At 40.1% G+C, this 54,130-nt stretch overlaps 1 protein-coding gene across 1 annotated transcript; it reads left to right on the plus strand.

Moving 5' to 3' along the window:
• Positions 1–4,252: 4,252 nt before the first annotated feature.
• htr5ab (5-hydroxytryptamine (serotonin) receptor 5A, genome duplicate b) lies at positions 4,253–11,440 on the plus strand. The gene is made up of 3 exons (XM_040044396.1): positions 4,253–4,587; positions 7,924–8,698; positions 10,706–11,440. The coding sequence occupies exons 2-3, from the start codon at positions 7,991–7,993 to the stop codon at positions 11,036–11,038; spliced, it is 1,041 nt and encodes a 346-aa protein (XP_039900330.1). The 5' UTR covers positions 4,253–4,587; positions 7,924–7,990; the 3' UTR covers positions 11,039–11,440.
• The last annotated feature ends 42,690 nt before the right edge of the window (positions 11,441–54,130 follow it).

Consider the following 54,130-nt stretch of genomic DNA (forward strand, 5'->3'; position numbering starts at 1 on the left):
GAAATATATTAGTAGCAACAACGAGGGGAAACAACAGTTTAGTGCATATTTATTCCCTTGGAAACAAGCTGTGAAAGCATAAAGGGGTCAGATTTACATGGTTAGCTTGCATGGAGTCATAATGTATAAATATGAACATTCCTCTTATATCATATTACCCTGAAAATTGCATTTGTAGAAAAGAAAAGCCTCATTCTGTCATTTGCAGCAGCTTGAAATTCTCATAACAAAGGAGTGTGTTACAGGATTTCTAGTCTAGCTCTACAGTCAGAGTAATTTATCATGATGATTGCTGTACAATAAGGACACCTCGGTCCACCACGGTATGTGCAACGCCTAACAAGCCACCAAATATTTCGTAGAAGATCATATAGATGGAATAAAAAAGGTAGTGTGTCGATAACAACTTAAAATTCAATGCTAGATGCAAAGATATGCAAACAACCATAACAACCAAAATCTAAAAAATAAAATAAAATAAAATGTGATTGTCTGAAATCAATGGCTTATAGCTGTAGATGATATATCACAGCCATTCCTTTGGGGGCCTTAATGACAACAAGCTATTATAAAACAAAGACAGAATAAAATTGCACTGATGCAGACAGAAGGTTCTAAATAAACACTTTACATCCAAGATTAGACAGAAAACACAAAGATCCAAACAAATCAAGAAATGAAGTCACTACAATGATCAGCACACACTAATCATGATGAAGATGAATGAAGACTCGAAGGAGATTGCAACCTATTTTGGCTGTAATAAGGAAATAAGTGGGATAAACCCGAACGTGTCAGTCACAGGGCCAAAGCAGGGAGACCTGCAAGCATCCACTCTTACATCTACACCTATTTTTAGAGGGTAGCTTTTTAATAATGACAAATCTTTTTCTCAGTTAAACATGTCGCAAAATTCAAACAGCTTTAGGCTACAACTGTGTAAAAATACGACCTTTTAAATGTTACAGCATGTCATTATTTATTTAGCACAAATTAAGTCAAAATGCAGTGTGTGGAAAAACAAAGTGCACCCTTACTGCTTTCAGAAAAATTAAGATGGATGGATGCCATGGAAGAAAGACATCAGCTATGATCTTAAAGAAGCAACTGATGCTGCTCATCAATCTAGGAAGGGTTACAATGCCATGCCCAAACAATTTGAAGTCCATCTTTCTAGAGTCAGAAAGGTTATTCACAAGTAGAAACCATTCAAGACAGTTGTCAATCTTCCCAGGAGTGGACATCCCAGCAAATTCATCACAAGGTCAGACTGTATTATGACACGCATCCATTTCCTTCTGCTTATCCATTTCAGAGTTGCGGGGGTGCCGGAGTCTATCACAGCTGTCATAATGCAAAAGAGATGCACCTTGGTCAACAAAACCCAGGAGCTACATCTCAGGCTCTACAGACCTCAGCTGATATGTTAAAATTCATGACATCACAATTAGAAAAAAAGACTGAAGAAGTATGACTTGTTTAAAAGAGCTGCCAGGATAAAGTGTCTTCTCCCTAAAAAGACTGTGGCAGCAAATCTGGAACAAACCGCTAACCTTGCTCACTGGATGGATGCAACCAAACTGGAGATATTTGCTCACCACATGTGGCAAAAACTAAACACAGCACATTAGCACAAACACCTCATACCAACTGCAAAGCACAGTGGTGGGGGGGTGATGGTTTGGGCTCCTTCTGAATTTTGGCTTGGATTTTGTTAAATAAACAACAGCACTATGTAATATGGCATGTGTTGCCAAGTTGTACTCACCTACAGATTTTATTATTATTATTTTTTATCATATCTGGGTATGTAAAACCTGAGAGGAGGAGCGTGCACTTTCGTTTTACCGTGGCTGTATTTTTAGTACAAGCTGGGACCATTGTTCATGAGCAGCAATTTCTGCTCCCTGTGTGCTGTGCCAACAGCCTGTCGAAAGAGAACCGCCACTTCTTCATCTTCTTGATGTATTGAATCACTTCTTCCTTTCCTTCATCTAGTGGTCCTTGCTGCTCGCCTCAGCACATCGTAGCTGAACACCTTGCCTGTCTGAACCCAGTCCTGCTTCGCCAGCTACTGACATACAGATGCTTTAATTAGGTGTGGGTGTTACAGTGAAGACCTTTAGCTTTAACTTTCAAGGAGAGCTGGCACTGAATCTTGACAGTGTACAGGTGTGTAAGTTTAGTATTTTACATTCACCAGTATATTTAGCCCGTCACATCATTTAGTGTCACCTATGGAAGTGTGCTGAATCCCCCCCAGTGCAAAAGGCAAGGACATTCTGCACATTCGCCTTTCTATAGCATGTTAAATTATGTGAAAGTACTGAGTAGCCAATGAATTGCTATTAATATGATGGTTGGGGACGTGGACTCCTATATTACATTTATGACCCTCTGAAAGGCTCAATAAATCATTTCACTGCTTCAGTTGAGCAGTTCCACTTTTATTATATATAATACATTGACATAAATGACCCACATGTGACTCTGTAGGATCATATAGCAAAGGGAAGTTGCACTAAAATGAAATTCTATGTTTATCTGTATGTCTATTCTGTATATACCATTCCATCATTCACTGCACAATAACTGCAAACCAGACACGCAGGCACAGCCTGTGATTTAACAGCAAAGCCTCTGTCCCAAGGCCATATCATAATTTCTCCCTGGCCGTTTTCCACAACCTAAAGTTATAGTTACTGGGAGCATAAAATTCTTGTAGTAATGGGAATAATTGATGACTGGCTATTTATGGGGATGGGAGCAGTCTGGCGTAACAAGGTCAGAGATGTGATTTGCAGGACAGTGCCTGGAGAATAAAGAGAAAAAAAAGGGGACCCTTTGCCTCAGATAAGAGGGAACAGAGAGCGGAGGAAGTTTGATGTTTACATTTAAGGTGAATCACAGCAGCTCAGAACAGGATGCAGTAGTTCATCCAGTGACACGCTCAAAAGCACAGTTCAGCTATGAAAATAACTGAAGAACAGATTACACTGCATGATGTGAGACCCATCCGGCGCTCTTTTTTTAATAACTGCAGTGTATTTTCATCAGCTTGAAACTAAACAGCTGGAAGTACAAGTATATCATCTGTGCTAATGAGGAGCACATTGCAGTGTCACTTTAAGTGGGCTGCATTAATGCCTTCGTAGCTCTATAATTAGCAAGATACAATTTTGCAAAACAGGTTATTCAGCAGTGACTGCGGAAGCCACCGCTAAGCTGATTTGATTTTCTGCCTCACCTGTAAGGGGCTGTTAAGGAGGAAGGAGAGGGAGGGGAGGACGGGGTGATTGGGTAGGAGGCAGGGACGTAGTAGAGTCACATAAATGTTTTCCTTGAGCAGAAGATGGTGTGATTTAAAATAAATAAATAAATAAAAAAACTCCAAGAGTCCCTCTGGCTGTAAACAGCTGCATATTTCAGGGTTAGTGATAGACCACACTTACTCTGCTCGAGCATTTTCAAGCTAATCCCAAGGATTAGGAGGAGGTAAGTGTTACCTGTAAGATGCTGAATCTTGTGCTGAAACAAACTGGATTTATTTATGATGCTATATTGTTTTCTATAAATAAATAAATAAATAAATAAATGTGGGGGTGATGTTGCTGACCATGGTGCTGAAACCACAATTTTTATATGGGTACACCTATTATCAGTCACTGTAGGGACTGCTGGTCTTTTTATAGCTAAGCCATTGCTCAGACGACTTCTAATGTATTTCTCGATAGCTTGATGTCAGTCTCATTCACAGCCTGACATTATAAAATCTGACGGGAGCACCTTTCTCTGTCCACCTACAGCTCTATTATTTGTTCGCAGGCAATCACCACTAAGAAGAAAAGCTGTTTTGTATCCGAATGGAAGCATCACCAATAGACTCTTAAGTGACAGATGGCCGGCTAAACAGCCTCGCAGTGTTCTGGTGCTGACTGTGATGATTTAATTAAATTAATCATTTTCTCAGGCCATTTTCGCGGGACAAATGAAGTTTCCCAGTGGGCATTCCACAAAGCCCAGTCGAGAGAAACTCGATTACAAGTTGTACACAGCCGCGATCCTGCACACAAATTGGATCTGAATTACATTCCGCGAAATATTGATTAATCAAGATGGTGTGGGTTAGAGGAAATGCCACGGGAGTGGTGGTGGCACGAATATCATCCATCATAAAGCAGCATGAGCCGTGTCTCCTCAAGCCACATCTGATCCCTGCAGAGTAAGACTAATTAGCGAGAGGGAATGTTTTCTGAGCAGGATGAAAACTCTGACGGGCCCGAGACGTCGTCTCCTCGCGCACCACGCGCATCTCAAAATAAAGCGCTTCCCTCGTAAAAACACGCGCGCGCACGTCTCTCGCACGCCCGGAAAGCCAGTGCTTATCATTTGAGTGCACTCAATTCCCCCTCCAGACCACCAGTGTGGTTCATTCCAGCGCCTCTGTATCCTCAGTGCGAGGTGTGCTTCTGCTGTCATCCGCACTGAGCGAGGCGGTTCAATCACTCCTCTGACAGAGCAGCAAAGTGAAATACGATGGAGAGCGAGCAGAGCTGGTCTTGTGCTGGACGCGTATCTGGCAAAGGGGTGAGTTAACAATGAATTGATACGAATCATTGGCCGCCCAGTGTTTTTTTCCCTTTCTTATTTTCTAACAAGCAACGGGGCTATAATTTCTTTTTACACTGGAGTTCAAAAGTGGGGACGCGTTTTGTGAGGTGGTGTGTAACAAGTGTCTTTGGCTTGATTATCGTCTGCAAGCAGAGACGAGCGCAGATAGGAAACCTCACGGGACAAGTGATCTCCACTGAGATGAGATTTCTGACTATTAAAATGGTAAAGTTTGATTGTTTTTGTCAAATTGCCGTAAATTTCACAGAACCACATAAAGAGTTGTAAAGATCATGTGATCCGAGGATTTGGAAAACAGGAGACCCACAGAGAAAGAGAGATTAGACTGGTATGAGATCATGGTAGAGGTGCTGAACGCACAAGAGATTTAGAGGTTTGCTTTATGCTGCCTTGCGCTTTTATTATCACTCAAGTCAGAGGACACATCTACATAGCTCCCCTCCATACACCTCCAAATGTCAGCTCCGAGATTCCCCATGGGGAAAATTGTATAACAAATGAATATACAACAGTTTCTGAGTGGTGAGCTTAACACAACGAGTATGTCATCCACACTCTTGCAGATTTAATCAAAAGGCTGTGGAAGTGCTTTTGGACACAAAGATGAAAATGAAAATAACAAAACAAATTCCTTTCTTACCCAACTCTGTTTCTGGAGCAATCCAGGGAATATATTGTTTAAAATTGCAAGCTGATTGCAGTAGTATTAAAAAAACACATATAATCAGAAGCAGCATAAATAAAGGGAAAGCAAAACTCTTTCCCTTTTACAGCAGGAGGTCAGAAATAAGTGCAACAATAAAAAACAATCTTAGCAAACGTATAAAAGGCATTCTCCTATTTTTGCTACCCCCAATCAAATAAAGGAATGGCTTCTTGATTGCTGCAGTATTGGCTGCAGTGTGGTTATCCTTCAAAAGAGTCTGAAGTTCAGAAACAGATTTCAAATGCAGATAGATTTGTTCATTTGAACTGCATTATCTTTCGCAGGTCTGTCAGGATCATGAAAATTCGTCACGGTTATAAATATCATTTCTCTTTGGTCCTCCTACCACAAAGTACGCTGTGTACAGATCTTCTCAGACAGATCTTTTCTCAAGTAAAATCCCCAAAAGGATGGCAAGCGAATATGCTCAGTGAACCAGCTGGCACAAGTATTAAGACAACATCTGACCTGAACTGACATTTTCCCAACACAGCTGTGTGGAATAACATTAAAAACGAGATCTAATCAGCTCTCATGCTTTGATTTTGCCATCTTAGACTTTTCTGCCAGTGTCTCACTCTTCGCTCTTCTCCCATATGCTTACACATACAATTTGTTGTCTTTTTTATTCTTTCTGCCATGTGCCTCAGACTTTGAGTGAGTGACAGCCATCTTTTGAGACACCTGGCCTGTGATGTCCCTGGAGAAACTGCAGCATTGCTTTGCCAAATGCCGCATGTTTTGATTGCCTCTTCCTTTCATAACAGTTGTCCAATTTCATGGCTATTAGGCTTGTTAATAGGAGCGGGGAGAAGAGAGAGCACAGAGCCCATTGGTGTGCTTGAGGTGGAACCTTTGATTAGAGGGGATGGATTGTGATGCTAAGAGACGGTGTCACATGTCACTTATGTATAGAAACTGATAGAGACGTGGCCGGTGTTGTTATTACCCATCGGGCCTTACTCATAAAGCCCAGTGATTGATAAAAGGTAACTCAATCTGACACGGTCCCTTGGGTGTAGAAGCATGAATGAAGCATTTCACAGAGTTTATTTTAGTTGCCCTTCTTGGTTGGTTGTACTACACGAAAAAAGGTAGAATTTGGGCAAACTTTAGCTTATTTATCATATTGATTGTTTCATAAAATAGCCAAAAGTAATGCAGCCAAACAGCCAGAAAACTTTCATCCTACTGATTAAATTCTGTAATTAAAAAGAAATTAATTAAAAAAAAACCTCAGTTACAGCCAATTATTTCAGCAGTATGATGTGCATTAGTTGTGGTCATTATCGACACTTTGCTTCAAGACCTTGTAAAAAAAAAAAACCCGAGCTAGAAGGAGAGCCATGCAAAATGAATGCTTTTATTCAATATTCCACATCACAGGTACAAATCTGCTTTAAATGGCTCCGGTACACTGGGTCAAGCTCAGAAACTGTGATCTGTGCTTTTAAAAAGTTTGGGAGGATTCCCGAAAGACAGAATAAGTCATAGGAATATGCTAAAGCAGGAAGAGTAATTTAAACTGTGAATGTATAAATAAGGACTCATGATTAATGACTAAAATTAACATTGCTAAATTAGGTTTGTCTGAATATGTGTCCCAAAACACGATGCATGAAATCATTATTGCCCCGAGAGATGCTGCTAAAAATGAGGCTCCTGTGAGTCAGATGTGTATTGGCTATCATACCAGAGTCCTGTGGATAAACAAACCAGTAAAGATTTTTAATGTTAGGCAAATGCGTTTGTATATTTTTCAAGTTTGTTGGTAATGTGGCCATTTATCGAACTTTTTCTCTGGTGAGGGAGTTGGTCTCGTCAGAGTGTTTACAGTAGTTGCGAGCTGTACAGATCAATACTTTACAAACAGCCAGCTGTCAGAGTTGAAGTGGCTGGTGTTTTAGGATTCATTGTTTCTGCACTGTTGAAAATTGTGTAGAGCAGCTCGCCGAGCCTCTCCTGTGAATCTATTGATAGAGCTGGCATGTCAAATCTTTTCATTCCGAGCTTGAAACTGAGACAGTTGTATGGTAATGCGGAGGGTCTCTCAACCACACAGTCTCGTTCAAAGTGAAACAGATTCCCCTTCCTGCGACAACAGAACGCACACAGCTCCGCAATGCTTGACGGTGGGATCTCTCAATTAAAAATGAGATCTTCCCAAATGAGTCTGCAACAAAGACACCTCTTAAAACTGTCCATTGTGCAACAGGCCTGACTCTGATGGAAATCAAAGGACAGCAGTGGGATGATAAAACTGAATATTTATGGCCTTTTCCTGAACCAGAGATGTCCCCGAGTACTTTTGAGCCTTTTTAACAGCAGATGAAATTGCACTTGAAAGTTGTAGGCAGGTTGCTCGACAACTGAAATGAGGAGCTCAAGTGCCTTTTACTATTGTGAACAAATCACTGAACCACCTCTTTGGTCAATGACACATAGGTGCAGACTGGTGCATTTGCACACTCGTGCAAACCCAGAAGTAAAAGCTACTAATTATTTGAGCACTGCATCTTTAACCTTTAGTGTGTAGGGCACTGTTAAGGTTTAAATCTGTGTCTTTTTCTCTCACCCTGCTGCAGAATGCATGAGCTGTCTGCAGACGCTGTCGCTGAATCGTCTTTGGCTGCAGGGCTGTGAGCAGCTACCATGACGTACCCTAACACCAGCGCGCTCACAGTCAACTTCACTGGAGCTTTGGACGGCCATGACTCCGGAGGAAACATCTACCGCCCCTTTTCTGTCTTCAGCGTTCTCACTCTCACTTTACTGGCGATGCTGGTGGTGGCCACCTTCGTGTGGAACTTGCTGGTGCTGGTCACCATCCTGAGGGTGAGAACGTTTCACCGAGTGCCCCACAACCTGGTGGCTTCGATGGCCATCTCAGATGTGATGGTGGCTGCTCTGGTCATGCCCCTAAGCCTTGTCCACGAGCTGAACGGCAGACTGTGGAAACTGGGGCGCGTCCTGTGCCAGGTGTGGATCTCATTCGACGTGCTCTGCTGCACAGCCAGCATCTGGAACGTGACGGCCATTGCGCTGGACCGCTACTGGTCCATCACTAGACACCTGCAGTACACACTCAAGACACGCAAAAAGATCTCCAATGTGATGATAGCGCTCACTTGGCTACTGTCCTCTATTATCTCCTTGTCACCGCTCTTCGGCTGGGGAGAGACTTACTCAGAGGGGATGAAGTGCCAGGTGAGCCAGGAGCCTTCCTACACCATTTTCTCCACCTTTGGGGCGTTTTACCTCCCTCTTTGTGTGGTTCTCTTTGTTTATTGGAAGATCTACAAGGCTGCCAAATTTCGGATTGGCTCCCGCAAGTCCAACACAATCACTCCCATGGCTGAGGTAATTACTTTAATTTTATATAATAACTCCTCACGTAGGTTACAGTATCACCGCTCTCCCTTTCCTTCATCAACCAGCTATTGCCTCTGACCTGCAAATATGGATTGCTGTGCAGTTATTTTTTATATTGGCTGATAAATTACTCTGATGTGATCAGGGAAACATAAGTATCCGGTGTGTGAGCACAAAGCCATCCTGCTCATCACCATCAGACTGTTAATGTGCGTAGGAAGAAGGTAGAAAACTATAAATACTACCTCCGGCATCTTTCATGAAACATGCATCTGGCTTTGGTGTTATTATAATCAGCAGATACAAAAGGTCTCCATTAAGCAAACATTTAATCAGGGAAGTTTTCTTTTCACTTGGGTTTACAACACATCAGTGATAGATTACGCTACTTTTACAGTCTTACTAAAACAATCCTCTTTCCACACATTTGTTATGCAAGCGTGACAAAATTCTTAACTCTTGGTCAAGGAGGGCCGATCACCCAGTAAATTATCCACATCTGTTATTGCTTTGATGAACATTCGTGTCAAGTTTCATTACACAGACAATCATTCATCCAGCTATAGCAATTATACAACGCGGAATATGTCTAATTTGTGATTTTTGTTTTCCACAGACATATCCACCACTGGTTACATTTTATGTCGCTCAGTATTTCGTCAAAGTTTACTCTAATCATTTCCAAGCATACACCGAGCCCTCCAGTGTGCCTGCATCGATGTAAGATGTGAGCAGTGGCATCAGCATCCAAGATAATAAACTTCCTACACTGATCCATTAAAAACACCCACTCACACACATACATAAACACACAATGCACCAGAAATAGAGTTCACTGAGGTAAGATTCCTGACCTAGTTGCACAGATAACTTGAGAATGCCAAAAGCCTCAAGAAAATGGCTTGAATGACTCCACAAATCCTAATGCATCAGTCTTTTGGACTGTGTTCAAGCTTTCAGTAAAAATTTACTGTCAAACTGTGTTGACAGCATTTTATATTTTAGCCCAAACATAAAATAACTGCACAAACATTAGCTGTAAGCCAGCTTCTTGTCCCTGTGCACTCACGAAACAGATTCTAAACTAATACGCTGATATTTACCTCATGCAATCGCTTAAACTTACCTAAGGATTAATCATTGGATTAAACGCTTAAAAACTTGAACTTTTTACACATCTTAGACTCATTCACCTGCTGTATATAAAGGCATACTTGCAGTTATATAAGTGCCCATTTTAGCAGCTGCATCTTTTACTATTATATTGAACCATTTCTTAAATTATAAGCCTCCATGCCAGCGGCAATATGCTTTTAACTCCTGGCCTCTGCTGTAAAAGGATTTGCTTCGTCTATCTCATCGGTTATATTGTACAGTGACCTGTATTGATTCAACTAAATTTACTCCAGAGAGTAAAAGTTCCTGTACCGGAGTGCAGGTTCTTGCTTAAATGTTGTACAGGACACAACAGTGTAGACTGTTGTCCTTTCTGCTTTTCTTCCAACACATTTCGACAGATAGTTTGTCTTTATAAATGCTGCGACCTGAACTTAACCGGATGAACAAAAAATAACGTCGGCCTTGAGATCCACCAGGCGACAGTAAGAGAGGAGAAAGTCAGAGGATAAATGTTGACATTTCTCTTCCTGGCTGTGCTTGTGTTTGCAAAATGGAGAAAATGGGCTTCTGGAAACTGCAGATTAAAACACGGCTCTGGCTTTAGATTCTCAGTGTGTGTGTGTGTGTGCGCGCGTGTGAAATGAAAGAATAAGCTTTGGCTTGTTGATCAACCAGCTGATCCACACATCATTTCCCCACCAGCCTAATATCCATCTTCTGCTGAGCAGCCTCAACATTTTCACTTCCACATTTGCTTATCTCTGACCTGCATTGTAGAAGACATTGCTTTGCTTATTTAAGAGCTAATCAGATTTCCCAGATTGATTAATAATTCAATGGGTTAAGTGATTTATTTCCTGATTGGCTGTCTCCTAGGTAAAGGAGGAGACACAGCAGCCCCAGATGGTGTTTACTGTGCGCCACGCCACCGTGACCTTCCAGACAGACGGGGACACGTGGCGCGAGCAGAAGGAGAAGAAGGCTGCGCTGATGGTAGGCATTCTGATTGGCGTGTTTGTGCTCTGCTGGATCCCCTTCTTCATCACCGAGCTCATCGTCCCGCTGTGTTCCTGTGACATCCCACCTATCTGGAAGAGCATCTTCTTGTGGCTGGGCTACTCCAACTCCTTCTTTAACCCACTTATATACACCGCATTTAATAAGAACTACAACAATGCCCTGAGGAACCTCTTTTCCAGGCAGCGATAAGCCGTTCTGCAAGCTTGGCCGACACGCTACACCAGCATCTGCTCCACAGTGTTAGCCTACTTCTCATGACGAATCTGTGTCGGCTACTCCATCACTATCAGGTGGACGGTAGCCTAACACTGTATATAACAGTCACCATAATGGGCTGTAGACTAATGTTTTGAAGCCGGGAGTTCAGTGTTTTGGTGACTGCAAGTATGGTTTTTGGAAACCAGAAGTGGCAGAAGTGTTGGATGGGACTCCTGAACCCCAGGACGCTATGCAAGCAGTGCCCTATTTTTGCTATAAATGGGACCACAATTTTCAAAATGAACACCATGCTGCTTTGGAGAGGATTTAAAAATAGCATTAGAGACCAAGAACTCAGTAGCCAAATGTTTACTGAGCCTGTATCTCAAGTGTACATTGGGTGGGGGTGGGTGGGTTCTCATGGAGTGCTGTACAGTCTGACTACTTGCCACAACCAGAGAAGTTGTTCGCTGCTGGCCAGTAGGAAAGATGCAGGTTTAAGGAATTCAAACACTATGAGAGCGCATTTAGACACAGTTCTCACAGCCACGAATGGCACCATGGGCCAAAAGTGTCATCATCAGTGCTGGCACACCCTTTGGTGTTGTTTCAGCTGTTTGAGTACCTCTGGGTTTTTCTAACCAGGTGCCGCAGCCAGGGTCAAGACACAAATCAATCTTTTAGCAGCATTTTAATGATATATAAGTACAGAAGCTTGGCGATTCACAGATTTTACAGAGGGAGGCTTCTTTGCTTCTGGTTTTGATATCCCCTCTTATACCAGCACTGCAGTGGAGGTTCTCTCTGAAGGCCGACACCTGTTGTTCAGGAGAACACTGTGGCGAGTACTTGTGCTCTCAGCACTTATATAAGGGCCCCATTATACCTGCCAAATTGGTCGCTTTGTGTACTGACAGAAATCACACACCCGCATCCGTTTACACTTGCCATATGACGATTTTGCGGCAATGGAAAAACACTAAAGGTTACGGCAAGCATACTGGGTCCATAGATGGTAAGGAGTTGTAGCGGCATCACTCTTTTTGTGCAAAGAGACCAATCTGGCGAGCATAAATTAGCCATAAAAACCCAGAGGTCCCATCTATTTTTATGTAGTCTATAATGATAACCAGAAACTGTGTTTGTAAGAAAAAAGAAAGAAAAGTCTTTCAGTTTTTTTGGTCTGTCTATTAGAGAAAGTAACCTCACAGCTGGACTGAGCTAATATGTCCGCAAGAAGGAAAATAAATTGGTTGTGCTGCGGCGGCAGCAGCAGGTACGGCGCCGTCTACATGTTAGCTTTCTCCCGCCTCGCTCATTTCAAGCTTGTTAACGAGAAATGCGTGTTAACGTGCTTGTCAACAATTTCATCATGTGTGAGCCTGCTGAGATTAAAAAGTAGAGCTGGAATAAAATTTCAGAAAAGTCGGGTAGAGCTGAGCGAGCTGAACTTCATAAATGATAAATTGAGAACCAGCTGGGGAATTTGTGCTGTAACACATCAAAATACTCATCGTCAGTAACATCTCAAGCAAAGGATTTTATCTAATTATAGAAAAGATGGGTTGTAGTACACAACCCTCTAGGAAAACTGTTGAAAAACCGTCTACCTTTTAGCTAGATACACGCTGTGGTATCACATAAAATTCATTCAGACATGCTTGCTGATAAATGTGCATTCTGTCCTCTAGTGCTGACGAGCTACACACTAATATTTCTTGCACTTTGTCTACACACTAGTGAGGGTTTAATGAAAGCGGAGAAAAATAGCCACACAAGACATTATTTTCATTTGTTTGAATAAATCCTTTGTTGAGAAGCTGCAGCCACAAATGATTACATCTTACTCCTATTCCAATAACAGATGGATACAAAAGATCTTTTGACTGTTGCAAAGCCGCTCAAAGCATTATCACAATAATAGATTCCAACACGTCAGTCGGAATTGAATTGAGCTATAAAAATAGGGGCGTTAAACTTGATTATACTGTAGTATGAGGGTTACAGGAGTAAGAAAACCTGTCAAGTGACCAACATCCATGAACAGCTCAAAAAAACAGACACAAAACACAGAGATGATAGAGCTGATTTTAGTGTTTTCCATTTTTAGATCTTTTTGTATCACTCCCCTGTTTTCCTGCATAAATTACTTTCTACATAATCATTCCCCACTGTGGAATCGGTTAATGAACCTTTACTTTTTGTGAAATAGACTGTGTTGTGAGGACTCAAATATGAGAAATGGATTTTCAATACAAAAAACAAAATGCCCTACAGTATTATGTAAATTCTTCAGCTGCCCCACAGTTTTTTAAAAGAATTTGTTAGGAAATGTCAGAAATAGGTGCAGTGAATTATTGAGATGTGCAAACATAAATGAAAATACAGTATTTAATGCAAAATCTGAGTTAATTCTAATGATCTTGAAAGTCAATATTTGGCTTGAATGCGCAACCTGAACTCTCTTGGGAAACTTTTCATTTCTTCAGGAATAGTTTTCCAGGTTTCCTGAAAGCTCTTTTTTTAGATGTTGGCTGCCTTGTCTTCTATATTTCCTCAAGATGATCCCACGCTGCTTCGGTAATGCTGAGGTCCGGGCTCTGTGGAGATCGATCAATGACCAGAGGAACACGGATCAATGATCAGTGTCAGAGGAACACGGATCATTGATCCGTGTTCCTCTTTGTGTTTTTCTGTCCGAGTTATACTGCACTGCCAGTAGGTTTCAGTTCAATTCAATTGTATTTCTGTATCAAATCACCACAACAGTTGCTCCAAAGAGCTTTAATGTTTGGGATCATTGTCGTGCTGAAAGAAGCCAGACATTGTCCAGATAATATTGCATCGTGGCTCAAAATATTTTCCGTTTTCATAATTCCACCAGTTTGGTCTGGATCGACAACAACACTGACTGAAATCAAGCACTAAGCCATGACAGCTCCTCCACAGTTTTACAGATGGCTGTAGATCAGGGGTGGGCAACTCCAGGCCTCGAGGGCCAGTGTCCCTGCAGATTTTAGATGTGTCCTTGAACCAACACAGCTGATTTAAATGGCTAAATTAGCTCCCTAACATGTCCTGAAGTTCTCCAGAGGCCTGGTAATGAACTAATCATGTGATTCAGGTGTTTTGACCCAAGGTGAGATCTAAAACCTGCAGGACACCGGCCCTCGAGGCCTGGAATTGCCCACCCCTGCTGTAGATGCTCGACATTGTACCTTTCTCCTGACCTCTGAAGATAACTTGAACCAAAATTTTCAAATCTGAATCATTACTAAGACCTGCTGCCACTGATTTTCAGTCCAGTTCTGGTGCAATATGGCAGACCTGAACCTTTTCCCCCTGTTTCCCTTCCTTAAGAATGGCTTCTTGTTAGCCACACTTCCGCTAAGATCATTTCAGTGAAGAGTAGATGGATTCACTGAAGGGCCAGATGCATCTCTCGGGTCAGGTCTTTGCTGGATTTGTTCCTTATTTCTTAACAGCATGACTTTAACATACTGTTCATCTGCTTTCAATAGTTTTTTTTAGGCCTGACACTTATTTAGTCCTCCACTTTTCATTTCTTCAGGAATAGTTTTCCAGGTTTCCTGAAAGCTCTTTTTTAGATGTTGGCTGCCTTGTCTTCTATATTTCCTCAAGATGATCCCACGCTGCTTCGGTAATGCTGAGGTCCGGGCTCTGTGGAGATCGATCAATGACCAGAGGAACACGGATCAATGATCCTCAAATTTTTTAAGAACACAAAGCACACTGTATATACACCAATATCTGCCAAGGTTTCAGCTAAGAATCACATCATTGGTGCAAAAATACTATTTTCTACCTGTCAGACTGTTATTTTGGGCATAATTCATGAATTCAGCAAAAGAAAAGGAAACATGATTGACAGTTTTTGCAACAGGCTGCTAGTAACAAAGTGCCTAAAGACACCTTTTAAATTTGGTTCTTTGCTAAGTCGTCTGCTATCTGTAGATACAACACTGGTTCTTCCCTTAAGCTAGGTGCCTTTTTTATGCTTGAATTATTCATAGGTCAGTGTTCAGTGGCTTGATGAAAAGCAAACAAACAAAACACATTCTTCTGAAACTTGCACCGGACTGAACTGAACATGAGTGAAAAAACAGCCAATGGCCAAAGAAAGAACTTTGAAAGATCTTCAGATAGCCTGGAGAACTATCTCAGTTATTCGCAAGACCACTTTAAAAAACTGCAGCAACGTCTATCTCCTTAGAAGCAAAATATAAAGAAATAAGGGTGGCTGAAGACTTTTGCACAGTACTGGAGAACACCTTTAAGGTTTCTTGCACCATTGCCATAAAATGTTCTCTTTTTTACCCTGTTTAATCTGATGTGGTAAGATGATAAAGTGCAAAAAAAAACACCCCCAAAAAAACAGCTGACAATATTTTGTGATGAATAAAGAAAATGCATGAAGAAAAATGCTGATTGTTATTACATTCGTTGTGATATTCTTTGGTAAATATCATCCTTTGGGATTCTTTCAACGATTAACTTCATGCTAATCAATAAAAGTGCTCTCTAGATTCTTCACCCCTCCTTTTTCTTTTCTTTGCGTGTGTTATGACCCAGCTCAGGAAATGCAAAGTGGCCCTGTTTACCATCTGTTCCGTGTGTCCTATTCAGAAAAAGAATTAAAAAAAACCAAACCTTCATGTTCAACCGTGTCAGCCTTTTTTTCATTTGCGCATGCTCTGCTGCACACAAGTCCTGGATGATAAAATTAACAATAAACAAACAAACACTCCGTTTGAGATAAAGCAAGTCAAGTTCACAACTTCTGTTTAATTTATGAAAGTAACAGCTGTAGAGGCTGAGCCACGAGGCACACTGCTAGGTATTTGTTAACTGTTGGCATGCACTTGCCTGGAATAATGCATAAAGCGAGCTGGGGAAAAGAAAATATCATTAAGAAAGAATTTTGCAGCATTTTAGTTTTGGTAAGAATTCAATCATTGCCAAGCCATTGGGGTCATTTTATAAAACAGGCACTGGCATGTCTTTAACTCTCTATGGAGCCACTGCCAGCATGCATATTTGAGCGCCAGCAGAGAGCCTGCTGCTGTTCAAAGGAGCATATTCATCCGTGTCCAAGGAAGACAGCATACATGAAAATGTGGCCTGCCTAAACTGACTTAGGATTAGAACCTCTGGCAAGGCAAACCTGTGCTTTAGCTACTGAATTTTGCAGTAATAGTTGCAGCAAGCCCCTTCGTGACACGTGGGCAGTGATTAAATGTACTCTCCTACCACAGCAAAGCAAAATATATATATATAAAATTATATGGAAAAATGGTTGGAGCTTGCAACCAACACCTATTTATTATATTACAGCTATTTTATACATATGTGCAAGCTTTTAGAGCTTTTTTTTCAAACTTGCTATTTCCACTCTAATATATGTGTCTACCAGTAAAGAAGCTTGTCCCTAGTTTGCCACCACAGCCTAAGGTAACAATAGACCAGACCTGAGGTAATGGGTGAACTGCATGTGGTGTGGCTCGCAGCGTAGAGTGACCAGATAGGACGAGATGTCCTATACTGCCATGACTCTCTTATCTCAACAACAAATTGGACTCAGTCTCTTCTTTTCTGAGGCAAAGTTGACTCTGTGACTGTGTTTTTGTTCCACTTGTTATCTCGTGGCAGCTTCGTTTCATCCAAATGGAAACTCCACAGCAGGACTGCGGAGAAGAAAATCCTGGTGAGGGAGGGAGAGAGCACATGTATGTATGTGTGACCGGAATGACATCACATTCGCTTTCTCGCCCTCCGCTTCACCCTTTTGCTTGCTTTTAATTCAGGTTCTGGGGGCAAAAACAGAAGTGACTGTGGGAGAATGAAGAAATTGGAAATTCTGAAATACTCCAGAGGAGGTACAAGCTGATAAATCTTTTTTCGCCTCAAGCCACAAAAGGGATGGACACTGCTTACTGCATTTTTTACATTTTTTTTTTTAGCTTTCTTTGTTTTCTTTTTTTATATTTCATTACATGAACTCTGGTGATGCACGGTGTTGGACCAAAAAGAAAAAAATGTTAAGGAATTTTTAATCAGCTTTTGATGCAATATGAAAAACTCAGCGGTATAAATTAATAATTATGGGTTTGTAGATTTTATTTGACAGCACAAATTTCTATGAAAATTTGACCCCAAAGGCAGGAAAAAAGCATCATCTCGTGGTTATATTACATTGCCAAGCAGTCAAGTTGCATTTTATATCAATATCTGCCAGGCTTACACAGTAAGCTGAGTATGTTGCAAATACTCAAAAGACATTAAATCAAACAAATTAAGTGTGTTTATGTCTGACCAGTAAAAATGATTATGATAGAACACAAATCTGTGTACAGTTTCCAGATGAGCACCCAAGTCAGTAAATATGAAATATTGTCACAATCTTCCCTTCTGTCCTTGAGCTGTGCCAGTGAATAATAGAAAAAGTCTTTTTTGCAGAAGGTATTGTGCTCACCAGGGATGGAGAAATGGTGGGACGTGGGACAGACAGGAAAAATAAAGTATCTCGGCATGTCTGCCACCACTGGGGAGGCAAAAAAATAAAAATAAAAAAAAATAATACAAACACAGAAATGTACAAAAGTGAAAACAGGACTGCTAATGCAATTTTTGCCTGGTATTCACTGCCCGGTTCCATTCCAGTCAAACCCGTAGATGGCTACACTGCCTGTGCCTTCAACTGCTGAATTAGTCAAGTTTGGGGAGCTTTTCGTGCCCTTGCCAAACTTAGTGTTCAAGTCCCGTGGTGCTCTTTGGGTATGAATCGTGGGCCCTGACCAAATTTGAGAGCAACAGATTGGATAGAGCCTGCACTCGCATGCTTCGTGCCACCCTAAACCACCTACATGCACCTCTGTCGTGGCCTGAAGATCTCGAGCATCATCCTCAAGCATCATCTTGCTCTTGTTGGCCATGTGATGCATAAAGATAAGATGGCTGTGATACCATTAGGATCTGATGGTATCACTGCGATGATTTACATGCAATCTGTAGAATGAGAATATATGCGGGTAACAAAACATGCAACTCATTCATTCAAGCAACTACGTTACCAAGGATACCAAAGTTACATAATTTATGCACAAAATTTCAGGATAAACTGTCTAATGAATATTTAAACATTCCTGGCTGTACTGCCGTGGCTGCCCAACCAGCCAACATGCTGGCATCACTTTAACAATAAAGTGCGCCCTCAGTTTTAAACAGCCAGCTCATAATGAAGCTGGTATTTTATTGTCAAGTATATGGGATGTGAATGTAAAATGCTTTGGTAAAGACTTAAAGGGAAAAGATTAGGAACCTGAAAGAAAACGCTGCCAAGAAATCTTGTGCACTGACTCATCTGTCTTTTGTCTAAACACAAGTAATGTCCTCAACGTCATCTCCGACTAAGAACTGATGGATTTTTGGGGCTTCTTTTTGTCTCTGACCTCTTTCACTCATACACAATAATAACAATCTCTGCCAGGCCATGAATAGTTAATACACTATAAAGCAGATACTGCCGAGCTACAGTGCCACTGATGAGTTTTGACAAGACTGTGACATTTAAATATTTTTACTTCCTTCTCTTCATTGTTCTGCTAAGTCTTTTTAAGTGGTACTGCATCCTCTTCTCATAATGTCCTCCATTATGAGCCAACTTCAGTTCTTTCAAAACATCCTTTTCATGTAGCATCACGGCAATAAGATAATTTTTTTTAATTGAGCTGAGGTGGAATAAAAAGAACAAAAAAATATAGCTGTATACATTTTGTGTTGTTTGGTTGTCTGCATTTTAATTTAACACCCGACTGGGCTTGGTTCAACCAATGCATACATGGAGATAGAGCAGAGAGACCTTTGAGAGGACTTGAATGTAAAAGAGACATTTTACAGGCTGATGAGTCTAAATGCTGGCTCCCGATGAGATTAGGCAGGTGGTGTTGTTATTTCGAGATTGCTTGAACTCACTACCAGACTAATTCAGGGGGGTGATTGCTCAGAGTGGGTAAATGGCAAGATGTGGGGAGTCTCAGTGTGTGTTCATCAGTGAGGCAGACACAGACATATATATTTATGCATACAAACACAGATGAGGAGTGGTTGCGTCGCTGATATTCAATCATTCCACTGCAGGAGATCGAAGGCAGAAGCAGGTGATTCCCTGATTCTTCAGCGCTTCATCAGTTCAGAAACGATAAACCTAAACGCCCTCATGCTCTGTTGCTATGGCACCAAGGCTCAAAGAAAGCTCAGTACATATCTGTGAAGATTCCCAGTCAGTAGGTTATATGGTGCTAAGTCAAAGAAAGGCATGTGGTAATGTTTGTTTCTTCACCAAGAAAGTCCTGAAACATGCCCAACAAGTCTGCTCTCCTTTAACTTGCTACTTCCAATTTCCCTGTGTAAAACACAAACAGGAAGAACAGAAACCATCTGCTGGTTACATTTCTGAATTTGTGCACATTTCCACCTCTGCAAGCATGTGTTTTGTGCAGTCTACTCAGGTTTAATTCAGAGCTGAAATCCTTGGCAAAGTTTTTATAAAACAATCCCAGAAACAGCCTGAGTGAAGGCACTTCTCTTGGCAAGCGAGCCATTCTGAAACTGGAATCAAGGAGGAGGGGGACGTCATTTGGCACAAGTGCGTGGCACTTTGGTAAAGAACAGACTGTATTGTCATTCCTTCTGCCCTCCCTCTCAATCAGCTCAGAGGATGTTTGCAGGCGCCTCTTTGAAGTCTGATGATGTGCATGTTGGCGCTTTTATCATTACTCACATTATATGCACCGAGTGTGTGAGCTTCTGGTTTTGAATTCCCTTGAAGAAGCATTACAATATGAATGAGATCAATTGCACAGGAACAGACTGTGGTTGATTACCCACGGCTGATGATCAGGACAAGGGTGGAAGCAGCGTGACCAGGAGCTCCAGTGGCTTTTGTGTGTGTGTGTGCGCGCGTGTGTGTGACTTGCTTAGGATTTTACTGAGAAAATCCTCCCAGGTGTGTACTCTAACAAGGATTCAGTGCTGCATTAGGAGCCATGCTGACCCAACCTCTGCTGGAACAAGCGGAGCCTGCATTACAGCTCATATGTTAGCACCACGAGCCCCAGGGGAAAACAGCCTTTGTTTTGCATTCCATTGTTTCAATGCATTCATATTCAGGGGAGCTTATAGCACAGTGACACATATTGAAATTGACTGCATGGCGCCAAACACTATATTCCTTCATTTGAAACCCTCTGAAGACATATTTATGGTCTTTTACAGAGATGAGCATCATTAGAAGCTGCAACATTTTCCCCAGGTTGTTGCTATGGTGTTTTGCAGAACAAATATATTTGTACAAGCTTAACTGGAGCCTTTTTTCTAAGATTAAAGATTCATTTTAATTATCGCTGTGCAGCATGAGGTTATAAGCTTAAATGAGTAAATTTAGTTTCCTTAGTTAACTTAAGAAGTGTTCCTGAATTTTCTCTGACAGTGTTTATCTGCTCTACCTCAGCTCCACTGATGTAAACAGCGGTGTGTAAAATTTGCCTCCTTTATTTTTTTTTTCCAGTATGCAAGCTGCAATAACATCAGTACATCCTTGTTTTATAAATGGTAATCCCATTTCTGAATCCAGCATAATTTCCTTTTCCACAAACGCTATTTTCATCTCCATTTTATTCATTTGTCTATCCTTAGCCACATCCACAAGATTCAGAAATATCTATGTGGCATTTTCATTAGTCCGACAAATTGTGCATTGCTGAAAGGCCTGCAGTGGAAAGTGTTTCTGGACAGCTGATTGCCTCTTAGTTTCCATTTGTGCTGTGGCTGTTTTTGAGAGGTTCGCACAGTCCAAGGAAATGTTAAATTAGCATATTGCTGCTGTTTAGTAAGGAGCACATTATAACTAAATTGTGTCAAATGCAATGGCAGATTCGAACATAATCTTTCATTGCTCAATAAAATCTCTAAAGCTCAACAAAAGGTTTATATGGAAAAGAAGCTTTTTTTGTGCTACTGTCAGAAATGGCAGGAAACGTGTTGATTTCAGTCTTGGTGTCTCCTCAAACAGACTGCTGGAACACAAGGAACAATGCAACAGTTCATTATGTGTCAGTGTCGGATGACTTCTTGCCCACTGTCTCCCATAGTTTGTGTTTTTTGTGCTTGTCATTGGTGGTCTCTTTATTTTTCTTCTTCTTCCCTTCAACCTCTGATGGCACCCTTATAGAGCTCTCTGCTCTGATGAAAAGGGAGTTCTTCCTCCCGACTGTCGCCAAGTGCATCATAGAGGAGTCACTCTCTCTCCAGGGTCTATACTTATATATAAATGTAAATGAAACTGAATAGATTCAAAGTGACTTGAACATCAAAGCACAAAGAGAGTGCTGTATCTTAACAGTCTGGAGGGGATAGTAAGCAAAGGGGATACTAAGTGCTGTTTGATGTTCAGCTACACACCAGGCAAAATGACTCATTTTTTGTTACTGAGAGAGTATGCAACACTAGCTTTCCATGAGCATACAAAGAAATTAAAACACCCACATGAGACCAATAAACAGAGCACAAGAAGAGAAACGTATGACAATCCTGACAACCCTCTCTGCCCTGTTTTCTCTATCGAAAGATATAACTATATAAATAGGTTCGTTTGTTGGCCATCTTGGCTTTTAATGGGCAACACTACAGCTCAAAAAAAAAAAAATTCTCATTTGCTTTTTGTTACAGGTACACAGAAGAGCCAGAGGGCATCAGTCACTGCCCTACAGTGTCAAATACGCAAGACTGCAACAGAAACAAACTCTCTATTGCCTCTGAAGGACCACAATTTTGAAACTATCTGATACAGATCTTTACACAGACACAAAAAAAGATTACGGCCATAAGTGGCCACAAGTGCAAAACATATCTTAAGAGATATTGGCAACTAAAACAGCAGGACCGGAGAAAGTGAGCAAAGATCTTTGCCACAGCAGGCGATACAACTTAACCTAACAAAAACTATGAGCCATATAGGCAGTTTTCCAGGCAGCTGAGCGCACACATCTCCACAAATATACTGGCTGTTCGACTGACTCAGGCTGGTTGACTATTGTAACCACGTCTCCCAAGCCTACTATGTGCAGTCACCCAGAAGGGGCTATTACTTTGTAAGAGCCCTGTTTTATGAATGCTTATGTGTACAAGTTAATAAAAGCAGTAAAAACTGGAACATGTCTACAATATATATGCTAATTTAACATTTCCTTGGGCTGTGTAAAACTTCCATATTACCATACCTGGTAATTGCTTAATAAAAGCTAAGGGATTTGGGCTGATCAACACCTCACTGTGATGTCATAATAATATATCGCAACCTACTGTGAATTATTTCTTAACATTTGCTGGCAAACTTTAAGAAAATTTGTGTTTAGACTGTTGTCTACCATGGTCTTGTGCTTTTCATAGCCACAGCTGGTCCACGCCAACTCCACTTTCCACAGCCCACTTCTCACTTAAAATGTACTCTTGGGCTTCAGCACTTAGCAACATGTTCACTCTACTAACCCAGGAAAGCTGAATATCCCCTAAATTACAGAAGAACAAATAAAGAGGTGAACTTAAAATGTAGTGCATATTCTGCACAGGAAACCACCAATTGTTGTGCTCTTCAGATATATGACCATGAAAAATGGTTTGAGTATTTTACAACCGGAAAGCTTAGAATCTGAATCACTGCTTTGAAAGGCTCAACTAAACGTGAGATAACAAAAGAGAAAATTAGGTAGTGAATGAGTCCTTGAGGAACAAAAAAAAAGGGGGAATTTTCATGTTATATAGTAAGATTGCTGCTGGGAGCCGGCCAGACACCAACTATAGATCTCTCTGTATCCACTCTTTACATGGTTATATTGTTTCAGCAGTTTCTAAGTGTATCCTGCAGTGTTCATTACATTATTGATTATTCAATTAGGAAGATCACAATGTGCTGAGTGAGCAGAATCCAGAGGAGGGAGATGTCCCATTAGCTAAACTATGTGGACTCTGTGGGGTTGGACGTAGCACCGATCAGTGGAAATCGTGTCAAAATAAAAGCAGTGGATGTACAGCAGAGCCTCCAACTCTGTCAGCTGAAAGTTTGCCACTGCTAACACGACAGTCAAGCTGCTTATTGTTCACCCCTCAAATCCAGTGTTGCACACTTTAGTCATTGAAATCTCAGTTATAATTCAAAACTCTCTGCAGAAAAAAAAACACTGCATTGTCTGTCAATGTACTCTCTCTACTCTAAACTACTACAACTGTTCCCACATCTTGTGTCATTTCCTTTTATCCCACACAACATATCATTAGACGTACAAAGCCTGTCAGCGGGTATGATCTCTATAAAGAGAGTCTGCATGTGACTATGTAGAATCTGAGAATCTTTTTGGCCTTCTTTTATGAACTGCTGGTTGTCTGAATGCTGCTGAAATATCACAGTTGAGCAGGCCTTGGTTGCATGCTGGTAAATAGTCCATGTGAAGAGCAAAAGAGTGATGGTGTGTGCCAAAATAGATCTGATAACCACTGCCTATAATCTCATGCTGATTCAGTTTTACATTCCCTTTTTCAGTACAGCTGCATTCAGCTGTAAACAGTGACTGTCAGGTTTAATTAGAATTATGGGCCGGATATCTTCTGGCTACAGAGGAAACTTCGACGAATTGGCTGTTGTCTGTTGCAAGTCTGAGGGCTCCTAGATTGGACTTGCTTGCCAAAGCAGCCAATTGCAAACAAAGTTTCTCTAATATTAATTTCGATGTTTAAATGTTGACAAAGGGGGGAGGAGGTGAATTTTATAGAGGAACATTTGGAAAAATTTACAAATAAATGCATTATATAGATGGAGTGGGGTGTAATATAATATACCATATAATGTAATATTTATATGGCAGTACTATACATTAAAAATGGATTATTACATATTTTAAAAAGAAATGCTTTTAAATCATTATAGATCCATGCATATAAATGTATACATTAATATGACATGGGACTGTGTAGTAGATAAGGATATTTATTTATAGTACATGTACATAATTTTGATTGGATTATCAAAACAGATATATAAGATTAGAGATATATAAGAGTTAGATAAGGGTAGGAATTAATAAGCATTTGCTTCCAAAACACCTTTTTAAATAGGAAATTGTTAACATTTTCCCCACGTGATGGATTTCACTAATTTTGTGTTCGAAAATAAAAATGTGGTTGATTTAGAACTGGAAATATTAGCAGCAACACACAATTAGCTGTTTGATAATCTAGTCACCTAAAGGCCCATCAATCACTGCTACATTTATCATATTGCCATGCTGATGCATGGACTATCATGCTGCTGACCATCTGATCCGTAGCGAGAGTAGGAAGGAGGTGGAAGTATGGTCTGGATAGAAAAGGAATGAAATTCAGTAGAAGGAGAGACAAAATACATGTGAGTGAATGAGAAGAAGATCGCTGAATAGATGTCCAGAGATATAGTAGATATACTGGACAAAGGAAGATGGAGGTACCAGGCAGGTAGACCACAGAGAAGGTTCATGGATGCTGTGCAGACGGTTGGTGTAACAGAGGCAGATGATCCGCTGTGATAACGCTTAAAGAGAGAAGCCGAGTAGTAGCAAAAGACTTTTTCCAGTTTGAACGTGTACAATGTGTTAATGTTCAGTGCACAGGGCAAAGTTTGTTTTGTCCTTCATGCAGACTTAGTTAAAAAGAATGCAGTCCCAAATTTGAGAGATATGGAGTTGCTAATCTTAAGCCCATCATAAAAGTAATAAATAAAGTTAACAATTACCTAACACACTGATACAGGGTATAAATTGTCCATTGTGTGTGTGTGTGGTGTGTGTGTGCATGGATGTGTGTGTGTGTGTTTTTGTATGTGTACATGCATGTGAGTCATTTCTCATCATCAAGACAGGAAGGAGCTGGCAGACAGAAGCCAATCAAACCTTCATCACAGCCCACTGATTCACAGGAAATGTATGCACAACACAATAAAGCACAGACAAGCACACAATAATCTTCAGAGCAGACTGAGCATCATCAGTCTACTTGCTGCGTGTGCATTAATAACGTGTTGAACCAGTTCAGGCCGCATGCAGGGACTCCCAAGAAATATATGCCAAACCTCTAAAGTGTTACCTTATTGCTTAACGCAGTATCAGCCTACGGTGCTTGTGAATATGATATAAATACCAAAGAAATGGATTAAAATCTAACACATTTATTATTAAAACTTGTGTTTAAAAGCTCATTATCTCAAAAGGGATATATAAATATTAAAAGCTATATTAGTATTCTGGCTTTCACATTACAACCGTAAAATCCACTAATGTTTGCACAGTTTCAGATTTCCTGCTGTGCACGTTTGCTTTTGAGGCCTGTTTGACAGCAGCTCACACTAACAGAGTAGGTTTTGGTAAAAAATAATCAAAGGAGCTGCGTCCTCTGTGTCTCTTCTTTCCCCTCTAATAAGCCCATCGGTGTGCAGAACATTTGAAGGGAATTCCTGGAGATGTCTGTATTATGTTGGTGATAATGCAGCTTTTCTCCTGAGCGCATCAACATAAAAGCAAGAATCTTGAAATGCTCCTTCCCCCCCTGTGCTATCATGTGCAGAAACCTTCTACTGGGAACCAATCCATCTCATTAACGCTGTTTGCTGTTAATCTGTCACTGCCAAAGCATAAATTTCTTGGCTTTGCACATCTGCCAGTTCTAGGGGATGTGCAATCTCGATAGTCCGTTGGTCCTATTGTCACGCTGATAGATTGCCAATAACTGATTCAAGTTGTGATAAACTATAAGGTTATCTTCAGTTCACTTATCTCTTCCACAAACACTTATGGTCAAACAGAGAGCAGAGGTGACAATGGGAATGTTATTCCTCTGCTCTTCATCTCTGTGTATTTTCTTTAATCCTGTGATTTTAATACAACTACACATTAATTTTAAAGTCTGCAGAGAACATGAACAGTGTGCATACGCACATGTGCAAGGCTGCAAGTGTTAGTCATATAAAGGAAAGGCCAGCATGTAAATAAGTACAATATAACTGTGTTTAATATTTAAAATAATTTACTGATTTGAAAATAGCACTGATGATAAAGCTAACAAAATATCATCTTGACATTATTCATCCTTTAGATCTCTGTCCTGCAGTTTAAAGCCATAATTCAAAATGTCCAGCGTGGTGGGTGTCGCATGGCAAAAGATCCCAGCTGTGTAGCTTAATTGAGATTCACGGTGTAATTTAGTGCACCATATGTGGATTTGTGTGTTTGTCTCCAGAGTCTGCACCGTTATCAGTCACGGTCATCTACGTGGGCCTGTGTCAGTGTAATTGTAAGACATAATTATCATCATTATCGATTTGAGATTTCAATAAAAGCAGCTGCTCGATGGATCATCGATAGATCAATAGATAGACAGATGTGCAAAGACATCAGTGTCGAAGTCAAACACGGTGAACTGGCACTTTACTGAATAGGTCTCAATTCCGTTGCAGATAATCGTTCCCACATTGTCATCAGCAATCTTAATTAGCATCCCAGTGCTCCCTGTTCTGGCCATTAAATTCTGCTCAAATCCAGTTCTACAGCTCATCAGTTACACCTTAATGTCTTCTGTTATCGTGCGACTTTTCTCTTCCAAAGACAAAAATAGATTTCAATGTACAGTGCATTTCTTTTTACGTTATTCAAGCTTCACCACTTATTGCCACACAATTAACTGCAATTACCACCTCAGCTGTTGGTCTGTTGTATTAGTGTGAAAGCTCATGCACCAAACAGAAAAAAATCTTTCACATGCTTCAGTGTCCAACAACATGTGGCATATGTCATTATCACTCCTGTCTGTTTCTGAGTTGAAATGTTGCCATTTTAATGGTTTAGAAAGGAATAGCTCTTGACCTTTTAGGTAGAAAATATCATCAGTTTATCATTTTATCCTACATGACACTTGCACCCTTGAGTCCAGGTGGATATTTGTGCCAAAGTTGAAAAAAATCTCTCAAGGAGGCTTTCTAGCTCATTTTTTTTTTTCATTTTAGATTGAGTCATGTTCAATTTTAAGCTAAAGCTAGCTGCTAATGGAGCAGGAAGTTAGCAACCTATGCTAGCTGCACCATGCAGAGTTTGAGATGCATTTTCAAAAAGGTAAGAAGTTAAAAAATAATAATCTTTATATTATCAGCACATATTCAAACTGCCTGCTAACCCATGTGATCCACGTGATGCCCCTGAATTTTATTTAATCTATATGAGTAAAAGGAAAATTCACAAGCTGTGATTAATTGCATAAAATGAAGAGCAGACTGATGTATTAAACTTCTAGTTTTGTTGGGTGAGAAATTCCTGGCATCTCATAACTGTCTTGAGTCACAATAAAAAGCTATGAGAGCTTTTCAACAGGTTGATTTTTGCTAAATGGGTCTAAAAGTGCAGAGATGATACAAACACCTATCATCCTTCACTTGTACCGGGATTTTAAAAGTGATATTCACTTAATTAAAAATCAGTTAACCTGTCTGTTTTCAGCTTGTTCTGCTTGTGGATATATTACTGGTATTAAATATCTATAAAACTGTCACAGTTTTTGTAAGATTAAAGGCTGAGTAAATAAGTTGCTGCTGCTGCTGCTAGCATCAGCTGTGGAGTTGGTGCAGAAGTGAGGAAGAGACGGAGGAAGATGAAGTTCACATGGTAAGAAAATAGAGAACGAACATATTTAGGAAGGAAGAGATTCAAGGATTCAAGTAAAATGGATGGCTACTTTGGCCATGAGTCACTGCTAATAGCTGAAGTGTAGCTTTTAATGAACACATGCTGCAGTGCAACTAAGAACTAACCCAACAACAACTCTACCAACCTGAGTTTAGTGTGGAAGAAGTTGTGAAAATGTAGAGCTGAAAAACTCAAAGAAAAAGATAAACATAGATGCAGCAAAACGATATGTTATCTCTAAGGGGATTCTGCTGCTGCACCACCATCAACAGTTACAAGCACTTGCTGAAGAAGTGCAGGAGGAGGTGCTGCCTGGACCAAAAATGACAGGGCTGACTTTTTGTCCCAGTCCTGGCCACGAACTGTTAGTCCTGACTTCAGTTCAGGAAATGAGGCTTGAGGTGAGAAGGAACAGGACAACATTTGAGTAAGATGCCAGTGTCGTTGACTCTTTCCTTCACTTTTCTTCTTCTTTGGTGAAGGGGACCAATTCTTCAAAGATAACACTTATGTATAATGCTTCATATCTTGAGTCTAAAGGTCCAGGTAGAGTTCAAATGTCCATCCACCTCACACGAATACCTGTGAGCTCTCTACTTTTCTCCTCTAGCATACTGTTATATTTTGTAGGTCTTTAGCCACATAAGTAAAACTACAATTAGTCCTTCCCAGCCTCTGCATTCAAATATGGTGGGCGAACATTGTAAACCTCCTCCAATGTATTTTTAATAGATTCATTATAAGTTCATGAGAATGTTTAAAGATGTAATGTAACTGTTCTGTTCTTTATTTATGATTACATTATACTTTTTTGTATTAAATAACCTCATAAAATTACTCTCTGTACCTTTAGATCAAACAACATAGAGGCAGAGTTAACAAAATAAAGAACATATTGAAACATTTAGCAGCTGAAGAGCCAGATACAACCCTCATGAGTTGGCAGACACCAAATCTGAGTCAGAACTCTGAAGTGTGAGGAGCAGGTGCCACTGATCCTGGAAGCAAAATCCCTACTTTTTTCCAGACAAAACGTTTTTTACCTCACTTGCATGGTTAGAATTGATATTTATATTGAATCTCTAAATCACAAGTCAAATTAACAACAACATCTGTTTAATTAAATGCTCAGTTTCCAAGTGTTTGTATTATTTTTTCCATTTTTGTTAAAACTTTGGGCTTTCAGTCAAAAGGTTTGAAAACAACATTTGATCCATTCCGAAATTTATAAGCCAACAATATTAACAAGCAAAAGGTTAAATGTTGAGTACCTTGGGAGTTCGGACCTGGCTTCACCATCTGAGCCTATGGTTCAAAAGCAGCCAGCATATATGACTCCACAAAGCTTTTACAGTTCCAATACATTTTGATAACCTAAATGAATTATTTACTGGATAACACTGCAGAAAGCAACTAAACACAAAGGTAGGTGCTGATGGAGAAGAGACCTCATCCACCCAGTGATTAGCAGGGATAAAAGACAGAGTGAGAGAACAGGTTAATAATGATGATAAAACAAACAATAAAGTGAGGGCAATCGTGGAGGTGCACAGAGGCGTAAGAGCCACCACTAAAAGAATGAAAGTGCATTAGGCAGAAACTGTACTCAAGGTTACATTCACATATCTTCGCAGTATGTAATTTAATTTTTTTATTCATTTTATGAAGACCAAGTTCCATATAATTGGCGTTGTAAGAAGACAACACTACAAGAAGACCGTTTCCTCACCCTGTCAGCACTTAGAGACCGTAGGCAGTCTTCTAAAGCGTTGCAGAACAATATGGCTAATGGCTCTCTACCCAGACAATCTGGAACACACTGCACACAGCCAGCCTCCAGTCTCACAGGGCCTGCCATCACTGTTCACCATCAGGTCCATTTGCACTGTTGTCTGCAACATGTGCAGTGGAACCTGAACATCTGGAGTAACGTTTTGTTCGGCAAGGAGTCCAGATTCTGTCTATAGCAGCTGGACTGTAGGGTAGAAAAGATACTGACTGCTGCACCGATAAGGTAACAGCTTTTGCTGGAGGCAGTATAATAGTGTAGGGCGGCATCTCCCTCACTGGAAAAACAAGGCTTGTCATCATTGGAGGGAATCTCGATGCAGAGAGATATCGAAATGACATTCTGTAACCGGTGTAATCCCATATCTCCACAGTCTGGGACTGAACTCTATCCTCCAAGATGACAACACTTAAACACATAGAGAGGGGTTTATCAGAGACTACCCCCATTTGCCTGCAGTCCTGACCTCAACCTTAATGAATCCGCTTGTGGGTGCTGCTATGCCTGAGTGACCAAAACAACCACATTGGCTGATATGTGACAAATGCTGGTTGAAGAATGGGATGCCCCAGCAGCGTGTGACCAAACTGGTGACCAGCATGAGGAGGAGGTGCCAGGTTGTTGTAGTTGCGTATGGTTCTTCCACATGTTCCTCAGGCCTCTGTTTGTTAAATTGTTAAATTGCCAATATGTCTGGTTTCTTCAGACTTCAATCATCCAATCCAGTAAACGACACCAAACAACAGTCAGTAGTAGAATAAGCTGTTTGGCATTGGCAGAGAAGATCTGGTAAATTTTTCATAGTCTGCTGCTTAACCCACAAATGCATTTTCCTTACAAATGTGACACAATAAGTGGAAATAAACAGGATTTCCAATAGTATAAGATTTATTGCCAAGAGGCATTGTTACAAGAAGAAATAATCAACCAAGCAAATACAGATTTCCTAAGAGACAGGAAATTTATTTTTCGTTTAAATCTAGTTTTAAGGACTTTTAGTGAGGTAATCTTCTTCTTGTCATTATTATATAATATTATACCTATAAACCTAACTGATCAGAAAAATAATTTACAGGCCATGCACTCTACACAAACACAGCAAAAAAAAAAAAAAATTTGTTCTGCACTCAAAATAACAGAGATAAGAAGAAAGGGCTCGTGGTGCTGTTTTCTCCTGATTCTGTTCACAAAGAAGAGTCTTTCATTTACAAGCAAGCATTTTTTTCTTCGCTAGCAATGATCTGAGCACAAGAAGCAGAGCGACATGAGAAAAGATGAAAAGGCAGGATACTTTCTATCCTTCAGTGTGGTTAAAACGTTAAAATTATACACTTTAACTGTCAATTTCACAAGTGACAGATAAGGAAATATCTCTCCCTCTCTCTTTCATTTTGATAAAATTTGTTCACATAGATCAAAAAATGATGCGTGGCATGCACAAATATTTGTTTGGAAATTTCCTTGGCATCAAAAGACTAACAAAAGACAGAACAGGGAAAAACTGGAGATGCAAAGAGATTTGCTCCAAAGCAAAGGCGATATCAGTCGAAAACCTAATGAGGCCATTTGATGTGATTACCTGCAGGGCAATTATTGATCCTTTCCAAAAGCTGAAAATTATAATCCGGCAAACTGAAGATGATGAAATTCTGATTATTTGGATTTTATTATATTTTCACAAAAGCCTTTTTAGTTTATCTCTTGGCTGTAATTAAAATGATTTGCAATCAGATTTTTCATGCTGTTATGAATACATTATAACAGATGAAAACATATTTAGGCTTTAACTTGATGTGTTTCACATTGTTATGTTCTATAAATTTAAGCAGGACTGTGTCTGAATATCAGAGACAGCGAGGGTAAAAATCCCATCTGTATCGCTGTGCAACTTCTGTACCGTCTTTGAGGCAAAAACCATCACGCACATGAACACACACCCCTCAACAGTCCTAAAGCGCAACAGAAAAAAGAAGATGAAGACAAGAAACAAAAAAAGCAAAAACCTGAAGCCATGCCAGCACTCATCCAATGCACTGGGATGCTACAAATGCATAAATATGCTTTTAAATTTGGTACATTTGAATCTGTTTTAAACAGCTGGTCATGAATCTAATTTAATTAGGCTATTGCTGAATGTATTTTATTTGGCAAATGCTACTTCAGACCTAGATTGCATTTTATTCCACTTCTATGTGTTGTAAATTTCAGCAAAGCCCCCACAAAGCTCTGTGGAGGCATCCACCTATTGCTTGCACAGTCACTATACGACCAATTCAATTCAATTCAATTTTATTTTTATAGTGCCCAATCACAACAACAGTCGCCTCAAGGTGCTTTATATTGTACAGTAGATCCTACAATAATAGATACAGAGAAAAACCCAACAATCATACGACCCCCTATGAGCAAGCACTTTGGCGACAGTGAGAAGGAAAAACTCCCTTTTAACAGGAAGAAACCTCCAGCAGAACCAGGCTCAGGGAGGGGCGGCCATCTGCTGGGACTGGTTGGAGTGAGAGAAGGAAGACAGGATAAAAGACATGCTGTGGAAGAGAGTCAGAGATGAGTGAGAAAGGTGACTGGAAAGGAAAAAACTCAATGCATCATGGGAATCCCCCCGGTAGCCTACGTCTATTGCAGCATAACTAAGGGACCAGCACATCAACTGTGCTCTTCAAACAGACTACATAGTAGTGTGTCCACAAGGGAGTTTAAATTGCCATTAGACTAAACTACTGTTAGTCTTGCAATTGCCAGGCGCAGTGGTTTGCAGCATGGACTGGACCAGTGGGAATCTAATAGCCTTCCTCCCATCACCAGTTGTGACAGATGGCTGTTCCTTCCTGAGTCACGTTCCCCTAGTCCTAGTCAGCCAACAGTCATGGCAGACCATGGCCCTTCCCGAAACCTGTATTTTTCTCTGGAGAGAGATTTTTTCCTCCCCACCATCGCCAAGTGCTTGCTCTAAATTCTATATTATCCATTGAACTCCATGACCTGTGTCCCTTAACTGAAATGGGCAGCTCACAGTTAAGTCATGCTGTGTGAAGAGGAGTTAAATGGGCGTCAGTCACACATTATTATAGAATAGCGCACAAGGCCTGATGAAAAAAAGAAAATTGGTACCCACCTTTGTGAAACTCATTATCTCTAAATGGCTTTTTAATGGTTTTTCCGCGACCTTCTAATGCAAAGAAAGTATATGTCAAATTTACTTGGTAATGCACCCCTCTGCACATTACTTCCTCTGCAGTTTTTTGGGTCTGCTCAGTTTTGGCAGCTTCCACAAAGTCAACAAAAGTCATCATCCAAATGTTCATTTGCTTCACACCAGTTTCAGGGGCCAAAACAGACACCATCTGCACTCTTTATGAAACTAAACCCACCCAGTGGATGGCTTTTTAAGCATTAGAATCAATGAAACCCTTACAATTTACACATCCAAAACATGTTTTGTTTGTCTTGATGTTATTCCACGCTTCGTAAAAATTCTTCAGTTCTTCGGAATGTAAAAATATCATTTGATTATTACTGTAAAATTACATGCAGGACAATTTCATTTAAATATTATGAACCAAGCTAATCATGTCCAGCTGTTCCGTTATGAAAAGGAAGTTACCCAGAATTAGTCTGTTAAATTGATGTTTTTGGAAGGTTCCCTGCATTAACCCACTCAAACACAGCATTGCTCAGAAATGCCTACACAAATGGCTATTTTAAATTCTCACAGCATAACTCTGTGTAGGAAAAGGTGTAGGTGTAAACCGCTTTAATACTGCTACACTGGGCCTGTTTGCTCTCCACCACAATGATCTGAAATCACAAGGAAAACCATGCAATAGATAGACTTAAATAGATGGATTCCACAGTGTAACACCAAATAAATCAAAGGCAGAGAGCTTGAGATAGTCATAGAGAGGCACTCCGTGAAGAGATCAAAAGTAGAGCATTTCTGCACCTGCCAGTGACTGTGTGATGCATGTCATGGATGGCTGGCTCACTGAGGGAAAAGGGGACTATACACCCTGTATCATGGTGGCACACTGGAGACTGATGTTTATATGCATACATCACGACTTGTCAGGTCTTATTTGTAATTACCTTGCTGCTCAAGGTTTAGGATGATGTGATTTGCAGAGAGTGACATATGCAAATGAAAACATGCGTTCTTTTGAGATGATGCATCAAAGTGTCTCATTCAAGAAGTGTGATGTCTGACATCTTCCAAACACATCACGTAAGTGCAAATGGTGAGATGGAAAGTGTCCTTTCCTCTAGGGAGTTTCAGGGACAGATGCAAAATACTTGTTGCTTGTGCTTGAACAAACACGTAGCTCTCGAACGCTTTTGCTTTTCTTTGGTCTTACTGATCAGTTTTTAGTTTCCAGAATTCTGCAGAACTTTCCAAATATTATTAAATTGTTATTTTGACTCAACTCGAGAGTTACATGAATTAAAATTCAAAATATCAAAGAAACAAGAGCAGAATATTAAAAATCCTCCAAAGTTTTTCTCTCTTTCTATTTTTAACTTATATGAAAGTAGTCCTTTACTGAAAACAGTGTCAACCATTAAAAATGCTATTATTTAGTTCTACTGGTACCCTTCACTGAACAATCCATCAAATATAAAGACCTACATTTGAATCACCAACTGCTGTGATCACATTTTAGCCAGAGCTGTTTTACGTTTCGATTTTAGCCTGATTGCACTTAGACTGCACAAGACATTTAAGCTACTTTTAATTATTTTTTTTCTATTAATTTGTTGCTATTTTGCTACATAATGGCCAACTATTAGCTAATATATTGGTACTAGCATTTGTAACAACCCATGATCAAAACATTATCTGTGAACTGAATTTGCCATGCTATATACAAATGCAAGTTAAAGCTCTGTTATGCAAAAATGAAGCCATATGTGAACAAGATTCAGAAAATGACCATCTTCTCTGAGCCAGAGCTCATTAAAAATGCACTAAAGAGAAGGGTAAAAGTGTTCAGACAAATCTATATTTGAAAAACATGGACTCCACATCCTCTAGACTAAAGAGGAGAAAGATCATCCTGCTTTTTATGAGCTCTCACTTCTTACTTGCATCTCTAATAGTACAGGGGTGCTTTAGTGGCTGTGGAATTGGCAGCTTGCAATGCATACGGATTTCAGAGCAACATATTCTTCCATCGATGACGATGTCTTTTTCAGGGAAGGCCTTGCATATTTAGGCTGGACACTCTCTCTTTGTTATCATTCCACACCTGTTTCAGCTGTCTTTAGCTGGAGTATCTAGTAGCTGGAGGAGCTGCAGATCTTCACCAGATGTCTATGCCAACCACGGTGGTAATTAGGCTCTCTTTGTTAACCTCATATTCTAGCTACTTGCATTTGATAACCTTGCTTCTGTCTGCCTCCTACTTGCATTTCTTGTTTCTGACCTCGTTGCATTCTCAAGGAGCTCAGCTTGAATATTCAGCCAAACATCTGCCTGCCTACTCTTCCCAGCGATCAACCTTACCTCCCTGGAAACCTGCCTGCCCTCTCTACTCTGCATTTACTTTGGCCAGCAGCCAGTTACCACTCCCGAGTCACTTACCTGCTCTCTAATCATTCCAGTTGCCTGTTCAATTAATCCTTTAAAACTGCAGTCAGTGTACTGATGCTGTCTGTTGAGTCTGACCCCTTTTCAAAGCTTTGCAAATCACTGCATTCAGTTTTTATTCTTCATTTTGAGTTTTATTTTGGGTTGCTAATAGACAGGCAGCTAGACAGATTTGTGAAATTAAGGTTGAAGTAAAGCAGGGTGAACTGGCACGTCGTTGACACCATTTACTGAATGGGCTGTTCCATCTCACCTCTCTTGCAGATAATGGTTCCCACATTGTTGCCAGCAACTTTAATCAGCATCCTAGTGCTCCCTGGTCTGGCCACTAACTTCCACTCAAATTCCACTAACATTTTATTATTGACAAATGGATGGAAATTTAGTCACACAGAAGGACAGTACTTTTCCAGGACATGCCAATAAAATGTGTCAGAAAGTCTCCTCATATTTTGGTTTTCATTTTTATGATTATAGAGGTAATTTTCTTATGCATCAACGAGTTTTCCACTTTGTTCTCAGTGTTTGCCGGATTTGGTTATGTCCCATGATTTACAACAGTCCACCAGTACCACAAGTGCAATGACCATTAGGCACGTTTTTTTCCTCTGGGAAAACGTGAGTCAGAACCTCTCTAGCTATAAGAGTCAATTTACCAATATCGTGAATATGATGGATATAAAGATTACTGTAAATCTTCTGGGATTATCTTTGCTAAAGTACACGTGTCCCATGAGGTTAAATTAGGAGGAGACAGAGTCATACTCTAGTATATTGTTTACATCCTTCATGGTTTTTGCACTAGGAATATCACATTATAGGACATGTACCTGATATTGAGTATTTTGGGAGATTTGACTGAAATTGATAGCAATCATATGTAGAAGCATGTGACTTTTCTCCATAGAGTTTTGACACGTGGTGGATTTGGCTACTGTAGTTGGGGTATTTGGCCACAAGAGTGCTCTGTTGATTACCTAATACCTAATTACATTTTGGCTAATTTTGAAATACTTGGGATATATAGATATGCAGCAACACCATACAGTGCTGCATGAAGTTCGGCAACAGGAGCAAAGAAAAATCCTGATGGTCGGCACCACTCCAGACATATCTACTATTTGCACTGATTGCCCAAACTGACTGCAGAAAGTCCTGCTAGAGGTTGTGAAGGTGCCTCTGTGCAATGCCATCATCCTACCATCTGCTGTGCAGCACTTCAATCTAAGAAAGGAGTCAGAGACACTTCCACTGAGAACTGTTTGTCATGATGTGAGCCACCTGTAGGGGGCCTCAGACTCTTTTGAGATTTTACCAGCCCATGATCCGCTTTCACGTGCACAGTTATCCAATTAAGGCACTCATTTGTAAATATGTGCAATTGTAGGACTCCCACTTTCTCCCATGGACACAGTACAGCCCTTGGTCCTCATTGGCTCAGACTTTCCTCACCCACTTGTCCCAACAAACCTGCACAGTCTGGTCCCCCTGGGGGTCCATTGGCAGTCTGCATACACCTTGGATGGGCAATGGAGGGTCCAGCTACCTTAGCCCAGTTCCCTGTGGAAGAGCAACAGTGTCTCTTTACTGTTTCCCCAAGCTTGGATCTTTTTCAACGTGTGGAACGGTGTGGAAGGTGGATATGCTCCCATATACAAATGTGAAGACTGAAACACATTCTAAGGAGGATCAGAAAGTGCTTGAAGTTCTTGAGCAGTACCCCACTAGCATTGCGGTAGATGGTGTAACAAGTATTCATGCCCCTCCTCCATCACAAGGACAGTATTGGCTTCCGGGCACCCAAGAGGGCATTGTTAACACAGCTGTGGAGTAGAGATATGAAACAGGTGGAGACCTACTGTGAGGAAGTGCAGAAACTGAAGATGGCAGAGGAACTATTTTCTGCCAGAAAGTGGATTTCTCCAGCAAGTCATGGTTTCATGTAGTTCACCACAATGGCAAGGGTTGGACTTTTATTCAGCTGTTCATACCAATACAATGGGCTAAGACTCAACAGCCAGTTGCTTCCTGGTCCAGTCCTGGGACCTTTACTGCTTGGGGTCCTCCACCGCTGCAGAGAACATACAGTGGCCATAAGTGGAGATATCAAAGCAATTTTTCACCTAATTCACTTGCTGCAAGAAGACAAACCTCTACTCCGCCCTCTGTGGAGAGCTATGAGGAAGGAGGAGGTGTCGGGTTTGTACGAGTGGCTGGTTCTGCCTTTTGGTACGTGAAGTCCCTGTTTTGCCAAATATGCCCTCCAAAGACATGTAATGGACAACAGCCAGGGCAATAAATATATGTTGGACACAGTGGAGAGGGGCTTCAGTATTGGTAACTGTTTGCATAGTACTGAACCCGTAATGTAACAGCATGCAAGGTCTGCTGTTGCTTTATCAAGCAACCAAACAAAACAAGAACAAAATATGCAGTTTGATTATTAGTAAGCTGATTATTTCGTGATACCGAAAGGAACTGCAGGCGTTGTTATCTTCATCATTATCACTAATGAAAACAAGAGCTGACAGAGAACACAACTCCTGTCAGAAGGGCAAGGGCTTTACTAAAAATGTGATGTTTTATGTTTTTATGACAATCTGATGACATCAGCCTGTTATTGTGTCACTGTAACATTGGGTGTCATACTAAAAAAATAAAAAGTGTGCTGTACAGCTCTCTCCATGCCCTTTTATATGAAATATTACTCTCTATAGTTTCATGTCATTTCTTTTCAAGATTTTCAATCGCTAACAATGAAGGTCAAGGTCAAATGCCTAGCAAACCTAGGTACCTGTGTCCCCCAAGTCCTAGTATATTGTTTTAAAGTAAAAGGATAATTGCAAAAGGCTGCAAATGCAAGTATGAATGGTTGTCTGTTTCTCTGTGACAGACTGGCCTGGTGTACTCTGTGGTTTAGGCTAAAGCGCCCCTGGATCCTGAATTGAATAAGCGTCAGAAGAGCAGCACAATCATGTTTGTTGCTAATTTACTAATTAAAGGGTTAATAGGCTACCATAGCTAACTTTCTGAGTTGAATGAAAGTAAGCCCAGCGCTCTTATTTGTGGACAAAGTAAACCTAGTAGAATAGCATGCTGAATGTTGCAACATCATAATATTGCTGTTTGCATTAGCTTGGTGACTAGCATGTGTAAAGGAAAAATGTTTGTTTGTGGATTCTGACACAAAAACAGTAATGTGTTAAATATTTGCTGATACCTTTTTTTAAAAGGTAGAGCATCAAATTACTACCTGGAGAAAGTAATTTGTTGTACTCCTCGTTATATTACTTTTCTGTTATTCTGCAACAGAAATACATTGTCACATAATTATGAGTTAACAATAGAAACCTTAGGCTACTGTCACACACAGTGAAACACATTTCTATCCTAATGAGGAAAGAGTCTCTTTGTTACCTCAAAGATGAGAGCAAAGCTTAAAATCTGCACAAAGAGCAGACCTCTTTGTGCAGATTCTCTATTCTTTGTTGAAAAGCAGTTCAAAAAAATCAAAAGTTGTGTCAATGTTCAAGAAATTCATCATTAGCTGGTCACACTCCTTTTAAGCACCTGAACATGTTAGAATATCTGATAGAATAGTTTTACATTATCATTAGAACAAAATGAAATGAATCAAATATTCTTGATATTAGAAAGAAGAGTTAAAAACATCAAGAAAATATATATACTCCAAAGGACAACTCAGATTCCTGTCCCCCTGCTCTGAGCTCCCTTTCTCATCATACCAGCAACGTGAGCAGACAGTCAAGTGCTCGTATCATAGGTTCATAATGCTGACATCAGGGACTGAGATATGATGAATGTGACACTCCAGGATGCTGTGGGTAGTCTGTTTACAACCATTCACTAACCTGATTAGCTGACAGTCAAATGTTAATGCATAAGAAAAAAAGACCAGTAGATTTAATTCATATATTTTGCTTCATAAGAGACACTCTGACCTGTCTTTTATTGTATGTGGAAACAATACCAGCATCCATTGATGCAGAGCTGTTTTTGCTATTATACTGTGATCAGGCTTTAACAGGTGATTACATCACTGTTTCAAACACATCTGCTAAGTTAAACAATTTGTCACAGCAGAACCACATATATGAAGAAAATAAACAACATTAGTTCGGGAGATTTTCTTTTCACATTGTGAATGTTGCCAAATTCTGTCATAACTGGCAAAATTCCAGTTAAACTGCCAAGGACAATCAATGCAATCAATCATACTCAAGCGAAAGAAGCTATGCACACTTTGTATTGGATTTCAGTTGTCCTTGAACCAATTCAAAGCATCAAATTAAAGTAGCTAAGTTATGTGACTAGGCAAACAGTTGGACAAGTGTGAATACTAAGTCAGAATAACTGGAAGGTTTTCATGTTCTTTCTGTTCCACCAACGCCAACTAGAGTTAAAGGCTACGTAGACCTCTGCTGTGCTGGGGATTATTTGATGTCAAAAAATATTAATTAAAGACACAGACAACCTTGTAAAATGTTATCTGTAACTTCTGCAAGAAGCAGGAATGCGAAAGAGCTGTACACATGCATACGGAGATGAAAAGAGAACTAATTAAGTGAAAACACATGTGCTGTGGCTATGAATGTATAGGTGCTTTAATATAGCCTTCAGATGTTGAAGCTGTAGGGCCCTCTTGTGCTTGTTCACCATCATGCCTTACTGAAATATTTAAATGGAGCGGGAACATATAATTTTATAGCACAATATATCAAATCTTTGCTTTTCCTTACCTGCAGTAATGAAGCAAAACTCTTTACATTTTATGTGCATTCATATGAGGTGTGGTTATTAAATAGCTAGATTGTTACCCACAACTCTCATAAGGTCCCGCTACTGCATTCGTCAGAGTTGAAGTCTAGACTTTGACTGTGCCATTGCAACACCTTGTTTCTTTTTATTTTCAGACATTCTTTAGTAGACTTGCTGCTGTGTTTGGAGTCATTATCCTATTGCATGACCCAGGTGATCCACATGGTTCCACATTTGACTCTAGATGGCTTTGGTATACAGAGGGGTACACGGTTAACTTAATGACTGCAAGGTGCCAGGATACTGTGCAGCTGGTGTGAGGTTTTGCTATGTGCTGTGATATGTGCTGAAATGACATGGTTGGTTTTCACCAAATATGGTGCTGTGCATTATGGTCAAAAAGCTCAAGTTTCATCTGTTCAAAGGACATTATTCCAGAATTCTTGTGGTTTTTCAAATGGCACTGCAAACCTAAGCTATGCAGCTACGTTCTTGTTAGAGAAAAAAGGCTTTCTCCTGGCAACCCTTCAAACAAGTCAAACTTGTTCAATCTTTCCCTAATTTTACTATCATGAACTTTAATATTTAACATGCTAACTGAAGCCTACAGGGCTTGGGTTGTTTCAAGTTCACTGACCTTGGGATGAATTTGCTGAGATGTCCACTCCTGGCAAGATAATGAATGTTGAATGTTGATTGTTTCCCACTTCTGAATAATCGTTCTGACTGTAGGATGATAGACTTTTTGATAGACTGATGATAGACTGTTTGGAAATGACCCCATAACCCTTCCCAGACTAATGAGCAGCAACGGCTGCTTCTTTACAATCATTGCTTGGCATTATGTTAACAAACACTTGAATGTTCCAGACAAGCAAATTGCCAAAACGTCTGCTTTTAGAGATGATCAATTAATCAAGTGCATTTGATTAGCAGCACCTGGTTGCTCCTTACCTTTTATAGAAGCAGCAAAGGTATACTTAGTTTCTCACAGGACTGTATACATTTTCCAAAGTGTGTATGAACAGCCACTAAAAATCTGCCTTAGTCTGGAATTCATACATAATGGCTAACATTGCCAAATCAATTAAAAGGTGTATATTTGCCTAAGGTGTAATATGAATTTCAGTAGGGCAGCAATTAACTTGATTTCCAAATAATAAACTGACTGAATGAACTGATCTGGTCGCACAATAATATAATTGGATAGTCTGTGAAAAACATATAACTGCAGGTTCCAATAAAAATGTTCATTAAACTGCTGATTCTTGTTGGAGTTGACTTCCTTGGCACTGATGTGTACTCACCTTTCAGAACAATGCCTCGGCCTGCTTTTAGTCAAGACAATTGACATATGAAAAGAATTATTCCGGCAAATTGTAACGTATTATTTCAAACCCTAGGCTAAAAGGCTCCACTTTTAATTAGCAGAGAATGAGAGTCCCCACAAGACATAATTTTCAATTTTCCATTGACTGTTCTTAACACAAGTAATCTCCTCGATCTGTTAATAACCTCTAAGTTGATTAAAGAGCAAAATCATCTTTATTCCTCTTTAATCTATTAAAGTACTATCATTCATTTCCTCAAACTTTGTTCTGTCTCAAGGACTTTGATAATTTGTGTTCTGGTACGTGACATGGATAACATGTCTCAGTTTAGCTTTTTTCCTTCTGTTTGCTCAGGATGATAATGACAGACTGTGCACACACACACACACACACACACACACACACACACACACACAGAGGCTGGTATATTTGCTTGGAGAGGATCTTAAAGTATCTGTTTGACTTTCTGGATTCAGTGCCACCTTAGGGGCTTTTACCAGCCAAGGGAGACACAAGTACTCAGGCAAAGATGAACATTGTGCTCCTTTTGGAGTCTCACTGCAGTATGTCAGTGCGGTTGAACTGACTTATTAGCAGAACATAAAGAAAAATGTGATCCTTTCAGTTTTTCACTCGCAGATTTGAATGTATGATGATCTAAATGTGCTGCATGCGTAAGTGGCTGATGGATATGTAGAAAATGCACATTAAAAAAAATATTATTAAACTGATATGTTGAGGCTGAGATGAAAGGTTTTTCTACTAAAACTGTAGTGACGTCAAGCTCATCCACTTGACAGCCAAAGTAGGGTTTCTGATATAAATATTCACTGAAATTATCATCTCGTGATTTCATTATCTGCAATTAAATAACAAGAGAACTTTTGTAGTAATTGCCTGCAATTACCGGATAGCCAAAGCTATTAGCATTTTGCTTGTTTCATGATTTAAATTGCCCTGTAAACCACCAAGTGTAATAGTTCTATGAGGAACAATTACTTTTAAAGGGATGATAATGACACTCTAAGTAGAAAACAATGAACGTGCTCATCTAACAGCAAAGGGGGACTATCTTGCTTTTAATAGAAAGAGAGTAAATAATATAAAACAATAGACAGCAATACAGTGATAAGGTTGTATATATCAGGACATAACAAAATAAAATCATCTGGTCCTCAACAGGTTTAATGTTTATTAACATACAGCCTCAGCAACAGCAACATATAATATTTAACTTTTTATCTGAACAAACCACAAGACCTCTGACTTATCCTTTGGAAAGGTGAGACCACAGTGGTGATGTTTGGCCATAATGCACAGTATCACATTTGGAGAAAACCAAACACCTCATATCTACTGCACAGCGGTCGAGGGGTGATCATTTCAGCTTGCTTTGCAGCTAGAGCACCCGGGCATCTTTTAGTCACTATGCTGACTATGAACTCCTCTGTATACCAAAGTATTCAGAGTCAAATGTGAGGACATCTGTCTGACATCTAAAGCTTGGCTGAAATTGGGTCAAATAGCACAGCGATCCCAAACACCACAGCAAATCCACAACAGAATGACTGAAAAAGATTAAAGATCTTGCAATGACTCAAAGTCCAGAACTCAACCTGACAAAAATGCTGTGGTGAGACCTTAAGAGGGCTGTGCGTTAATGATTTTTTACAAACCTCAAAGAAAGAAAGCAATGCTGTAATAAAGAGCAGGCCTCTAATTTCTCCACAACAACGGAGAGACTGATGAAGTCATACAGAAAAACATTACTTCAAGCTATTGCTGCTAAAAGCCGTTCTCCAAGCTACTAAATCATAAGGTCTACTTTTCCATTTTGGCTTAGTTTTTGTGAAATAAATGACACAGCGATGAAAGTGCATGAAACACAAGCTTTGTGCCACTGCCAAAATGTTTGGCCACGACTATGAGTGACAGAAAGTTTTGTAACAATTAAAACTGTTTGTCATGAAAAAACTCAGACTATCAGCAGCAGCAGACTGAGTGTGCACTTAAAACATGTTATCCCTGTAAAGTGAAGTTCATTCACAGGTAATAGACACTCTGGATTCAGCGCTGGAGAGTCACTTTTCTTTGACCCCTCCGGCCACCAGAATACCGGTTATCGACAAATATGTCTGTCACCTCAGTGGACCCTGCTGGAATCTGTAAAACGAGCCAAGGGCAAGCTAGCTCAGGATTTATAACTCCTGCCTCTGTTTACACCTGAAAATAAGCAAGTTTTTGACAACAGCAATTCCAAAGTGGCAGTCGTGCATCAAAATTCCCCCCATTTGTTCACAGCTGCAGAAAGCACACAAATATGTAATTAGCAAGTGTATCAGAGGCTTTTGCATTTTGACAAAGTCACGTCATGCATTTTCCTTTTCAGTACTGTCAGAGTTGTTTGTTTGTTTTTTTTTCATAAATGTGTCAGACAAACTAAAGATGAAGGACATGTGCTTTTGTCTGGGTGCTATAGCAACATAGTCATGCAAGTATTGCGGAAACAATAAGAAGAAAGCTCCTGATTTAATTCTCCAGTGAGCCACCTAACTGAAATGCTAAGTAGGTGATGCACTTTATTGATACAATCATTCTGGTTCAGTCAGACGCAGGTGCAAAGATTGGATCTTTCAGCCTGAAGCTTGGTTCTGTGGTCTCCCCACTTTTTTTCTTACTGTACATAAGAAAGAAACTGGGGGCAAATCTATTTATACTTCCATTCACTGTCATGTGGGCGCCATCTGCTGGTTATTAATGTGCAAAAACTGAAGAGAAAGCCTTAAACTACCACTAGGAGGACACTGCACTACTGCATACTGTATATTCCTTCAAACACAGCTTGTAATAACCTGCAGTGTTTTGAACATACTTTCCTGATTAAGTCTTGTTTTTTTATGTTATCTTACAGATAAAGTCATTCATGCTCTTAACAGTATCACAAGTTATCAGAGATGATAGATCAGTCACATGGGCTTCCTGTCCCTGTATTGTATTACACCCAGCAATAACTGCTGCCTTTATCAAAGACCCAATGTACAATAACCCCTCACACATAATGATAAGAAAGCTGAAAAGTCATAACATAATTAGTAAAGGTGTTCCACTTGATAGGTAGAGCGTGCCATAAATTACAGAAATGGATCCCTACATAAAATCAACCTTAGCAGTATTTGAAGGCAGTCATCATGATGCTGCAGTCAAGTGTCATTTGGCTGAACTGCCATTATCCTCCATAAAAAGAATCACATTAAAACATCTTTGATCATCTTTCATCTATTCATTGGCTGAGTGATGCGTTTGCATAATTTAAACAATGATCCAACGATCAAATTGCTCATCAAAAAACAAGCAAAGCCACAAAACTGCTCGTGTTCACGTAAAAGACTATTTTTCACCACATCTGATTTTACTGGCGAATGTTTTTAAGGCTTTGTGTGACATCCTAAAAAAATCTGTGTAAAAATGAAAAGCAGCGCTGGGATTCAAGGCCAAGGAAACCATTTCAAATGAAAGAAAAGCAAATGCTCACGAGGAATAAAGGACTCAGCTCTGACAAGTGCAGGGCATGCCAACAAGGACATTTTTAGGACTGTATGAGACATACTGTTTACATCTCTGTCATATCCCATGACTTTCACAATCACATGAGTGAGTGGCGTGAGTAGTGTAATCACACAGTGACATCAAGGTTTTGAACTATGAAACATCAGGAGCCCCTGTTTGAGCTATGTTTTCTTCTTTCCCTCTCAATATTTTATTTATGTTGATTTAAAAACATGCTCATGCAAAAAATATCGCTGTTTGTTTAACTATCTTGCAGCTTTTTTACAACTTGGACAAGTTTATTTGGCTACGTTTTGAGTTTGAGTTAAAATGTGTTATATTTTCATGAAAACTTTAACATAGTATTGCTCATTTGTACAAACGTAACTCATGATAGTAAAATGACATGGGTTTTCCTGTAAACGGGGACATGTGGAAATCATCTGAGAACAGTAAACAAGTTGAGTTTACTTTTTAACTTTGGCTGTCCTTTTTTTCCCACACTAATGTTCTTTGGCACAGAGTTCAGTACTTCCGCTGATATGAGCCCACTACAGCGCGTTAAACATTAAGCTTTAGCCACAAACAACTCAAGGGAATGTTGCTTCAGGTAAACGTTGCATGATTGAAAGTAAGTCTTTAACAGGTGCTGTAAGAAAGGCACCGTATAAAATAATTAGACCCACACTCAGTAAAACACAGACCTTTAAATGTGAAAGTTCTGCCAAAGGTTTTTGGATTAGCTTAGCACAAAGCAGAATGGAAAGCAGGTAGCCAGGCTGAATTTGAAAAGTAGCTTACCCATGGAAAAACCCACTCCAAATTACAATCCTGTGTTTATTCACCACAAAAGCTAAGGTGAAGAAACATCAGGGGATAGTTCAACAATGTTAAAGTTTTACAATAAATAGTTGCCATTTCTAAGTGCACTTTGCTCTTCTGTTCCTTCAAAACTGCCTGAATTCTTTATGACATAAGTTCAACAAAGTGCCAGAAACATTTGGTCCATATTGATGATAGCATCACATGTATATGGCAAGTATATGAAACATCAGTATTTGAATGTATTTGAATTTAATGGCACTAATAGGAGATTCTTTTGGAAGCAGGTTATGAATAAGATTCTCTCTTTAGTGATTAGAAGTGATTCCACAGGTCAGTGAGTTTTATTATAGGCAAGTATGGTACATAGATATATGTGTCCCAATAGCAGAGTGAATACTGACTATGATAGTGATAATTGTTGTGGTTTACAGAAAGGGATAATAATTGTGATAATATGTTAGATTTAATTCACAAAATCTAAATGAAAATCGTGTATGAATTGTGGAACAGAGATCTCATAACAAACATGAAAAAGGAAGAACTTACTGGAAAAGACCTGAAAAAAGTAAAAGACCTGCCTGGAAACATAAACATGTTATTGACAATGAAGCTTTATCTCTGCTATGCATGCAGCAGGTGCAGAAAATCCCATCTTGTCTAATGAGGACAACCAGATTTATCAGCTGTAAGTCACACGTATTCCTCTAACAGCAGCTCTAATGCTGAGTCATCCTCATATTCACTGTCTATGAAGAAACCAGAGGATTCGTAGCACTTACTACTCATATATTACTCTTTCTCCCTCATACAAAACAGCCAACTGAGGCAGCGGCTATGATTGGTCTAGAATGACATCTGATTAGACAGCCGGGAGTAATTAGGGTGCTCATTGGCTGCTGGAACTGTGCTGTTTGTGACACTTGTAGTGTAAGCTGGCTTGAATGGAGCTTTTGTGTAAACGTGCCACATATACAGCTGCGAGCCCGGTAGGGTTGGGGCAGCACCTGTGCAGTCCAATGCACCAGCTCTGCAACAAAACAATATCTTTTTAAAAGCTCATATTGTTCAGTTCCTATCAGACAGCCATTGATTCAACACTGTGGTTGTGAACTGTTTACCAGACTGCAGAAAACTCATAAAGCAATTGAAAATACAACCACCATCCCCCCTGTAGATGGAGTACTTACCACTGTTGTGCAATTTCCTTAAAAGAAAGATAAGAACCTGAAGCATCTGCTTTCAAGTGGAAAATCTATTAGAGGGTCAAAGGCAGGAATAAGCTTAGCACTGAGAAGATCAGAAATCATAGCTTAGCAAACAAACGAACAAACAAGGAAGGCTATATAATGCACTGCAAACATTGTTTTAATGCATTTTCCTTGCAATGACCAGCAAAAACAAGCCAAAAGAATCAATATTCTCCTTTTAGACAGCCCCTTCTTTCTTGAGCACAGGTTTCAGGGTACTTGGCAGGTAGGTTGTTCCAGAAATTTTGGAGAAAGTCAAAGCTTTTGGGAATTTAACTTCAGTGTTCCAGACTGACTCTATCAGGGCTCTGTGTTGGTATTTTGTTTAGCTGTAGGACTTATTGTAGCTCTTCAAAGCCGTGGCTATATGTTTGTCGCGGTCGTGATGCAGATCAAATTTTGGGCAATGGTGATCAATTTTAAGTACCTAAAACTATTATAGCAACATAAAAAACAATAGTTTGAGAGTAAGACGAGAGGCTCGATGTCAGTTTTGCATCTTTAGAAGGCTATGCTCACTATTAAGCTTTTTTAAATGTTATTTCTTTAATTCCAGTTTGTAAGCTTAGCTAAACTAAGCGAATACTGGCTCAAGCTGCATATTTATCATAGAGACATGAGAGTGGCAAACATCTTCCTTTTTTACTCTTGACAAGAAAAGCGAATGAGCGTCTTCCTCTAAATATCAAACTACTCCTTTAAACAACCATTACATGTGAGTCACCATCTCAGAAATAAAAACACTCTCAATAGCAGGGGTTGCTTTTTTTTGAGACAGCAGTTCTGAATCAGGATTTGTGTATAAGCCCAACATATTCTTTCTGTTTTGCCATGAATACTCTCAGAAAATAAGCACAGTGTAGCGGAAAGTGTGTAGGATCTGGCTATGAGCTGCTCTGAAACAATTTCAGAGCTGAGCACTAAAGAACAAAGGGGCGAGTTAGAATCCTGGTGCCACGCCCTCGGGCTGTAGAGTCAGGGCCTTTATGGCAACCTTTTAAGCTGGTTTATACAGTCTATAACCCAGAATCCCCTTTCATCTTCCGTGGCACACAGAAAGGGTTCACCACTGAGAAGGTGAAGGGTATCCAGAAGAGTATTGACAACACACTGAAGCAGTGTTAGGGGAGAAAAAAAAGAAGGCAGAGTTGGAGAAATATTAAAGAAACTGCGGATTAATCTTCCAGTAAAAATGGATGGATGCCACAGTTGACTTACCATTATTATTATTATTACTATTGATTTATTAATAACTTAAAAGCGCTTTGGCGCTTACCCAAATGTGTAGCTGAGAACTTGGGAAACGCAATGATTTTTGACACCTGAGCAAACGGGGTAAATAGGATGAATCTGAAACTGTTTCCGTCTTAATCCGCTATCTGAGAGGGTGGATTATGATGTTTCCTTTCATAATTTCACACAGGATTGGGGTAAAAAATTGTCAAGCTTGAGTTTGATAGATCAATTTGCCAGCTGTTCCAGCAGCCCTCTCCTTTAGCTATAATAAAATCCCTCCCAGTCTAACGGCATAATCTATGACACACTTGATCTGCTATTCATTTGAAGTGTCGTGGCATCCTGCTTTATCTCCTGACGTGGCGGAGACCTCCTCTACACCAGCGCCAACACTGTTGGTTGCTAGGAGCTATTTGCTATATGCCGAGTCATTTTCACGGTTGTTATGGCCCTGCATTAGCTAACATAGGACTCGTGATTCCAGCCTTCAAATTAATGCACATGTTACTGTCAGAGGAAGCATGAAGCGCTATCTAAAATCCCACAGCATCTCTCTATTACTCACTGAAAAAAATTAGCTTCCTGTCTTCATTAAGAAATGTAATGTGTTTCCTTGTGTCACAGTCATCTCAGGTCGCACGTATCTGACACTACACGTTTTATTTCTGCTAGATTAACACATATGTAACACATGCACGCTCAGGCAAAGGCACTGATTTACACACTCACACCCCCACACACTCACTGCTGTAGGCTTTTATCCTCAGGCACCTGGATAGCTAAGAATTACACAGAAAGAAACTTATTCATTTGGGGAATATACACATACTCCTTCCCCGAGACAACCTTTTGTCCTGAGGCAGAGAAGAATACTATTGTTGGATTACTGGGGTGGTGTTAGTTTGAGGCCTTGGGGAGCTCCCCGTAGGTGCACCCTTCTCTTTTTGACCTCCCCACCCCCACCCTTTTATGAAACTGTGCGGCTCGGGCGATTTATCTGCATTAACCACATGGAGCACTGAATTTAGGGTGTAGTAAATATGACTGATGACATTATCTACGGACAGCAGGAAAGTGAAAAGTCTCTGAATGTCATTCTAGGACAGCAAAAGTGTGTTTAGGGAGAGGAATGAGTGAGGATCTGTGAAATGATGTCTAAGTGTCTTTTAAGAAAGCGGTGAAAAGAGTTCTTCTTTGACACTTCTTATCATGACATGCAGTATTTGTCCAAGCCTACTGCATGTATCGACATTGCTCTAAATACTCAGAAATAAAACCAGGGAGACAAACTTTTTAACCCTCAATTTACTTTCACGCATGGCTTTATAATATAAACAACTCTCAGAAAGTGCAGCTGTGACATATATATTTACCCATTCAGTTATCAGACCCATTTTTTTTCTCATTCTACCCAGTGAAGGCGTTTTTAGAGCCAATCACTTTGAATGTGCAGTCTGGACTTTAACATCTAATAATACATAGTTAATAGTATTATTTAAAGACTCATTCTCAGGCTGTTCTAGATCGAATGAAAAGCCTGATTTATTTTTTAAATTGTGCAGAGTAAGAAATTTCTCCACTACATTTGCCTTCACTTTATGTGCCGTACAATCATACTCATCATTTAGGAAGTTGTACTTGCTGCTGCAGGGGAACCATCAGAGTTATTATAATTTATCCTGATGGGCACGTGAATGTCTATATAGTTGCAGAAATCCATCTAGTTTACAATTAATTATAACAGTAAAAGAAGTAATGGAAATCTGGTCTACGAGATTCATTAAAATCCAAAACACCGCAAGTACTGTAAAGGACTACAAACAAAGATCGCCTCGTTATTTGCTCCCAATAGACTTTTAAATCCTTCAAAGCCCGTAATCATCAAACCTCAAATCATCAAACTCAGTCATCCTTTAAAGACCTCATAGAACTGTATGATGCCAATAGAGCACTTTAGAGTGTAGTTTCCTTGTTTTTCTTGATTATGTTCACAAGAGTAAAATGGGAGCATATTTGACCCTACTCCCAGTTTGGGTTCAGAAGAGAAGCATCCAACTACTTTAAGATTCATCTCAAAACCTCTTTTTGATTATGCTTTTATTTGGAGCTGGATCATGTGACCCTGAGCCATCCTTTAGTTATATATGAGCTACAGGCTCAAGCTGTGACACAATGCAGACCTCTCCTTTCTTCTCTTTTGCTCACAACACATTCTGCAGTCTATAGGCTGTGCTGTTTGTTATCTCGCTATAAATTTAAAGTAAAATAAACTTTATTTACAAAGTGCTTTTCACAAAAAGTCACACTTACTATACAACAATTAATATCAATAGAGAACCGTGCTAAAATAGAATAAAAAAACAAGCAAAATGTATTTATATAGCGCTTTTTATCTGTGCAAAGAATCAGAATCAGAATCAGAATCAGAATACTTTATTGATCCCTGGGGGAAATTATTTTTTGTTACAGTGCTCTATTGTAAACCAACATTAAGACAAGACAGACAATACACTAACTAAGAATAGTACAATATATACATATATATACATACATACATACATAAGTCACTCATAAATAAATAGCTGAAAAAGAAAGAAAAAGAAACATGTGTAGTTGTAGCAGCAAACAGTGTGTTAAGTGGATGCGTTGTACAGGGAGATGGCCACAGGCAGGAAAGATTTCCTGTGTCGTTCAGTGGTGCTTTTTGGTAATCTCAGTCTCTCACTGAACGTGCTCCTGTGACTGACCAGCATGTCATGGAGTGGGTGGGAGGTGTTATCCAACATTGTCTTTATCTTGGACAGCATCCGCCTCTCCGACACCACCTTGAGGGAGTCCAGCTCCATCCCCACAACATTGCTGGCCTTACGGATTAGTTTATTAAGTCTGTTGGCATCTGCGATCCTCAGCATTTTCTGGCAGATGTTGAAGGACCTCAGTCGCCTCAAAAAATAGAGACGACTCTGGCCCTTCCTGTAAAGTGCTGTGGTGTTTTTAGCCCAGTCCAGTTTATTGTCAATGTGTACTCCAAGGTATTTATAGTCCTCCACAATGTCAACACTGACCCCCTGGATTAAAACAGGGGTCAAGTGTTTCCTGGTCTTCCTGAAGTCCACGATCAGTTCCTTGGTCTTTGCCACGTTGAGCTGCAGATGATTCTGCTCACACCACGTGACAAAGGAGTCGACCACAGCCCGGTACTCTGTCTCATCATCCCTGCTGATGCATCCAACCACCGCAGAGTCATCAGAAAACTTCTGAAGATGGCAGGTCTCTGTGCAGTGGCTGAAGTCTGTGGTGTAGAGGGTGAAGAGGAAGGGGGAGAGGACAGTCCCCTGTGGTGCCCCTGTGTTGCTGATCACCTTGTCAGACACACACTGTGGGAGACGTACATATTGTGGTCTTCCTGTCAGGTAATCAACAATCCAGGACACCAGAGAAGCATCCACCTGCATCGCTGCTAACTTATCACCCAGGAGGGTCGGCCTGATGGTGTTGAAAGCACTGGAAAAGTCAAAAAACATGACCCTCACAGTGCTCGCCGGCTGGTCCAGATGGGTGTAGACACGATTGAGCAGGTAGATGATGGCGTCCTCAGTTCCGAGACGAGGCTGATAAGCGAACTGAAGGGGATCCAGATGTGGTCTTACTATGGGTCGCAGCTGGTCCAGGATGAGCCTTTCCAGGGTCTTCATGATGTGAGAGGTCAGTGCCACAGGCCTGTAATCCTGGGGGCCACTGGGACGTGGCGTCTTTGGTACAGGGACGAGGCATGATGTCTTCCACATCACCGGGACCCTCTGCAGACTCAGACTCAGCATAAACAGTTCATGAAAGACTCCACACAGCTGTGGGGCACAGGTCTTGAGGACGAGGGGACTCACTCCGTCTGGTCCAGCAGACTTGCCTGAGTGAAGTCTCAGCAATAAGCAATAAATACCTAGCAGAAATCGATAAAAATATAAATACCAAAAGAATCTCAACAGAAGGCGTGATAAAGCAGAAAGGTTTTCAACTGTTTTCTTTAAAAGGATTCTACCGAATCTGCTAACAAGGGGTGAAGCATTAAATTGTTTCATTGCCTTGATGCACAGACTAAGAGGCTCTGTTCTCCTATGGTCTTCAGTATGAGGGAAAACTGATAGATTTTGAGCTTGTGAGAGAAGATAGCAAACAGCTGTGCATTTAACAAGAAGCTGATATATAATATAGTCTGGAGCATGTCTGTTTAGTGCTTCAAGTGTGAGAATTTTAAAAACGTGATTGAAAATCAACCGGGACCAATGTAAAGAGAAGAAAATAGGAGTAGTGTGAGCTTGCTCGCTGGAGCATTTTGTATTGCTTGGAGGTGTAAAAGAGAAGAGATGAGCCAATAAATAGGGTATTACAATAACCTCGGTGCAATGACACAAATACATGACTGTAGATCACAATTTCAAAACGTTCCTTAAATGAAAAAAAGGAAGGTGAAAAAGATTTTATATGTTCTTTTTTCTCAGACCGTGCAGGAGTCAACAGGATTCCTCTGGTTAAAGGAGTTTCCAAGTGCTTGCTCAAAGTGGATCACTGAGGTTTTCCATCCACGATGTTCTAAAGTACACTGCTTAGACAACAAAAAGTCAGGCACTCTATAATTTCGTTGGACTACCTTTAGCTTTTAATGAAGGCATGTATTGGACCTGGGATTATTTTGGTAAGGAAAATCAGATTGCTGGGTAACGTTTTCTCCAGCACATCCCAGAGATTCTGTGGGGTAAAGGTCTGGACTCTGTGGTGGCCAATCCATGAATGAAAATGATGTCTCATTCTCCCTGAACCACTCTTTCAGTTTGATCCCAGTGAACTCTGATATCAGGGAAGAATAAAATCCATTGATGGGAAAACCTGGTCATTCAGCATTGTCAGGTAGTCAGCTGACCTCATTTTTGTTGCTGAACCTAGAAATGACCGACTGAAGCAACCCCAGATCATAACACTGACTACTCAGGCTTTAGGCAGATTCAGTGGCATCACTGAATCCGCCTCTCTTCTTACCCTAATGTCCCCATAACTTTGGAACAGGGTAAAGTCTGGACTAATCAGACCAATTTCTCCAATTAGCGTCAGTGGATTTCTTAAGGCTGCACAGCTGTACAGCTACACACCCCAATCCCTTCAGTTCTTTTCTTACTGTGTGTGTGTTTGTGAGAAAATGCTCTTACTATCACTTTTAACATGGCCATGAGGTTTATTGTTGCTGTTTTTATTTAATTTGACCAGATGTTTAAGTGAAATCCAATCACGATCACTCAGGATTTTTATCCAATACCATTTCTTCCTCAAAGGTGCCGGTTCATCAATAACCTTCCAGGTTTTAACAATACAGTTAAAACCTGGACAGTTCTTAATGAGAAGCTTCTCACTGCTTCAGTTACGGTTAAACAGCCAGCTGAATCATATTGATCCCTGCATAAATTCTGGTTAGTTAAATACAAGCGGTGCCTTTTGTTTTTTTTCACTGGGCGGTGTATTTAACTGAGTAATAATACTGAGATTCTGGGGGACCAATAACATAACTACAAAAAATAGTGTGAATCCAACAAGTAGATGTTGCTACATATTTAACAGGATAACTGCTGCCTTTAATCTGTTTGTGGTGCTAGAATAAAAGTCAGAGAATCAACAGACTCATTATGATTTGACCCCTGAAGACTCTGATTGTCTTCACCAAATGTCATGGCCAGGCAGCCAAAGTGGTGAAGCAACCAAACCCTAGAGCCAAAACCACTAGCAAAACTAAAAAGTCCTTGGTGTGCCCACAGTGTTACCATGTCCATTATTATTATTATTGTTATTATAAATACAGTTATTTCCACAAATACTCCTGATAAATCGTACATTGATTTTCTCCACACTGCACATCAAATCAGCCATAACTAAGAAGAGATAAATTCGGCAGCTGGGTGGAAGCTTTGAAGCT

Source organism: Simochromis diagramma, unplaced genomic scaffold, assembly GCF_900408965.1.
Source record: "Simochromis diagramma unplaced genomic scaffold, fSimDia1.1 OVJJ01000602.1, whole genome shotgun sequence".
Lineage (NCBI taxonomy): Eukaryota > Metazoa > Chordata > Actinopteri > Cichliformes > Cichlidae > Simochromis > Simochromis diagramma.

Excerpts from the sequence above, each read along its gene's own strand:
- htr5ab (XM_040044396.1), top strand. The coding sequence starts at position 7,991 with ATGACGTACCCTAACACCAGCGCGCTCACAGTCAACTTCACTGGAGCT. Across the intron at positions 8,699-10,705 it reads CAATCACTCCCATGGCTGAG|GTAAAGGAGGAGACACAGCA; the intron begins GTAATTACTTTA and ends GCTGTCTCCTAG.